The sequence below is a fragment of the Budorcas taxicolor genome, chromosome 11, assembly GCF_023091745.1.
Source record: "Budorcas taxicolor isolate Tak-1 chromosome 11, Takin1.1, whole genome shotgun sequence".
NCBI lineage: Eukaryota > Metazoa > Chordata > Mammalia > Artiodactyla > Bovidae > Budorcas > Budorcas taxicolor.
In genome coordinates this window covers 115867612-115939700 of record NC_068920.1, presented here as the reverse complement: position 1 = coordinate 115939700, position 72089 = coordinate 115867612, and positions in this window count along the sequence as shown.

The window sequence follows — 72089 nt, the reverse complement described above, 5'->3', positions numbered from 1 at the left end:
CAGCAGCTGCAGTGCCACATGACTTAATCCTCGTAGAGGTAGATGGCAAGCAACTATGGCAAGTACCAATTTGTGGTTGACAGATCTTAACATATTATTTTCATTCTTCTATCCCTTAAGATCTAATTGACTACTTTTTCTCTTTCCTTTCAAAATGGAAACAAAGGGGGGATGGGGGGAATCCTACAAGAATAAAATGAGCAAACACAAATTTCCAGCATCAGACGAGAGAGAACAAACCAGGTCCAGATACTCAGTTCCTATGAAACAAAGGGTGGGAGGGATTATAAGAGCTTAAAGGCTATAGCAGAATTGGGGGAAGTGTTATTGGAGGGAAGTGGGGAGGGGTGGAGGGGATTGATATGATGGGAGGGGGGCAGAATCATAGACGATCTGTGTCTGTGAGTGTCTGTGTTTGTTAATTTTCTTTACCCAGAGAAAAATCAAACTTTTCCCTCTTTTCACTGAAAGAGCCTGGGGTGTCATCTCATATCATCCCAGTTCAGACTATGGTGAATCTGGCTTTTACCATTTGGGTTTCCTGAGGACCCAGATCCAACAGGCTTATCCCAGGTTATTGGTCTTCTCTCTGACTGACAAACCCAATCCTCCAAATGGGGTAGGGATCAGCTTGTGGATTTCAAGATGCTTTATCACTTCAGTTCAGTTCAGTTGCTCAGTTATGTCCGACTCTTTGCAACCCCATGAATCGCAGCATACCAGGCCTCCCTGCCCATCACCATCTCCTGGAGTTCACTCAGACTCATGTCCATCGAGTCCGTGATGCCATCCAGCCATCTCATCCTGGGTCATCCCCTTCTCCTCCTGCCCTCAATCTCTCCCAGCATCAGAGTCTGTTCCAATGAGTCAACTCTTCCCATGAGGTGGCCAAAGCACTGGAGCTTCAGCTTTAGCATCATTCCTTCCAAAGAAATCCCAGGGCTGATCTTCAGAATGGACTGGTTGAATCTCCTTGCAGTCCAAGGGACCTTCAAGAGTGTTCTCCAACACTACAGTTCAAACGCATCAATTTTTCGGTGCTCAGCCTTCTTCACAGTCCAACTCTCACATCCATACATGACCACAGGAAAAACCATAGCCTTGACTAGGCAGACCTTAGTCGGCAAAGTAATGTCTCTGCTTTTGAATGTACTATCTAGGTTGGTCATAACTTTTCTTACAAGGAGTAAGCGTCTTTTAGTTTCATGGCTGCAGTCACCATCTGCAGTGATTTTGGAGCCCCCCAAAATAAAGTCTGACACTGTTTCTACTGTTTCCCCATCTATTTCCCATGAAGTGATGGGACCAGATGCCATGATCTTCATTTTTTGAATGTTGAGCTTTAAGCCAACTTTTTCACTCTCTTCTTTCACTTTCATCAAGAGGCTTTTTAGTTCCTCTTCACTTTCTGCCATTAGGGTGGTGTCATCTGCATATCTGAGGTTATTGATATTTCTCCTGGCAATCTTGATTCCAGCTTGTGTTTCTTTATAGGAATCAAACATATTGCCACAGTGATACAGTGTCAGTGGCTTCTCTGCAGTCCACTGCTGATCTCCAACTCAGGCCCAAACTCACAGGTGACTAAGACTCAAGCCTCAGCACAGGCAGCGCTGCCTACCCTAGGTATGCAAGCTTTGTCCCTGCACTTGTCACTGAGGCTGCCTCTGCTTCACATTTTAGAGAAATCCAAAGTGTCTGAATAAAAATATCCAACCACCGCTGCTTTAGGAAAACTCAAGGACTGTGCTTTGCAGTACAATCAGAGATGTTAGTTTTTGTTTCATAATTTTTCATAGGATATTGTTCCACTTCTGTAACCCAATAAACCCTGAAACATTTTGTGAAATCTCTCTTTGCCTTTTTTTTTTCTTTTGGATTGTTTGAATAACGCTGCTTAGGATGACATGTATGTGTGCATGCTCAGTTGCTTCAGTCATGCAACTCTTTGTGACTGACTCTTTGTGACTCTATGGACTGTAGCCCACCAGGCTCCTCTGTCTGTGGGATTCTCCAGACAAGAATACTAGAATGGGTTGCCATGCCCTCCTCCAAAAGATGACATAGACATTTGGAATTGCCACCAAGAAGAAGGAACTATGAGTTGGTATGCATGAGAATTCAAGCTTCTGTCTTCAAAGCACATCACAAATGTGCTTCTGAGAAGTTTTTGATAGTACAAATGACTCCCTCTTTGTGTGACTACTGCTTTCTTACTGGCAGTTCTGGAGCTATTTGCTATTCCTGTTACTGAGGAGATTCAATTGCTCAGCCTCCTTTGTATCCTAGTAGCACTGAATCTTTTGTTAATTACTACTTCTCTTAATCCTACCTCAGATATGCAGAAACGAGACCCTTTTCAGAATCCTCCAGCAGGATCCCAAATCTAATCAAAGAAACGTTCTCTTCCCTCTTGGACAGCAGCAAATAGTTACTTGGGGGCACCCTACATCACTGCTTGGAGTCATTTTATTTGATTCTGCCCAACAGAAAGCTGATCTCTTGTGGTCTTTGGCTAATTGAACTTTGATGGGAACAAAGCCTTATGACATGTATGCCTACTACAATCTGTATCCCTCACTTTCCACCACGAATCATCCTGACTGTTCTCAATAATGTCCTAATAGTATGAAGGGCTTCCATTTTTCCCATCCTAGTGTGTGCTTCTTGTTTCAAAAGCAGGAGACAAACACTGTTACATCCATAGAATCAGAAGAATGAAAGTTGAACACTGTAGTAACAGCAGATCTTTGCAGTACTTTCCTAACCCAGGGATCTCAATGTGTTTATGCTGGTCATCATTTTTTTTTTTTTTCGTCAATCAGGTCTAAGTGTGATAAGAGGGGTGGGTAATGTTATCTGAGGAAAGAGCAAGTTTTATCATTTCTGAATCCTTAGCAGAAAGAGAAATCACAGTATATGAAGGTGATTCAATAAATACCACTAAAGCAAAGTCTTGGGGCCTAAATTATAAAAGGTAAATAATAAGCTGGAGGTAGGAATGCAGGACTCCAGAGAAAGGAATGGCAAGCTACTCCAGTATTCTTCCTTGGAGAATCCCAAGGACAGAGAAGCCCAGTGGTTACAGTCCATGGGGTTACAAAGAGTCAGACATGACTGAAGACTAGCACACACACACACACACACACACACACACACACGGATGCAGGGGTGGGCTGGAGCAGGGGAGCAGACTTCGTTTTACGTATATACAGTTTGGAATGTGGTCCTCTAAGGCCTTTTAAGTGACACATTAGAATTTTTAGTATTTGTATAGTACCAACTATTTTTAACAGCTCTAGTTGAGTAGCTCCAAGAAATAGACTGAAGCCAAACTCTTGCTCCTCAGTGCCTTTTCAGATATTGTTGAATTTCTGCCTCTATTAACACTGTGAATTTCACTCTCTTAAAATTATATATTGTGGAAAATTTGTTTTCTTTCAATAGAAGACTATGTATTATATAATCCATAGCATATTCTTTGGATTGTCAGATTCTAGCCCTGTTCATTGTCAGGTCTTTGAGCTCTTTTGCAACTCTTTGTAACTTTTAAGTACAGGTATCCCGCACTTTTCTTAAACTTTGTTTTGCACCACTTTGCTTTGATGAAATACTTACATTCATACCTGTTTTCTGTAACTGAAAGAAACTTGAAGTGGATTTTTGCTTTTTCAAAAGAGGTGAAAAGCAAAAACAACATTGGTTTTGCTGTGAGCCATTATAGAAGCACTGACCACCAGAGGAGAGAGTGGCACCACCAAGCTCCTTCCTGGGAGCCACACTAAGCATCACAGCATTGAAACCAAGCAGGACCCTGTGGAGCCTTCCCAGGAGCAGGCTCTCATGTCCATTGCCTCATGTTTTCGTAAAAGCTAAAGTCTCCTATACCCTCCCCCGAGTTCCAGAGATCAAATTTAATCAGCGAAAGGAGAAAATGAAGAAACAAAGGAAAACATTCAAGCAAGACAAAATAATAATAAAGTCAAGGACCTTCAATTCTCTTCAAGGGCTATAGATAACATCCTTAGCCATATCCTTGAGTTGTTTTGCAGATACTAAAACTCCTACCAGGTGTAAGATGTCAACTGATGACCCCAGACCAGTCAGAACCAGAAGGCTAATGATATAACTCCCAAAATACCACCCTGTTGCCTTGTCACCAACCTATCAGAGTAGGTACAAGCTGATCAAGCATCCTGTGAACATTTCCCTCACCTTGCCTTTAAAGGCCTTTCCCCAGGAACCATCAGGGAGTGTGGGTCTTTTGAGCATGAGCTGCCCGTTCTCCTTGCTTGGCCCCAAGTTGGTCACCTTGCAATAAGCACTGTACTTTTCTACACCACAGCCTGGTGTCAGTAGATTGGCTTTACTGCACTCTGGTGAGCTGACCCAAGTTTAGATCAGTAATAGCATCAAGCCACAAAAATTTAGACTGTGTCTGTGAGCATCTGTGCTTTACCTTGATTTATTTTGTGCATCCATCAGCAAGATGAGTCTTAAGGTAATTGCTTCTTTGCTTAATGTTATCTTGGCTCAAAAAGTTTTCATAGGAATACTCTATTTTTGAATAGAGAGGGAATCCTGTTATGTATATTATAAACATTTTATATATATATATATATATATATATATGTATATAAAACACATATGTTTATATGTGTGCTTAGCTGCTTAGTAATGCCAAATCTTTGGTGACCCTATAGACTGTAGCCTACCAGGCTCCTCTGTCCATAGGGTTTTCCAGGCAAGAATACTGGAGTGGGTTGCCATGCCTTCCTCCAAGAAATCTTCCCAACTCCAGAATTGAACCCATGTCTCCTGTGTCTCCTGCATTACAGGTGGATTCTTTACCCACTGAGACATCAGGGAAGCCCATAACATATATTATTATATATAAATAATAAACATATATGTATACATAGAAATATATCACTGTCTAGCAGTGATTTGACTCCTCATTCCACTCCCACCAGCCTGGAAAAGATAAAACAGTTTCATTTGTGATTTACTTTATCCCATTTGCAATTCATCTCAATATTTATTTTATCCCTATATATAAATCTGTGTTGTTTTGACTTTTCCTTTGAATTGGAGATAACTTCTGCCTGGTTCCCTCATATCATCTGAGTAAAATAAAAAATTTCACATGCCTTTAATCTCTATGAGAGTTTAATTTCACTTTTTTTCTGAAAATGATCTTTTCCATGATTTTAATGATTGCCTGTGAGTGCCCTGCAGTTAATAAACATTTTGCTCTGGTCCATGATAAAGAAATGAATAACATTAGGAACTTTTTTTGAAGTTTCTCTGAAATTTTTAAACATATTTACTCTATGTGCTAACTTATTTCACTGCTCTGCAAAGAAAATTCATTATACTGGAGGGAAGTGGAAATCCCACCAAATCAGCAAAGGCTGTATGTTCTGTGTGTTTTGTTCTGTATGTTTGTGTGTTCAGCTACTTAGTTGTTTTTGTTGTGGCAAGATTCTTGTTTTGGAATGCATACTTCTTAGTTTCTTCTCAGCATCTCTTATGTCTCTGATTTATATATTTAGAATAAGAGAGTGAGATGGTTGAGTTCACCTTGGTGCTATCAGCATCCCTCTTCTCCAGATTCTTTCTCACATCATTGCAAGGTTTGTTTTCTTTCTCTGGATCTGATCCTTCATCCACTTATGAATACCAAGCCCATAGGAAAAAACTTTTGTTTTCATTCCTTTATACCTTGAAACATACAAAGTGCTAGAAATCACATTGTCTCTTCTTCCTCTGCTTCCTCACTCAGAGATATGCACTGCAAGAAAATTAAGTTCACTAAATTAGAACAAACACAAACTGTTTATTTATAGTTTGCTATAGCAAGGAAGTCAACCGCTTTCTTTACTCTTAGAAGAGTGAGAATAGGAAAGTCATATGGTGAAAAACAGGGACAGCTTAGGAATGCCCTGATTGGAAGTTGCATGCAGTGCAACCTGGAGGTAGACGAATAAGAAGTGGTGTCTCATATCTGATTGATTTGTAAAGCACATTTAGCCTTCCCTGGTTGGTCCTCAACTAGAATCTAGGGCAAAAAAATAGGGAACTTGGCAGTCATTGATTAAGTCTCAACTGTTCTGGGCTGATTGCTGTGGAGGCTGTGGTTTGGCTTCCCAGGTTCACTGCTGCAGAAATTGCAGTGAGAGTTCTATTATCGTGTATGAGCTAGCTGTTGGTCATTTGAATATTCAATCTCTTACTGCCTAATTTCCTTTTACAATGTAAAATGATAACTGTAAATCTAAAGAAATCCAAAAGAAAAAGCTTGTCAGCAAGAATTTTGGGTCTTTCTTGTCCGTCAGCAAGAATTTTGAGTCATTCCTGTTTTTTGGTGCTAAATGTTAATTTTTTTTTTTTTTTTTTTTGAGAGTCTGTTTGCAGAAGGTTTTCACTTTCGTCTCAGGTTCAAAGGATTTGTTAACCAAAAAACCATTCGTTATATACAAATAAATAATACCAATATTTATTAGAGATTATCTAGCTTACTTTCAATATACTAACATTAAAAGAAAAGAGAAAAAGCAGAGGATACATCATCAGATTGCGTTTTGTCCAATATCCAGACTTAAACAGCACTGGGAAGTCCCCTGACACAGCACATCTGGAGTCCCAGTTGGGAAAAGGTCCCAAGTAGCACCTTTGTCCTGTGAGTGAGACATCAAAAATTACAGTTCGAGTTCCCACTTAAAGTCCCAGGATGCAAACTGATATTGTGAATCTGTGAGCAAGTTGCAGTTCTGGTTTTGTTGCAGGAAGGGGGACCCATTCCAGGGCACAAAACTGGGCTCTTGTTTAATACTCTGAAGTGGATTGTCCAAGAAGACACATGTGCTGACAAAACAAGAGATTTTATTTCAAAAGGCCACCCCGGGGGAGAGCAGTAGGGTAAGGGAACCCAGGAGAATAGCTCTGCCACATGGCTCACAGTCTCGGGTTTTATGGTGATGGAATTAGTTTCCAGGTTGTCTCCAGCCAATCATTCTGACTCAGAGTCCTTCCTGGTGGTGCACACCTTGTTCAGCCAAGATGGATGCCAGTGAGAAGGATTCTGGGAGGTGGTCAGACATGTGCTGTCTCCTTTTGACCTTTCCCGAACTCTTCTGGTTGGTGGTGGCTTATTAGTTCCCTGTTCCTTACCAGGACCTCCTGTCATAAAACAACTCATGCAAATGTTTACTACGGTGCCTGGCCAGGGTGGGCAGTTTCAGTCAGTGTGTTTCCCCCAACAGTTTCATGTTAATGCTGTTTGTTTTGCCTTGCAAAACTTGGAATGTTGTTAAGCCCTGGACTTGGCTGGCCAGATCCCTTCCAGGAGATCAACAGTCTCAAGATTCCTTCCCTATCTTATCTATGATGCAAGTCTTGCACTCACAGCAGGCAGTCAGGGCACTCACAGTTAGGGAAGTGTCCAGATAGTTTGGAAGCAAGGTCAGAGACCTGCTCTGAACCCTACACAAGACTACCTTCTTAATTCCCCTAACAGAGTCCAGGGTAAATCGGATAGTGTTGTGCTTTACTTTCATCTCATGTGGATCCTTGTGTAAACTTTGTCTGGGAAGGTTTTTATCTTTTTATAGACACAAAGACTGAAGTTCAGATATGTTAACCAATCTGATGAAGACTACACAGTTAGAAAATGGGAGTGCAAATATTTTAACTCAAATCTCAGACCTCAAAAAAAAAAAAAAAGGCATGAAAGGATGTATACCAAGCTGAGTGTGTGAAACTTGGGAAAAGATAAAGATATTAAATTTGCATTTATATTTTTGAATATTTGATTAAAACAAATATGAATTGCTTTTATAATAAGAAGGTTGATCATCAATAAACAATGACAGCAGGTAAGAAACGAAAACCTTATTTCTATGTACACACCATGTACTCCCTTCTGAGAATCTAAATCATATGCTATGTCATAAATTTAAGTCACAAAAAAATTCATCTCAGATAATAAACCCAGATTAGTGCTTTGAAGAGTGTTTTATCCCTGAAGAGATTTATACAATAGGATATTGTTAGCTGGTTAATAAGTCAAAAGGTGAAAAGGAATAGCATGTTATTAAGAAATATTTCCATCAACTATAGCCAATTAATAAATGTGTGCTAAGTTGCTTCAGTTGCAACTGATTCTTTGAGACCCTATAGACTATAGCTTGCAAGGTTCCTCTGTCCATGGGATTCTCCAAGCAAGAATGCTGTAGTGGGTTGCCATACATTCCTCCAGACATTTAATAAACAGTTAGTCTAGAATAGAACTTCATTGCTTTTAAATAACTGGTACTATTCCTCATTTATCCATTCATTCATCCATCCACTCATCAAGTGTTAAATGAGCTCCTAATATGTTTTAGAAATGGTGTTAGTACCTGAGATTTAAAAAATAATAATAATCAAAATGTAGCATTTAAAGATTTAGATTTTTCTAGCTCTTAAAATATAATTTTCAAGAAAAAGGTAAAATCATGAGTCCTACAGACATCTAAAGATTACAATGTAAAAGATTTTATTTGGCTCATTAATGAGGAAACTAACAAAATGTTACAACCAGTTCAATAGTGAATCTAAAATGGAACTGATGAACCTATTTTCAGGGCAGGAATAGAGGCACAGACATAGGGAATGGATTTGTGGACACAGCCGGAGAAGGAGTCGGAAGGAGTCGGGTGGGGGGAATTGAGATAGTAGCACTGACATAGCTGCACTACCATGTGTAAATCAGACAGCTAGCAAGAAGCTGCTGCATAGCACAGGGAGCTCAGCTTGGTTCTCTGTGGTGACCCAGATGTGTAGAATAGGAGATTAGGAGGTGGGCTCAAGAGGGAAGGGATATATGTATAAATATGGCTGATTCATAAGGTGATAGAGCAGAAACTAACAGCATTGTAAAGAAATTATATTCCATTAAACAAATAATAAAGTGAGACACTGGCATTGAAAAAATAAATAAATAAATATTTTGTTATATTGTCCTTTAAAGTATGTTTTGTTTTACCTGCTTGAAATCATATTCAACTTTGTAGCTTCCTTTTGCTTATTTAAAATTTTATCATAAGTGTGTTCTCATGTCATTAAATGTCTTTATAAACATTTTAAAAAATAATAATAATAGTAAAGTGCATGGCAGACTCCAGAAAAAAAAGTGAATCTAAAGAACAGATAAATTTCTGCTTCAGGAATATTGAAATGAGAATGCAAATGGGAAATATAACTTGTTTGCCTAAGAGAAAATCTGCCAATACACAGAGTTCATTTGCAAGTCCACAGGCATGAATTATTTTTGCATTGTAACAAGTATCTAAAATTTATAGAGTTGTAAAATAACTCCTAAAGAATCAATATGAGACAATCAGGAAGAAAATGCTGTATAGGGTGCATGCTTTTCCACCAAAAACACTATTTTTCTCTACATAGCAAAGAGAAACATATAGTATATACAATAGACGTTGCTATCTGTACCCTCAGAGTTCTTCCCCTCTGCCACCTCTACTAGCCCTGCTAGTAGAACTCTGAGTCTTTGAAGTAAACATAGAGTTCCCTAATCCTGCTCCGATGAGAGAATAAGTCATACCATCAACTTTCATCTTTTTCAGTGATTTCTCAGGGCTCATCTCAGTTAACACCCTCCTCCAACAACACAAGAGAAGACTCTACACATGGACATCACCAGATGGTCAACACTGACATCAGATTGATTATATTCTTTGCAGCCAAGATGGAGAAGCTCTATACAGACAGCAAAAACAAAACTGGGAGATGACTGTGCTCAGATCATGAACTCCTTATTGCCAAATTTAGACTTAAATTGAAGAAAGTAGGGAAAACCACTAGACCATTCAGGTATTATCTAAATCAAATCACTTATGATTATACGGTGGAAGTGACAAAATAGATTCAAGGGACTAGATCTGATAGACAGAGTGCCTGATGAACTATGGGTGGAGGTTTGTGATATTGTATGGGAGGCAGGGATGAAGATCATCCCCGTGAAAAAGAAATGCAAAAAAGCAAAATGGCTGTCTGTGGAGGCCTTACAAATAGCCATGAAAAGAAGAGAAGTGAAAAACGAAGGAGAAAAGGAAAGATATAAGCATCTGAATGCAGAGTTCCAATGAATAGCAAGAAGAGATAAGAAAGCCTTCCTCAGCGATAAATGCAAAGAAATAGAGGAAAACAACAGAATGGGAAAGACGTGAGATCTCTTCAAGAAAATTAGAGATATCAAGGGAACATTTCATGCAAAGATGTGCTCGATAAAGGACAGAAATGGTATGGACCTAACAGAAGCAGAAGATATTAAGAAGAGGTGGCAAGAATACACAGAAGAACTGTACAAAAAAGATCTTCATGACCAAGATAATCACGATGGTGTGATCACTCACCTAGAGCCAGACATCCTGGAATGTGAAGTCAAGTGGGCCTTAGAAAGCATCACTATGAACAAAGCTAGTGGAGGTGATGGAATTCCAGTAGAGCTATTTCAAATCCTGAAAGATGATGCTGTGAAAGTGCTACACTCAATATGCCAGCAAATTTGGAGAACTCAGCAGTGGCCACAGGACTGGAGAAGGTCAGTTTTCATTCCAATCCCAAAGAAAGGCAATGCCAAAGAATGCACAAACTACTGCACAATTGCACTTATCTCACACACTAGCAAAGTAATGCTCAAAGTTCTCCAAGCCAGGCTTAAACAGTACATGAACCATGAATGTCCAGATGTTCAAGCTGGTTTTAGAAAAGGCAGAGGAACCAGAGATCAAATTGCCAACAATCGCTGGATCATGGAAAAAGCAAGAGAGTTCCAGAAAAACATCTGCTTTATTTACTATACCAAAGCCTTTGACTATGTGAATCACAATAAACTCTGGAAAATTCTTCAAGAGATAAGCATACCAGACCACCTGACCTGCCTCCTGAGAAATCTGTAGGCAGGTCAAGAAGCAACAGTTAGAACTGCACATGGAACAACAGACTGGTTCCAATTTGGGGTAGGAGTATGTCAAGGCTGTATATTGTCACCCTGCTTATTTAACTTCTATGCAGAGTACATCATTAGAAATGCTGGACTGAATGAAGTGCAAGTTGGAATCAAGATTGCCAGGAGAAATATCAATAACCTCAGATATGTAGATGACACCACCCTTATGGCAGAAAGCGAAAAAGAACTAATGAGCCTGTTGATGAAAGTGAAAGAAGAGAGTGAAAAAGTTGGCTTAAAACTCAACATCCAGAAAACTAAGATCATGGCATCTCCCATCACTTCACGGGAGATAGATGGGGAAACAATGAAAACAGTGACAGACTATTTTGGGGGGATCCAAAATCACTGCAGATGGTGACTGCAGCCATGAAATTAAAAGAAGCTTACTCCTTGGAAGAAAAGTTATGACCAACCTAGACAGCATACTAAAAAGCAGAGACATTACTTTGTCAACAAAGGTCCGTCTAGTCAAGGCTATGGTTTTTCCAGTGGTCATGTATGGACGTGAGAGTTGAACTATAAAGAAAGCTGAGTGCTGAAGAATTGATGCTTTTAAACTGTGGTGTTTGAAAAGACTCTTGAGAGTCCCTTGGACAGCAAGGAGAGCCAACCAGTCCATCCTAAAGGAAATTAGTCCTGAATATTCAATTGGAAGGACTGATGCTGAAGCTGAAACTCCAATACTTTGGCCACCTGATGTGAAGAACTGACTTATTTGAAGAGACCCTGATTCTGGAATAGATTGAAGGCTGGAGGAGAAGGGGACAACAGAGGACGAGATGGATGGATGGCATCACCAACTCAATGGACATAAGTTTGAGCACCTCCAGGAGTTCATGATGGACAGGGAGGCCTGGCATGCTGCATTCCATTGGGGTCACAAAAAGTCATGCATGACTGAGCAACTGAACTGAACTGAACTGAACTTATTCCAGTTTTTCCCAAGATGTAAGGGAAAGTTTTCTATGTGAGATTTCTAGGAAAGCTTTTGCTTTCCTGATGAAAGTTTTCATCGCAATTGATGTTATCTTTCTCTTTTTATTTTCCCTTTTTGTAGCTGGAATGCAGAAGTAATTACTGGAATTCAGCAGCCTTTTTGTTGCTATAGAATGAGTAGCATAAAATATATATTAAAACAATACTAGCTGTATTAGTCTGCTCAGTCTACTATAACAAAATAGCATAGAGCAGAGGCTTAAACAATAGACATTTATTTCTCACAGCTGTGAAAGCTGAGAATTCAAGTTCAAAGTGCTAGCTAATTTGGTTCCTAGTAAGAGTTCATTTCCTGACTTGCAGACAGTCACCTTCCCACTGTAGTCTTAATTGAGAGCAGTCTGTCCTCTTATAAAGTCACTAATCTCATTAGAAAGACCTCCCCTTCTTGACTTCATCTAAACCTAATTACCTTCCAAATGCTCCATCACCAAATCAATTCACTTTGGGGATTAGGGCTTCAATATATGAATTTTGTGTATGTGCTAAGTATCCTCAGTTGTGTACAACTCCCTGTGCCTCCATGGACTGTAGCCCTTCAGGGTCCTCTGTCCATGGGATTCTCCAGACAAGAATACTAGAGTGGGTTGTCATTTCCTTCTCCAGGGGATCTTCCAGACCCAGGGATCAAACCTGCATCTCTTACATCTCCTGCATTGGCAGATGGGTTCTTTACCACCTGGGAAGTGCTACCTGGGAAACCCATATGAATTTTGGGAGCATACAATTAAACCTGTAGGAATAGCTAATGCTTATGCAGCCGTTGGGCTTCCCTGGTGGCTCAACAGTAAAGAATCTGCCTTCAATGTAGGAGACACAGTTTCAATCGCTGGGTCAGGAAGATCCCCTGCAGGAGGGAATGGCAACCTATCCAGGATTCTTGATGAGAAAATCCCATAGACAGAGGAGCCTGCCAGGCTACAGTCCATGGGGTCACAAAGAGTTGGACATGACTGAAGTGACTGAGCATAAGCACACAAGTAACAATTACTATGGGCCAGATATCGTTCTAGGTGACTTTCACATATTGGCCCTTTTAACATTGCAATAGGCCTGAGGATAACTATTATTTTCTTTGTTTTATAAGTGAAAAAAAAAAAAAAGTCAAACTGATGAAAGGGTTTGTTCAAGGTCACAAAACTAAGAAATAGTGGGGTCAAAATTTGAACCAAGACTGTCTGGTGGAAGTATCTGTGTTCCTAACCGTTATATTATCTTATCATATTACAAATGGCTATGGCCCTATTTCTTCTGAACCACAGAATCAGTAATTACCAACTTTCAGAGTTTTGATTAGGTAAGATAAATAAACCTCTATCAACTTAAGCTGCAAATAACTGAATTCATAACTGGTACAATTTTTCACTATTTAGCACAATTTTGCTCTATTTCTTTGATTTTGTTTAGGCTTAGGTAGGTACAGTTTATCACTTTGAAAATCTCCTTTTCCAAAATTTCTAAAAAGCTATATCATAAAAATCAATCATAAAAAACCCTGGAGTATAAAATGATTATCTTCCTCCATAGGGGGTTTCATTTGTTTCCATCAGATGTCTAGGGCCACTGACAATCTGATCACCCTAGTTCAGTTCAGTTCAGTCGCTCAGTCGTGTCCAACTCTTTGTGATCCCATGAATCGCAGCATGCCAGGCCTCCCTGTCCATCACCAACACCTGGAGTTCACTCAGACTCACATCCATAGAGTCAGTGATGCCATCCAGCTATCTCACCCTCTGTAGTCCCCTTCTCCTCCTGCCTCCAATCTCTCCCAGCATCAGAGTCTTTCCCAATGAGTCAACTCTTTGCATGAGGTGGCCAAAGTACTGGAGTTTCAGCTTTAGCATCATTCCTTCCAAAGAAATCCCAGAGCTGATCTCCTTCAGAATGGACTGGTTGGATCTCCTTGTAGTCCAAGGGACTCTCAAGAGTCTTCTCCAACACCACAGTTCAAAAGCATCAATCCAACTTCAAATGTTGTTGCACCTTTCTATGCCTCTCAGTAACTGGAGGCTGACTGCAGTGTAAGGTTGGCTAACTTCCAGTTCACTGAGTCCTGGGGTATAAGCCTTTGGGTCCAAACTCAAGCACAAAACTTAACTATGAGTTTTGACATCCCAGCCCTGACAGACTGTCACATATGTCGCCGTCACCTCTTTTCTGGAAAAATCTGACATTCCCAGGACTGAAGAGATCTCAATATCACACTCATCTCTCTGCTTCTTCTGCACTTGACTGATTCTTTACAACTCATTTAGCTCTTTTAGACCTTCGAGCAGATTTTCTCAAGTTTTCACTTTGTGCACTGTCCTTAGAGAAAAGGTTGTGCAGAGTACCGTTACAGGTAACAAGTCTTCTCTTCCCCTTTCCCTTACATTTCAGCTGTCTCAATATGAACACCTTTCATACTTCTGATGCCACCGTTTTCTTTAATGTTATGGTAGAATAGCTCAAAGTCACAACTCCTATCTTAAGTAAAGCGCCCCTCAGTATTTCTATAAGTTTTAGAGAGCTTCTGATTTTCTTGGTTTTTCCTTTGCTACAACCTGCATCCCTGTCGTCACACAATACATCTCCAGACTCCATCCCCAGAATGCCTTGAATGCAATATCATTTGTTAGCAAATGAATGACTAATAAAATAAAGATCCACTGAAGCATCACAAACACAGATCAACATAGCTTAGCATAGACCCGAGTATCTTTAATGCTCTTTTCTTCCCCTCTTCCATGTAAAACTTCTCACTCGCCTTCCCCTTAGTCATCTTTCCCAATGCTACTCTATGCCATCCAGCTCCCACTCCCCTGCTTCACCCTGTACCTTGTCATTGGCCTTCCTGTTTGGTTTCCTTGACTGTTCTCTCCTCTTCTGAAGCTATCAGACCTCCAAATCTCCAAAATCGTACTTACTTCTAAAGGAAACCAGTTTGAATATCTTTCTAATCACTATTTTAAACTAAGTTCAGGTCCAACCTTATGATAAATGATAATCTTCAGAAAGTAGCAAAATCATTACTTTCATGAAGATATCAAAATGAGCACATTTTAAATATTTTTAGTTAATTCATATAAAATAAATAGTTCAGGGTAAATGTCAAAAAGCACAAACATACAGAGTAAAGGAATCAAACTACAAATTGATGCAAAATAACTTTTCCACAGTGGGGAGAGACATCAATGGAAAATCTCCTGGCAAAGCCATCAGTCACTTGAAATTTAAAAAGAGGTGCAGAAAACAGTTCAAAGATAGTGAACCAGACTGCCCAGAAGGAGGTGCTATGGACCATGCATAGTTTTTCAATGAAGTGCAAAATTTTTTCTATTCTTAGATTATCCAAAATTCGTTAAGGGTCCCGCACTGCTGAACCAAAGGTCAATAAAGCTTAGAGTTCTCCCTTGGAGGGTCAAAGCACTCTGTGCTGTTAAGTTACACTAATGAGTGCTCTTAGATTGTATTAACACTTTCTCCTTTCCTATGATCAAACTGGGAGGCAGTATCTGATCATCAGACAAAGCAGTATAGTAGTTTAGACTACTTTGTCCAGTTAAAGCCTAGAGGGATCATTTCCTCTTTTCTGTCTCAGCTAAACTGTATAGAATATGCTTGCTGTCTTTTTCATTGCCTCCTGAATGAGGTCTCAGCTGACACCCAGCCTTGGCTATGGTGTCTTTCACCTTCAGTGATTCATCTCAACCCATTAAATGTTGGCACAGATGATATGAATAGCCAAGTGTCAAGACTTTTAATTTCTTGCCTATTAAGGAAATGTTTCAGTATTTAAAGCAATAATAATGGGATTGCAGAATGTCAGGACTAGAAAGGGACCTAGAAAGCATCTAATTCAATTTTATATTTTACACATGAGGACAAAGTGGCCCCAGAAGGGAAGTGACTTACCAACTAAGGTCACACTAAGAAGCCATGGCACAACAGGACCTAGAATCCAGGAATGCCACTCTGACTCTCATTTTATTTATTTTGGGGGGTGGGGGACAGCTCTATCAGAACAGCCACATTTGTTCCCTTGGTATGTTCATATAGTCCTCTTTTTCTCCCACCACAGGGTCTTTTCTGTTACTCCTAATTTTCCTGGTGCTTAATGCTTATGTATTTGTATGCTAATCCCAGATAATAATGAACTGATCATGGATGAAGCTCTTTCTGACAATTATTTTGCCTTAAATATAAGATGCTTGAAAAGCTCATCACAACTAAAAAATAAATTTCTCATGGTTGAATGACAATTTGGTGAATAATTTAAAGCATTCTACAGATCTTGGCTATTTCTAGCCATCAAGAGGTGGGGTTTGATTTGTCTTCCTTGAATATGAGCTTCAATGCCTCAATTCTTCTAAAGATTATACAACTGAGCAGTATACTATCAGGGCCCTTCCAGTTATAAGAGACCACCATATCTCCTATTTCTTGTTTTTAGAAAAAGATTTTAGCTTTCTAGGCCTTCCTGATTTCCAAAGAATAGAATCAACAATTGGGGAAGTGAGGGGATGCTGAAACAAAGGAAAAGCAGTAAACAAGAAAAGTAATGATAGTTTAAACACTTGTTCAACTGTAAAACATAGTCCTAGTTCCTCCTCAAAGGATAGACATAACCATCCAGTCCAGGTTCAATGCATGATACTGGATGCTTGGGGCTGGTTCACTGAGATGACCCAGAGGGATGGTATGGGGAGGGAGGACGGAGGGGGTTTCAGGATGGGGAACACGTGTATACCTGTGGCGGATTCATGTTGATGTGTGGCAAAACTAACACAATATTGTAAAGTAATTAGCCTCCAATTAAAATAAATAAATTTATTTTTAAAAAAAAAAAGATAGACATAACAATGTGATGCATGTCTTTGAACTGTTGTGCAGAAACTGAGACCCACACCCAGGATCAGGATAGTGACTGTATACTGACCACAAGCACGTAGACTCCAGGCTGAGTAGAACCAGAAAGTTGATGATTAAGATTCTTCAAACATCACCCTGTTATCTCATCATTCAATCAGAAGTTCACTTGCTACAACCCTCATTCCAAATGTTGCCTTTAAAAAACTTTTCCCTAAAAGGTATTCTAGATTTCAGGTCTTTGGGGGCATTAACTGTCCATTCTCCATGCTTGACACCCTGCAATAAATGCTGCACTTTCCTTTGCTACAGCGTGGTATCAGTAGATTGGCTTTGCTGTGCAGTGGGTGAGTGAACCTAAGTTTGGTTCCGCAACAATTTGAATGCACTGGAAGTGACATGGCTGACTGCCCAGGCTGGATACTAGAAAGCCATACAACTTCTGCCTAAATCTCTCTCAGGACACAAACATATGCAGGGCAGCCCTTCCATGGAAGATGTCAACTACTCTAAGATACCATTCTGGAAAGACCACATGGAGAGACCACACAGAGAGTGATTCCTGAAGAAGCTCAGCTCTTCAGCCTCCATATATCTGAATCTTTTCACACAAAAGGAAAGGTCTCAAAATGACTCAGATTCTAAGCAAGACCTGTCTAACTAAGCCTGGTCAATACCCAGAACCATGAAAGATGATAATAAACAGGCAACTGTCATAATTTCAGTTTGGAATGACTAGTTAGTAGTATTAGATAGCTTGAGCAGGCTCTTTGAGAGGTGATGAAATAGTTGAGTCCTGAAAACCTGTCTAGCTACTAGTGAGATGATTAAAGTACAGAAGAATCTCTAGTCAACAAGCACACTGTGACCATTCTTTCATCTGCCTGCATGTATAAGAGCTCATTATAGTAATTCACTTTCAACAGTTAAGACTGAACTGATGATGAAATTTAGTTGCTCACTAAACATGGTCCCTCTTTCCTACAGTGATCTTCATTGTCAGTGGAGATGTCTCCATTGCTTCGTGGAGTTTTAAACTGGAGCAGTACAATAAAAGAGAGCACAGTTGCCTATGAAATCTTTGTATGGTGCACCTCAGAAAGCTGAAGATGGTCTGATTTTGGACATAAAAACACATCAATAATTTTGCAGATGAAAACTGATTCATGTAGATGAAACAATTTCTGAGGTCTCCAAATATTCCTACTGTACAGGTTTTGGATGCCCAGATCTTCCTTGTTTTCCTCCCAATAGACATGAAACATTCAGAATACTCCCTTTTCAGCATCTCCCAAAGTTAAAAATCAGCAGGAAGCTTCAAATCTCCTTTAAAAACCATCTTTAAATTGTAAAAACAACAATCAGAATGGAAAATCTCTACATCTCTTTGCTTCTTTGCTCATACATTTGCCAAATATTTATTTACTTTATGGATATTTCTAGAATTGAGTACTTGAGTACTGGACTTCCCTCCCAAAAGAGGCACAGATCTGTGCTAGGACCTGAAAAGCACCTTGTGGTAAATGAAATTGGGAAATTAAGTGATGGTTTCTTAATGTTTTAATAAGGAAAAAAAACTGACAAGTATCTTTAAACACAATGAGAGGCAGGGCTCTGACTTGGAGTTATAGCATTAGTATATTTCATTGCAATTACTTCTCAATATCCAGTGAAGATACACAGAGCCAATCCTCAGCAAAATCATGAGATCTATCTTTGTCAGTCCCAGCAAATTCCTTATGCACCTTTTTAACCTTTTAGCTATCTTCTCTCAGACTTCAGCACTCCAAAGCTTTCCCACTCTTCTTTCCTAACTTCTCTGCCATTTTGTCTGCCAGATATCCATTTCTTCCCCTTTGTGTGGCAAATTTGTTATATAAATGGCAATATTATGTCACCAGCTTCTGTGGGACTCTAATTTAACTAAACTAGCTGCATCAGTTGAATGTTCCAGACACAGTGATAAATTCAGTGTGTATTGGAAGAAGCATTTCCGCCCTCCCCCCCACCCCAAACTGTGAGCAAGGAAAATATGGTACCAGTTACTTTCAGTATTCATTTTATTCACCAGTTATCCTGACTAGTGCATGAGGCCAGCACACTGAAGAGAGCAGAGTCAAGAAAACATAGAAACAAATATAGAACCCTAGTAAAAGTACTCCTGAAGGTGACCCTAATCCCTGGGATCTTAAATCATGCTATCGCATATAGCATAAATTAGTCTTAATTGTATTTTCTTTGCCTGATGCTGCTGCTGCTAAGTCACTTCAGTCATGTTTGACTCTATGAGATCCCATAGACGGCAGCCCACCAGGCTCCTCAATCCCTGGGATTCTCCAGGCCAGAATACTGGAGAGGGTTGCCCTTTCCTTCTCCCTTTCTTTGCTTAGCAACTGAAAATATCCCTAGAGCCAGTGATATTACATCTATTCATTTTCAAGGTCCAGTGGACATTCCATGCTGGTAATATGTCAGAGTACATTGTTTGAACCAACCCTCTGAATAAAAACAACCAAAAATGCCTAATAATCTATTTTTTTAATCTTCCTAAAATTATCAAGCAGATTATAAAATGGTAAGAAATTGTATGACAAAACCTAAGTGAAATTTGAAATCTGAACATTTAAGCCATTTTGGTCCTGAGGACATTTGCGAGACAGGAAAAACTGAAAATGCCTTCTTTATACTTCTTTGGGACTTTAGGCATGACTATAGAATTCATAAATGCTATATGAAGATCAAGAACCTTCTTCAGGGGTATAGAATTCAAAACAGCTGAATAAGAACTTCAAGGTCAAGAACCTTCTTCAGGTAGAGGTTTGACAGGAGACCCCATTTCTTTAAAGATGGAACTACATAAACCTACCCTTTAGAGTAAGGGAGAATCAGAAGTAAATCTCCATTCACTCTCCGCCTTGGGGAAATTGCAAAAAAACAAAAACAAAACTAAAAAAAAAATGTTCTTTGGCATTGAACAGAATGGGAATATGACATTTGCTAAGAAGTCGGAACCAGATCTGGCTATCATTTGAGTCTGCAGCCCGAATTTTCATCAGCTGGATTATCCCCTCCCAGAGAAACAACAGCAACTTTCCCCAGAGTGCTAGGATAAAATGAGACAGTAAGGACAACAGCTAAGCATGAACATTTGTAAGTGGTTTCTGGTCTGGGCATGAAGAACAAGGTGTGGCAGCCAAAGTTTCTTACACAGAACTGGCTCCACGTGGGGAGACCTGGTGTGGTAAATCAGTCTGTGATGGAACACTTGTTTTCCCTTGTCAGTTTTATACTCTATTGCCCATTTCTAATGATTCAGTAAGAGTGGGGAATGGCTAGCCAAAAACAATCAGTCTACCCTCACAACACAAGACTAGTCTTCATTCTCCATCCTCACTCCTACAGATTTGCAGATGTCATGAATGACTCCCTTTTCCACAAGTCTCTGTAAAGGCTTCCCTGATAGCTCAGTTGGTAAAGAATCATCCTGCAATGCAGGAGATCCTAGTTCAATTCCTGCATCAGGAAGATTACCTGGAGAAGGGATAGGCTGCTCACCCCAGTATTCTTGGGCTTCCCTTGTGACTCAGCTGGTAAAGAATCCGTCTGCAATGCAGGAGAGCTGAGTTCGATCCCTGGGTTAGGAAGATCCCCTGGAGAAGGGAAAGACTACCCACTCCAGTATTCTGGCCTGGAGGATTCCAGGGACTGTATAGTTCATGGCGTTGCAAAAAGTCAGACACAACTGAGTGACTTTCACTTCACTTCTGTAAATTTTCAGGTCCCTTTCCTCTTATTTAAAATGTTCATCACTATTGAACTCGGCTCCTATTCCAATAGCCTGAATAAAACTCTCCCTTTATTTATCTAATGAATCTTGTCTTTCACAAGTGGTAAGTAGACTGGCTGAGCAATTGATGTGGATAAATGATATTTGGATTTTTTAAACATACTGAAATGTTCTCGAATAATGGGCTCACAGCTCAGAATAAAGTACATCTTGCCTGGATGGTAAAGATGTTTGCTAGAGATAGGTTGATTTAATCAATAAGACAATCTTTCAAATGAACCTGTATTCTTATTGGTATAGACAGTATCAGGTTTGAAATGAAAGACAGTGAAAAGAATATAAAAGATAAGTTGGAAAGTGCACGCACTGGAATCAGGCCATTTGAATTCTAGGCTTTGTGGCTAACTAGCTGTGTGGTTTGGGGTACACTTGGTCTAATTGCGGTTCCCAGTGGATACTGCTTTTACTCATCCAGTTGAATTTTGGCTGTCAATCAAGTCACACATCTTCTTTTAGGCTTATTCTGTGTTAGTGGGTGTATCTGGTTCCACGCCAGGGCCCTCTCCATTTCTCCTTCTCAGTATAGCTGTGAGTAAGCTGTCGTGATTTGCCACTGAAACCTGGGCTTTGACAATAAATTATTTTTAAAGACAATTTGGGACAGCAAAGTGGAAATACAGCTTTATCAGGAATGAGTGATCATATATTAATCTTATTCTCTTTGACAGGCACTTGATGGATAGACACAGATATGTCAAAACAAGGGCTCCATCATCAACAAGGCATGTGGCAATGATATTATGGATAAGACGGAGACGTAAGGGATGGATGTGAACTAATATTCTGAGACTGGGTCATTGTAGTGATGTGGATAGACCTAGAGTCTGTCATGCAGAGTGATGTCAGAAAGAGAAAAACAAATATATTAACACATATATGTGGAATCGAGAAAAATGGTACAGATAAACCTATTTACAGAGCAGGAATAGAGACACAGACACGGAGAATGGACGTGTAGATACAGTGGAGGAAGCAGTGGGTGGGACGAATTGCGAGGATAACATAGACATGTATACACAACCATGCGTAAACTAGATACCTAGCGAGAAACTGCTGCATAACACAGGGAGCTCAGCTTGTTGCTCTGTGATGGCCTAGAGGTATGGGGTGCGGGGAGTGGGAAGAAGGTTTAAGAAGGAAGGGATATATGTATACATATAGCTGATTCACTCTGTTGTATAGCAGAAAGTAACACACCATTGTAAAGCAACTATATTCCGATAAAAATTTTTTTAAATATTCTGAAAAGACAATGATTGAAGAAAAAATGTGTTTCAATTGAAAATTGTGCATTATCTACATATGGCATATCCACATAATCTACAAACGATACAATTCGCAGTAATCAAACTCCAATGTTTTATTGTCTTTAGGCTATTTTCTGACTCCTTGTAAGTTGCTAGACAAGCAAATAGAGTTTTGGTTGACTTCCCTATCCCTGATAGAGAAAAACAGTTTTTGCCTCCATTTACAATTCTATTGCTTTACTCCATATATACTCACCCTTTTATCTTTTTTTTGAACTGATTATATTAATAACATCTGCCTGGTTCTCTCATTAAATGAGTAAAATAATAATCTTTTAATACCTTACATAAATCTTTTAAATATATTCATTTATATATCAGTTTTAGAGTCATGATTTTTCCTTTTTTCTGAAAATTATCTGAAACCAATGATACTAAATTAAACAATATTGGGACCAAGAATACTTTCCTATGTCTGTAGTCAACTAGTGAGGCCAGAAAATATCTGCTTCTGAAAGATAACTAAAATTGCTTATTTATTGAGGCTTTACAAGGCTCCCTTGAAGACTCTCTACTGACTATCCCATCAATCCAAATTGTACAACTATATCTATTCTCTGCCTTAATAGACTTGACCACAGATTATCTAGCCCAGACCTTAAAAATCCTGTAAATATACTTCCTTAAATCCCCTGTCTTGAGAAACCACTGGTTTTGTTAAAGATATGCTCTCTCTTGCTGCAATAAGTCTAAAATTTCTCTTTGCCTAATCAGTAGATTTTGTTTGTAGAGTGTGTGTGTGGTAGGTTGAAGGAAATTAATAACAGGAACTATGACCATCAGCTGTTTCTACCAGGTGACATGTTCTAGTGCCCAGGTTGGGATTATAGAGTCAAGTTGACTTTTTTAAATAGAAATCTATGTTGGGTCTGCAGGCCACACTAAGGATCCAGATCAGAATTTGTCAGTGTGGAGTGAAGTGTTACACATACTTTAGATGCCCAAAGTATTTGAAAGTATTTGCAAATGATAAAAGATCATTTTTTCCCCTAAAAGGCCAGTAATTTGAGAAGTTTAAATAAAAGTTCTGATATACTTACAGACTTGTATGAATAAAAAATAAGTACAGAGGTATGTAACTGTATTCATTATATTTAAATGTGCAGAGGAAATAGAGTTCATTTATGTCTTGTGACTAAAATGATCTGATCTTTCTTCTGAGTCCCCTACCACACGGTGAAGGTAAAAGGTGGGGAGAAATATTTAGCTTAATGTGTTAATTTTATTTCAGGCTCATAAACTGAATCCTGTCTTTAAAAAAAAACTCTCCGTTTTGGATTGGTGTTGTATGTGATGTGAGGAGAGGAATTTTATTTTCATGGGAATAGCAAAGGCATCTTTATATCCCCTCTTGTCTCTCTTGCAAATTAGCTGTCCTTGGCAATGCTAGGAGGCCTGCACTAAGTGTATCCCTCCAGTTCCCATCACCCAGAGCAAGTGACAACCCCTAAAACTCTTCTAAAACTTTTCTAGGGTTTCTCCCAGAAACCGTCCCTCACCCTCCAGCTTTTTCTGGGAGCAACCACTTGCCCTCAAATTCTCTTCCCTCCAATACTGCTGCTGCTGCTGCTAAGTCACTGCAGTCATGTCCGACTCTGTGCGACCCATTAGACGGCAGCCCACCAGGTTCCCCCATCCCTGGGATTCTCCAGGCAAGAACACTGGAGTGGGTTGCCATTTCCTTCTCCAATGCATGAAAGTGAAAAGTGAAAGTGAAGTCGCTCAGTCGTGTCCTACCCTCAGCAACCCCATGGACCGCAGCCTTCCAGGCTCCTCCATCCATGGGATTTTCCAGGCAAGAGTACTGGAGTGGGGTGCCATTGCCTTCTCCACCCTCCAATACTAATCCCAGTATTTCTATGTCCTTTCTCTCCCCTCTGAAGGTCCTGGCTGCAGAGAAAGGGAAATGAACATTTACCTCCTAGTTCCTGTATGTTCTCCTCACAATCAGAAGAGCTCTGAAGGCTTTGCTTCTGTTTCCTATCAACCCAGGACTTCCCTAATGTAAAATCTAAGAACAAAGTCAAAATGGAGGGCATGCAAAGATTTTTCAAGGGAACATGTACACAAAGTATTTGAGAGAATAAATTTCTAGGTCCTTCATTTCTTTTGGTACCCTTTTCAAATTCGATCTGCCTGAGGATGCATTCATGATTGTTTTTCACTTCATCTTTTGCAGTTTCCTGTTGCATTTTAGTTAAGAAAACCACTCATTTCATCACCAGTAACCTTATCATTACCTGCTAGTGTGAAACTCCCCAGCATGCTGAACTGAGAGTAGATTACAATTAACTGAGCTGTAAGACAGACTCTTATTTGGGAAGATGTTTTTAGGGTAGTCAAAAGACAAGAGGAGGAAAAAAAAAAAAAGACTTTAGAGGAAATCAGAGCCTCTGACACCTACAGCTACACAAACATTAAACATAGCCTAACTCTGATTCAGATAATATAAAATTTTCCACATGCTCAAAATATCTGATGAAGGAAAAGAAAGAGGATTATGTATTGATTAAATGGACATCTGCATAAAAAACAGCTGAAAATTTCTTCCATGATTCAGGCACTTTACATAAATTATTGCAAGCCCCCATGTATCCTGAACTTTAGAAATCAGAAAACTGAAGCCAAAGAACATAACGCATTAGGACAGAAGTTGGTAGGGCTCTGAGCCCAACCAAGCCAGCCAGCAACCAAGCCAGCAAGCTGCCTCCAGTGTCTAAGGTTCCCTTCACCCAGCATGAGAGTTAAAAGTGGAGGCACAGTAGCAAATAAATCAGGGAAAGTCTGAGCTTCCTATTAGAAGCCAGATACTGGAGTCTCCATGAATTTCAACCAATATCTGAAAGACCAGTGAGAAATGAATGTTTGTAGCTAAGGAATAGCAACAGGGACATGGAGACTCTCATTCAGAACATTTCTGACCACGGAACATGTTTTACCAATTAGCTTCCTTCAATGAATGAATCAACGTAACACTAGGTTCTAAACAGCTTCAGCACTACAGGGAGACTACAGAGACCATTCAGCCGCCCTCATAGACCTAAGCAACATGGTACAAATCATGGATCTTGACAGCTGCCTTGGGGACAAGAAGTATGTAAATGGTTTATGCATAGGAGTGTTTATATGCATATACAAAACTTCTATAAGTAAAACTTCAAATGTTTTTTAGAAAGTGAACTATCAGAATCTTGTAAAACTCCTTTGAACATCCATTCAAGTTCAAAAAATTGCTTATTATTTCTGTAAAGTGACCTGCTATTTTTATTGAAATACAGTTGATTTACAATATTATATTAATTTCACATGTATAACATACTGATTCAATATTTTTAAAGATTATACTCCATGTAAAGCTATTGAAAAATGTTGTCTATATGTCTTGTGCTGTACATTATATTCTTGTAGCTTATTTCATTTATACACAGTGGTTTCTACCTCTTAACAATCTCCTACCACCATCCTACCCTTTGCCCCTTCCCTCTCCCTACTGGTAACCTCTAGTTTGTTCTTTATATTTGTGAGTCTATCTGTTTTATTATACTCATGCATTTGTTTTATCTTTTTTCAATTCCACATACAAATGATACCATTAAGTATTTTTCTTTCTCTGTCTAACTTATTTTACTAAGCATAATTCCTTCCAGGTCCATCTATGTTGATGCAAATAGGAAAACTGCATTCTTTTTCATAACTGAGTACTATTTCATTACATATATACCATTTCTCTCTGTTCATTCATCTGTTGATGAAAACTTAGGTTGCTTCCATATCTTGGCTTTTATAAATAATGCTGCTATGAACATTGGGTTCCACATAGCTTTTCGAATTTGTGTACTAGTTTTCTTTGAATATATACTCAGGAGGGACTTGGAGGATAGTACGGTAGTTCTAGTTTTAATTTTTTGAGTAACCTCCATACTGTTTCCTTAGTAGTTTCTCCAATTAATATTTCCACAGTGTACTGCTGCTGCTAAGTCGCTTCAGTTGTGTCCGACTCTGTGTGACCCCATAGACAGCAGCCCACCAGGCTCCGGCGTCCCTGGGATTCTCCAGGCAAGAACACTGGAGAGGGTTGCCACCTCCCTCTCCAGTGCATGAAAGTGAAAAGTGAAAGCAAAGTTGCTCAGTCATGTCTGACTCCTTAGAGACCCCATGGACTGCAGCCCACCAGGCTCCTCCATCCATGGGGTTTTCTAGGCAAGAGTACTGAAGTAGGGTGCCATTGCCTTCTCTGCCACAGTGTACTAGAGTTTCCTTTTCTTCACGTTCTTACCCGCACTTGTTGTTTGGGAACTGCCATTCTGACAGATGTGAGGTGATATCTCATTATGGTTTTCAGTTGTATTTCTCTGATGATTAATGATGTTGAATATCTTCATGTTCATGTTGGCCATCTGTATGTCTTCTTTGGAAAAATTTCCATTCAGCTCTTCTTACATTCTTCTTTTTCTGATGTGTAATTAAATAAGCTATTTATATATTTTGGACATTAACTCCTTATCAGTCATAACATTTGCAAATATTTTCTCCCATTCTGTAGGTTGTCCTTTTGTTCTGTGGATGGTTTCCTTTGCTTTGCAAAAGTTTTTCAGTTTGATTAGGTCCCATTTGTTTATTTATTTATTTTTTCCCCCAAGAATCAACTTTTCTTTAATTTTTATTTTTATTTTATTTTTCTTTACAAAACTGTATTGGTTTTGGCATACATTGATATGAATCCTCCACGGGTGTACATGAGCTCCCAAACATGAACCCCCCTCCCACCTCCCACCCCACATCATCCTTCCGGATCATCCCCGTGCACCAGCCGCAAGCATCCTGTATCCTGCATAGAACATAGGCTGGCGATTCGTTCCTTACATGATAGTATACATGTTTCAGTGCCATTCTCCCAAATCATCCCACCCTTTCCCTCTCCCTCAGAGTCCAAAAGTCCGCTCTACACATCTGTGTCTCTTTTGCTGTCTTGCATGCAGGGTCATCATTACCATCGTTCTAAATTCCATACATATGTGTTAGTATACTGTATTGGTGTTTTTCTTTCTGGCTTACTTCATTCTGTATAATCGGCTCCAGTTTCATCCATCCCATTTGTTTATTTTTGCTGTTGTTTCCTTTGTCTGATGAGACAGATCAAAAAAGATACTGTCGTGTCCGACTCTTTGCAACCCCATGGACTATATTACAGTCCATGGAATTCTCCAGGCTGGAATACTGGAGTGGGCAGCTGTTCCCTTCTCCAGGGGATCTTCCCAACCCAGGGATCAAACCCAGGTCTCCTGCAATGCAGGCTGATTTTTTACCAGCTGAGCCACTAAAGACCCAATTTCCTTTGCCTGAGGAGACAGATCAAAAAAGATATTATTACAATTTACATAAAGGAGTATTCTACTACCTCTTCTTCTAGTTTTATGGTTTCAGATCTTAAATTTAGGTCTTTACTCCATTTTGAGCTTTTGTATACGATGTGAGAAAATGTTCTAATTTCATTCTTTTTCACGTGACCAGTTTTCTCAGCAAAACTTACTGAAAAGACTGTCTTTTCTTGCCTTCTTTGTCACAGATTAGTTGACCATAAGGTATGTGGATTTATTTCTGAGCCTCTATTCTGTTCCATTGATCTCTGTATCTGTTTTTATGTCAGTATCACTTTTTTTTTTCAGTACTATAGTTTTTTAGTGTAGTTTGAAGTCAGGGAGCATATCTTCAGCTTTGTTCTTTGTTCTCAAGACTGCTTTGGCAATTTGGAGTCTTTCATGGTTTCTCATAAATTTTAGGGAGCTTCCTAGGTGGCAGTAGTGGTAAAGAATTCACCTGTCAATGCAGGAGATGTAAAAGATGCACATTCAATCCCTGGGATGGGAAGATCCCCTGGAGGAGGACATGGCAACTCACTCCAGTGTTGCCTGGAGACTGCCATGGACAGAGGAGACTGGTGGGCTACAGCCCATAGGGCCGCAAAGAGTAGGGCACGAGAGCATGCATGCATAACTTTAGGATTATTTGTTCTAGGTCTATGAAAAATGTCATGGGTATTTTGATAAAAATTGCATTAAATCAGTAGATTGCTTTGGATAGTATGGCCATCTTAACTATTAATTTGTCCAATCCAAAACACAGGATATCTTTGCATTTCTTTGTGTTATCTTCAGTTTCCTTCATTGAGGTTTTATAGCTTACAGAGAATAGGTCTTTCACCTTTTTGGCTAAGTTTACACTTATGTATTTTATACCTTATACTTAGGTATTTTATTATTTTTTATGTGATTTTAAATAGGATTGGTTTCTTGCTTTGTTTCTGACAGTTCATTATTAGTGTGCAGCTGTGCTTGGTTGCTCAGTCATGCCCAACTCTTTGCAATCCCATGAGCTGTAGCCTGCCAGTCTCCTCTGTCTATGGGATTTCAAAGGCAAGAATACTGGAGTGAGTAGCCATTCCCTTCTCCAGGGGATTTTCCCGACCCAGGAATCAAACCCCGGTCTCCTGCATTGCAGGCAGATTCTTTATCCTCTGAGCCACCAGGGAAGTCTCTCATTATTACTGTATAGAAAAACAATATATTTCTGTATATGAATTTTTATCTTGCAACTTTATTGAATTTATTTCAGTTCAGTTCAATTCAGCCACTCAGTCATGTCTGACTTTTTGCGACCCCATGAACTTCAGCATGCCTGGCTTCCCTGTCCATCACCAGCTCCCAGAGTGTACTCAAATTCATGTCCATGGAGTCGGTGATTGAATTTTTTATTAGTTCTAATAAATTTTTGGTGGAGACTTCAGGCTTTTCCTTCTAGAATACCACGCCATCTGCAAATTGTCACATGTTTTCTTCTTTTCTTCCAGTTTAGATGTCTTTTACTTCTTTCCTTGTTGCTGGGCTAGGACTTCCAATATTGTGTTAAGTAGAAGGGACGATAGTGGGTTTCCTTTACTTGTTCCTAATTTTAGAGGGAAAGCTTTCAGTTTTTTACCATTAAGTATGATGTTAGTTGTGAGTTTGGTCTATATGGCCTTTATTATGCTCAAACATGTTCCCTTTATGCCAAGTTTGATGGGAAAAAATGTTCTACACTTCTCTTTTGGTTTCTTCTTCGAGTGACATTTTTTTCCTGATTGTGGAAAGCGATTGAAAATAAGGACCATTAAAAGAAAAAAAATTCCATAATTTCACTACCCACAGTTAACTGCTGATAATGTTATGATCTTTTATTTCTTTCTATGTAAGTATGTATATGCTTACATAGTAGAAAATTACCAAATTGGACTCATATATGTGTGTGTAAACACACAAACACTTTTTCTTTCTCTTCTACTGTCCTTAAAATTCTACCATAAGTATTCTTTACATACTAAGAAAATACTGTTTTATTGGCTATGTAATATTCCAACATATATTTATGTCACAATTCAGATAACCGAAATTTTATGCTGGATACTTTAAAGTTTTTCACTTGTTAAGTGAAATGTTAAGTGAAATTATAATGTTCCATTATAAATAATGTAAATAATCATCACTCTCTAAAGCTTCCCCATTTTTTAATCGAAGAAAAATAGTAATTTATAAACAAGTAGAAAATTTTGTAATAATAGAAATGTTTTATTCTGCAATGTCCAGTAGAGTATCCGCTAGCCACATGTGGCTATTAAGTCCTTGGTATGTGGTTAATGCAGCTGATTAACTGGTTAACTGGATTTTTCATTTTACCTAACTTTAATAAATTTAAATAGCCACGTGTGAGCTTATTGCTTAAAGCAGAACTTGAAAAAGACATCACATCACTTTAAGTATTTGCTTACATGCAGGAATATCCCCATCTTGTGGCCTTTTAGAATACTGCCTATAAAATACCATACCAAGATGTATTTGCAGCTATAAACACAATTTGTAGTTGTCACTTCATGATGTCCATGAATCACAAAAGTCCACCTAGTAGCTTATATAAAGTGTCTGCAAATTAAAAGACTGGCCTTGCTAAAACACAGTCAGTGCTCAGGGCAAATTGAATTACATGACAGTGAATGCCTGGACAAAGTCTAAAAATAAGCATGTTTGGAACAGTTTTAGTTGATCCTTTAATAAACAGCTGAAATCTCTTGGAATTATTGACACCAAAATTATGTCTTTCCTTTGTTCTGTTATCCAAGAGTCCTCTGAATCCTTCCCTCAGATCTACCACACATTTCTCAAAACTGGCTCCATCTGTGTGTGTGTGTATATACCCATATCTTTGGAACATATAAACTATTTGTGATTTAATGGGGAACAAAATTAAATACCCTCCTTACCCAACTAAGTTTGTAACTAATTAAGACATAGACAGGGGTGGAAAACATGTGAAGATCATGTATTTTATGGCTGGCAGAACTGTTTTGAAAAAACATGGCTTTGTGGCAGAGCCATGATGGAAATTCTAACATCAAACTCCTGAATTAGTTTTGTCTACCAACTCACAGGGCTTCCCTTGTGGCTCAGCTGGTAAAGAATCTGCCTGCAATGTGGGAGACCTGGGTTCTATCTCTGGAATGGGAAGATCCCCTGAAGAAAGGGAAAGGCTACCCACTCCAGTATTCTGGCTAGAGAATTCCATGGACCGTATAGTCCATGGGGTCGGAAAGAGTCAGACATGACTGAGCGACTTTTACATACGTACATACCAACTCACAAGCATCTTTGTAAACCCACAGACCTCCTCCTAACTGCAGGTCAAAAATTCAGGACATAAAGGAAGGCTAGAGATGTATATATTATAAGCAACTGGCCCCAGAGAGAAGAGGTGGATGGAGGCAGGAGGCTGGAGAGAAAGGGGCAGAAGAGACTTTGCTATAAGTGGCAGGTAACCCATATTTTCTAAGTTATAATTTCTTCTTCTTTGATAGAAATAATTAAAGGTTGTGCAGGTTGTTCAAGAAAACTCCCACTTCAAAGAAACTGGAAAGCTGTGAAAAAGTATTCACACTAATGGAAATGAACAAATTATATTCCAGCATGATGTTAGTGAAAATTTTAGCTGTTTGACAAAATAATTTCAGCTTCACCTGAGAGCAGTTGGGGAGAACAGTACTTATTCATCTTTGCACAACTCTGCACATGACTGTTCAGCTTTTTCAACCTGAAGCAGTAAAACAAAAATGACAACTGATCTCAGGCTCATTCCTCTTAAAATGCTGCTTCAGTTTGTCTGGAAGACTTTGAAAAGGCACTGGTGTCTTCTAGTTCAAAAACAAAAGAACTAGCTCAAAAACCATTATGCTATCAAGTTGTTTAAAAGGCATTCAGTTACAAAATAAAGGGTAAAAATCAATAGGCATAACGACATTATAGCAATAATAATAAGCTACAACATACAATAAAATATTTTGTTCCCAGCAGCAACACAAATACACAATTCTAATTGTAAGAATTCACCCTAAGGATATGCTTGCAGTTGGATATAACAGTTTGTTATAGGTATATTCATCACAGAATTGTTTATAATCATCCTTATAAAATCATGGTGGCATGGTAGATGTTTCTAAGTGTGCTAACCTGGCAAAATTTTAAAGCTCTGTGACATCTCTATATTCTCCCCAACACCAAAGACTCACTAGTCTGTGAAATAATAAACCTGAAAACAATTCTAATTAGATTTACTAATATGTCACTGTGGGAATTGGTATTGGAGGTAATAGTTTGTATCTATGTACCTATATCTAAATGTCAGGAAATTCAGTTTGATTTGAGTCACTGCAGGTTGGCACCCCATTTGTCATATCTAAATATCCTTGTATTTGTGATCACTAAGGATAACCACTCTTAGAAGGGTAGGAGGTACAGGCTGTTGTCCAAAAATGGATTAAATCAGGCCTCTCTGTGTCAAGAGACTGAATGGGAAAATTGCTCAGGTCCTGGCACAGATCCCTGAGATGAGAAGGAGATGGTGCCCTTTTCTAGGAGACAGTTCTGAGAACCACTGTGCATCCCCTGAAAATGCCCAGTTCAGAGACCCGTTATACGGTAATGAAAGCATGGTGCTTCTTTGATTAAACCTAACACCAGAATCAGGACTGCAAATAAAAGTGCTGTCAGAAAAGCATAAAGGGTTTGTGTCAGGCTGCCTATAAAACAGAGAGACGATAATGTTTGTCATGAAATGTATGCACCAATTAAACACTTCTGCTGCTGCTGCTAAGTCGCTTCAGTTGTGTCCGACTCTCTGCGACCCCATAGACGGTAGCCCACCAGGTTCCCCAGCCCTGGGATTCTCTAGGCAAGAACACTGGAGTGGGTTGCCATTTCCTTCTCCAATGCATGAAAGAGAAAAGTGAAAGTGAAGTCACTCAGTCGTGTCCAACTTTGAGTGGCCCCATGGACTGCAGCCTACCAGGCTCTTCTGCCCATGGGATTTTCCAGGCAAGAGTACTGGAGTGGGGTGCCATTGCCTTCTCCCTAAACCACTTCTAGGGGCAGATTTAGTCCATGGGCAGCCAGTTTGTGACTCTTAACTGACCTGATTAGTTAATCCTCTTTCAAATAATCACAGCTGAAGTAGCCCTAGTGCTAAAGAACCCTCTTGCCAATGCAGGAGACATAAGAGAAACAGGGTTTTTTTTTGTTTTTTCTTTTTTTTTTTTTTTAGAGATACAGGTTTAATCCCGGGATCAGAAAGATCCCCTGCAAGAGGACATGGCAACCCACTCCAGTATTCTTGCCTGGAGAATGCTATGGAGAGACGAGCCTGGTGGACTACAGCCCATAGGGTCGCAGAGTCCAACAAGACTAAAGCGACTTAGCACAGACACAGGCTTAATGTAGGAATCTGATGCAGACAGGTCTCTGCACCCGGCACTCAGGTTCTGCCGTGTGGAGCAGGATCCGTGTCAACAGTGACACCATATGGCAGTGAAGAGCAGCGGCAGTGTGACCTCATCCAACTCTCAATAGATGCTAGATTTTCTATTAACACAACAGGCTGGGGACTTAAAAAGCTAACCTTCTAGATAGAGCAATGTAGATGTGAAATACTAGATAGAATAATGTATTGGCGTTCAGTTTTGGAGCCTGTACACCAAATTCAGAGGTTTCTTTCACCTTCCCTCTCTTCCTTGCCATTCTCTTTCTCTTCTCTCTCCCTGCCTTTCTCATGATCTCTCCCTGTCTTTCTCTCGCGCCCGCTCTTTTTCCCCTTAACAGTTTGTGAAGTTTTTAAGGGTATATTGTGAAATCTCCTTTCTTAAATGGAGATATAGCAGACTGGACACTACGTCTTCCCATGTACATGAGCTAGTTAATAAGTGTTGGAATTTCATCTCTGTCATGAGTCTTAATTGCTTCCCATAAGCCCATGCTATTCAGTACATCCATTGGTAAGAAAGCACTCTAAGGATAGAGCTCTGTCTGCTAATTTTCTCTGTATTCACCAATCATTTCTCTCCTTTCTATTCCCGTACCCAGTTTCTCACATCCAGAGATATGAATGCAATATTGTTGACTGGTAGATGAGCTAAGCTGACAGTTGGTGGCACTGCTTATCAACCAAAATTCAAAATTCCTACTGTGTAAGCATAAGAAACTTTACCTCTTTATTTACCATGAGAGGTAATCTAAGCACTCAAGACATGAGAATTGCTAGGGGAACAGATTTCTGAACCCAACTCCTGAGAGACAAACAGATTAAGTTGTGAACTCTACAGGCTTAATTGTGTTCTGAATGATTCCAATTCAATCCATAAATCACATTATCTGAAGTGAAGACATGGTATGACAGAGCTTGAACTCAAGAATAGTGTGGGATAAGTTTCTTTCTGATATATCTGCCTTATCTGAGGGGTTTGCCAAGGTCTTCAGTGATATTTTGTTTCTATCAATTTTCTATGTATGAGGTTCCCTGGCGCTCAGATGGTAAAGGATATGCCTGCAATGTGGGAGCCCTGGGTGCAATCCCTGGGTCATGAAGATCCATTGGAGAAGGGAGTAGAAAAATCTCTGTAATTCTTTCTTGCCTAGAGAACCCATGAACAGAGAAGCCTATGTATACATGTATATTATATTCATATATCTGGTATATCTATATCATAAACAGCTATTGACTGTCAGTCTTAATCTTTTTAATGATTCATTTCCCATTAAGATCAAAATTCATCTGCTAATTCCACCAAACAAACGAGGAGCCAAGATTTTTGTCTGTGTGTTTATTGACTTTGTTTCTAATGCTTAATCATAAGCATTTTATTTTATTTTATTATTTTTTAATTAAGCTGAAACTGAAAGAATTTTACCATGAACACCCAAATGCCTATCACCTACAATTAGCATTTTACTATCCTGGTTTCATCAATGCATTCCTCTATTACTGAACATGTGCTAAGTCACTTCAGTCTTGTCCGACTCTGCGATCCTGTGGACGATAGCCTGCCAGGCTCCTCTGTCTGTGGAACTCTCCAGGCAAGTATATTGGAGTGAGTTGTCATGCCATTTTCCAGGGGATCTTCCCAACCCAGTGATCAAACCCGCATCTCTTACCTATCCTACATTGGCAGGCAGGTTTTTTACCACTAGGAGAAGGAAATGCAACCCCCTCCAGTGTTCTTGCCTGGAGAATCCCAAGGACGGAGGAGCCTGGTGGGCTGAAGCGACTTAGCAGCTGCAGCAGCATTGCCCCCTGGGAAGCCCTTCCTCTATTATTAGTGAAGTGAAGTGAAAGTGGTTCAGTCGTTTCCAATTCTTTGCAACCCCATGGACTATACAGTCCATGAAATTCTCCAGGCCAGAATACTGGAGTGGGTAACCTGTTCTTTCTCCAAGGGATCTTCCCAACCCAATGATCAAATCCAGGTCGTCCACATTGCAGGTGGATTCTTTACCAGCTGAGCCACAGGGAAGCCTCTATTATTAGGTTGGTGCAAAATTACAGTTTTGCACTGTTGAACTTGGCCATTTGATATTGGAATATCAAATTTTTAAACAACTGTGGGTGTGTTATGCAGCATTTTAATGTGAATTTCTCACTTTATGCATTTTTGCTAATGACTTATTACTTGCTATTTATTTTACATTTATTCTAGACTAGGGAAATTATGTTAGACAGAAAGGAAATTCAAGTGATTTTCCTATTTGAGTTCACAATGGGTCATAAATCAACAGATACAACTCACAACATCAACAATGCATTTGCCCAGAAACTGCTAATGGATCAGCAGTGCAGTGGTGGTTCAAGAAGTTTTGCAAAGGAGGTGAGAGCCTTGAAGATGAGGAGAGTAGTGGCCAGCCATCAGCAGGTGACAACAAACAGTTGAGAGCAATCACTGAAGCTAATCCTCTTACAACTACATGAGAAGTTGCCAAAGAGCTCAGTATCAACAATTCTACAGTCGCTCGGCTTTTGAAGCAAATTGAAAAGTGAAAAAGCTCAATAAGTGGGTACCTCATGAACTGACTGAAAATCAAAAAAATTGTTCTGAAGTGTCTTTTTCTCTTATTCTATAAAATAATGAACCATTTCTCTATCAGATTGTGACATGTAACAAAAAGTGGATTTCATACAACAACCAGCGATGACCAGCTCAGTGGCTGGACTGAGAATAAGGTCCAAAGCACTTTCCAGAGTCAAACTTGCACAAAAATAAGTCATGGTCACTGTATGGTGCCCTGCTGCTCATCTGATCCACAACAGCTTTCTGAATTCCAGGAAACTATTACATTTGAGAAGTATGCTGAAAAAATCAATGAAATGCACTGAAAGCTGCAACACCTGCAGCCAGCATTGGTCAACAGAAAGGGCTCAATTCTTCTTCAGGACAATGCCAACTGCACATCGCACAACCAATGCTCCAGAAGTTGAATCAACTGGGCAATGAAATTTTGTCTCATCAGCCATATTCACCTAACCTCTCAACAACCGACTGCCTCTTCTTCAAGCATCTTGACAATTTTTTTCAGGGAAAATGCTTCCACAACCAGCAGGCGGCAGAAAATCCTTTCCAAGACTTCTTTGAAGCATGGATTTTTACACGACAGGAATAAACAAATATTTCTCATTAGCAAAACTGTGTTAATTGTAATGGTTCTTATTTTGATTAATAAAGATGTGTTGAGCCTGGTTATAATGATTTAAAATTCACAATTCAAAACCGCAATTACATTTACACCAACCTAATAAATATCAATTCATCTTATTGTTTAATCTATCTTATTTCAATATAGATTGGAGACATCAGTCACTATGAATCTCTTCAACTAGAGTTCAAAGTTTGTTTATGGTTTTTACATAAAGTACATATAAAATGAAGTTGTAGGCAATGAAATTCATACATCTTGGGGTATTATTCAGTGAGTTCAGACAACCACAGTCACCTGTGCAACCTAAATTTTTGTCATGGTGTAGGACATTACCATTTTCCCAGGAAGATTTCTCATATGCTTCAGTAAATCACCCCCACCTCACAGAAGCAACCATTGTTATATTTATTCACTATAAACTAAGATGGCTAGTTTTTAATATTTCATATAAATGGAGTCATATGTTAAGCTTTTTATGTATAACACTCCTTTTATTTATCATACTTTTGAGATTCATCCTTTTTGTTGTGTACGTGTGTGCTAAGTCACTTCAGTTGTGTCTGACTCTGCGACCCTATAGACTGGAGCCTGCCAGGCTCCTCTGTCCATTGGATTCTCCAGGCAAGAATACTGGAGAGGGTTGCCATGCCCTCCTCCAGGGGATCTTCCCAACCCAGGGATGAAACCCACATCTCTTATATTTCCTGCATTGGCAGGTGGGTTCTTTACCACTGAGCCACCTGGGAAGTCTATTGTGTATATCAATAACTTTTTTTTCTCTTTTATTGCTGGATAACATTACAATCTACAAATATACTATGGCTTGTTTATCCACTACATTTGTTGGACTACTGAGCTGTTCCCAGTTTGGGGCTAATATGAATAATCTTGCTGTGAACATTCAGGTACAAGTCTTACTGTGGAAATATATTTTTATGTTTCTTGGGTGAAAACTTACTTGTAGAATAGTGAGATCGCAGAGGAGGTATGTATTTAGTTCAACAAAAGGTTGCCAAAATTCTTATTAAGCAGTTCCTCCACTTTAACTATTTTTCATTCCCTTCAATAACATTTGAGGGTTTCAGGTGCTCTGTGTCCTCAGTAACATTTAACATTATCAGTCTTTTTAATTTTGGCAACTCTGATATATATGCAACAGTTATCTTATAATTTAAGTGACCTAAGAGTTGGCTCTGTTTTGAAAGAGTCATGGGGCTTATTTTTAAAATTCAGAGCCATTCATAAATAACTTGGAAAAAATGTATTTGAATGTCTATTCTCATATGTAGAATTGTTAGATATATGTAAAAGGTAAAAGAGAAAAATGTGCACCTGTCCTAACAGAGCTTACATTCTTAACATCTATGGTAACATGTAAGACCTGTGTGACTGACTCAGAATGCTGCAAGATTTGAATAAGAGTGGTCATTGCAACAGTCAACTGCCAGGGAAGTCTTTAAACTGGAGATTGAAAAATGAGTGCTATTTGAGTTACAGAATAAAGTGAGGAATGAAGTTGGCATTCTGCTAGGAAAATAGCCAGCATGAGACCCTAAGTTCAGAACAAGCAAGGAGTGTGGATGTGGAAAAGTGAGGACCTGCACCTCCATCTGCAAATTTTAGGCTTCCATGAAAATCACAATACCACGAGGTCCCATGCCAAGGTTTGGTTGTCTAGCCATTCTTCTTGCTACATGTTTACAACTAAATTATTTCTCATTTATAATTTCACACCACAAAATTGAAACCAATATTTCAGTGTACTAGTGAGATGTAGAGGACTTGCCCTATGTGGCAGGTCAAATGAATGACAAAGTCTAATGTATGTTTTCTGTTTTTTTGAAGTTGGAACCATTTTGGACAACTCTTTACACAAAAGGGAAGCAGCAGTCTGTGAAGAAAGCAGTGTCTCATTTTTTAAAATAGGTTTGAGACTTTCCTTCATTAGTTTTCTTGCTCTTTTTCCTCAGAAAAGTATATCATATAATACATGAGAAAATAAGCTTGCAGTCAATCAGATACACCTGAGTTTATGGTCTGTCTCTTGAGTAAGTTAATTAGACTCCGTAAACCTCGCCTTTCTCATCTCTAAAATTGGGATAATGATAGAACTTGCCTCATCATTTTGCTGAGAGGATTACATAAGATAATGCATGTTAAGTGCTTTGCACAGTCTCTGGCTCAGTAAATGTCAGTTATTTTTATTACTCTCTTGATCACCTTTGTCAGTTTCACCTGATACCTTACTAAGTATTCCTAGATAATAAGTATTAAATAAAAAGTACGCACAGTGCGCATAACAGGCATAGTGTTCAGTTGCCTAAATTCACTGATAGGTTTAATATCTTCCAACAGAGCTAAATTAATTTATGGTTCTCTTGATTTTCCTTCATTGAAACAATAGTCCATATATAATCTGGAATCTTTTTAAATGAATGCATGAATGAATCTAACTTGACTTTTTATAATGCTGAAATATATTCAAAATTTATGCCTGAAAAGAATACTAAATGTGGAATAGATGGGAGATTCTCAGATCACATGGTTACAGTGGCAAGACTCATGGGTATTTTTCTGAGACACGGGCAAGTTAATCCCTAGCAACAGGCGGTGGTGCAACATGGGTTTGAATCCCAAGGTACTACCATGGCCTTTGTTTTTATTAGTTGCAAAAACAGCCAGCTGCTCAGATGAAGTGATCAGTGGGACTCTGGGACAAACTCTCTACTGAAAAATATCACCCCTCCACCACCTGGCTAGCACTCTGACTGAAACTGTTGAATAATTCCCTGTGAAAATGAAAATATACCTGAGAGAATTAACACATTCAGCAGTCTGTTGAGCCCTCAGACTTTAAACTGTTTAATCAGATGAATTTCTCATTGACCTTAATTGTAAACCTTTGTGGCAATTTGGGCAATTCCCTAACAGGCAAAGAAGACAAACAAGACAAAATACGGCAAGCAAGAGTTTTCATTTGGGCAAGCAAGCATCAAGATACAATGTGTATGAGGGAGGCTGGGAGCAGGACTGTGAGACAGAGGACAAAGATTTGAATTTTATTCCATAATTTGATGTGTGTGCAGACTTGGTCAGTCTTCAAATTCTTGAAACATGTGTTCCTTACCTACATAATAAAGAAATGCACTTCTGTTTTAAATAATACTCATGATATTAGTGAGAAACAAGATTATATTCACTAAAGTCCTGTGGATACATAAAGCATCCAATATAACACATAATGCTATTTTTTTTGGTAGTTATTGGTAATGTAAAATCTTGGAAAGAACATATCTGTTGAAGAATTGAAATAGGTAAGCATAATAAAAAATCCTGATGAAGCAGTAATTTGACTGATCATTAGTCTTAATATGATGTTGCTCCATCAGAATCATTATCTTATTTGATCTTTACAGAAACGCTGTGACTTAGGGCTGGTATTTCTATCCCCATTTTGTAGATGAAGGTGTCGAGATCAATGCATGTGAGTCATCCTGAACAGCATCATTTTCATCTGTACCTCACTGCTGACAGAATAACATGGGCACTATTAAGAAGCTGAAGCTTACAGAAAGATACAAGAAAAAAAAATAAGTACTTTTAAATATTTGATGCAAAAGGAAGAAGGAAGATTTCTTCATTAATTGAGACGGTTAGAGTAGTGTTGATATAATACAGTTAGAAAGAGAACTCTTCTAATTCATTGTACCCTGAAAAAGAAGAGTTGTGCGGCATTAAAGAAGATGTAATATTTGACATACAAGCTCAGTACATAGACTGAAAAGGAGACCCTGGCTTCTCTGAAAGACTTTAGATTCATAGTCTAGACAAATAGTTCATTCTGAAACAGAATATTGAATAGAAATGGCAAAAGAAGCAAGATATTAGTATAAGACCAATCAGGTTCAATCTATAAATAATCTATAAGTGCAATCTATACCAGGCTAACTCAATTTTCTAAGGGCTTTGTTTTTGCTGCTGCTAACCTACTGTCAACTGATTGATTAATTAATCAAAGGAATTATTCTATATCTACCAACATGATAAAAATTTCTTAATTTATCCTTGTGGTCAAGATGAACACATGAGATATGGACAGTAAGTAAATAGAGTAGCTTGATAATAGGTCACAAGATGATATACAAGTGGAATTAAAGAACTGAGGTCCAAAGGTAATGAGGTTTCTGGTGGACGGCCAGAGTTCTGTCCAAAACAGTCTTAAATCTGAGGAAGCTTAAAATGACCCAGTTGCATTTAGCCCTACATGAGGATGACATGGTAAGTTTAAACATTTTATATCTCCCACAATTTATTTCTCCCTGATCATCCTCATTAGCAACCCTGGTTCTGATCTCCCTCCTTCTGCTTTGACTTTCCATCTTGTTGATCTGCCAACTTTCCTCTTCTTTAACTTTCTGAGCTTCAGCCAGCTTATCCTTTTTGTTAAGGCATTTCTGTAGAGACCACTTAGAAATAAGAGATAGTCCTCACTCTCAGAAAGATTTTAGAATTTCTATACTCTGTGAACTGTTCTCATGAAAAACTCAGATTAATCATTATTTTCTATAAGTTTCAATAATCTGTTTAATTGATGAGTCATGTCCAACTCTGCGACCCGGTGGACTGTAGCCCTCCAGTTTCCTCTTCAGGCAAGAATACTGGAGTGGGCTGCTATGCCCTCCTCCAGGGGTTCTTCCCAACCCAGGGATCAAACCCAGGTCTCACACATTGCAGGAGGATTCTTTACTATCTGAGCCACCAGGGAAGCCAGGTTTTAATAATAGTTACCATAATTAAGCAGTCATGTATGGATGTGAGAATTGGACTATAAAGAAAGCTGAGTGCCAAAGAATTGATGCTTTTGAACCATAGTGTTGGAAAAGACTCTTGAAGGTCCCTTGGACTGCAAGGAAATCCAACCAGTCCATCCTAAAGATCAGTCTTGAATACTCTTTGGAAGGACAGATGCTGAAGCTGAAACTCCAATACTTTGGCCACCTGATGAGCAGGACTGACTCATTTGAAAAGACCCTGATGCTGGGAAAGATTGAAGGTGGGAGGAGAAGGGGATGAGGATGAGATGGTTGGATGGCATCACCGACTCAATGGACATGAGTTTGAGTAAGCTCCAGGAGTTGGTGATGTACAGGGAAGCCTTGCATGCTGCAGTCCATGGGGTCACAAAGAGTCAGACACGACTGAGCAACTGAACGAACTGAACCATAATTATGTACTCATTAACACCAGCACTATGCTCAGACTTTTTTAAAAAAATATTGCTACTGTAAATGCTTATTGGCATTCATTAGTCCTATATGTCAAATGAGGAAACCAAAGTAGTGATGACAATGAAATAAGAGGTAACATGGGAATGATGTCACATTCAAGAGATTATGATTAAATTTTATAACAAAAAATTACAGCAGTTAAATTTAGGTAGGCAGAATACTGTCGATATGGAATGAATTCTAGAGAGGATGAATTAAGTTGGTAAAAAGATCTGAAAATCAATTTATGGGAGCAAAAATGAAAGAATGGAGGCTAGATAAACTGGAAGATTTGGGAGAAAAAGGTGTCTGTTTCCAAACAAATAAGATGTTATCACAGGATGGAAAGTATTCCATTTATTGACAGTATTCCAGAATGTAGGCTAAGAACAAGAAATTATAGGGAGGTAGATTTCAATTCAATACAAAAAAAATTGAAGTCTCTGAAGATGGAATATTCTACTTCATCAATTACACTGTCTGTTACAGGTATTCACCACTCAACAAAAATTTGTAGAACAAATTCTTACATAGGGCAGAAAATTGATTAGTTCAGTGACTAGCAAGTGCAGGGTTAGGGCCCACTGATACTGACTAAAAATAGCATTAAATCACTTCATGTTATTTCCTTTTTTCACTTTCTTTCAATCTTTTTTATTACTGTCAAGGAGAATCTCGAATTTGTACTAGTGTCTCAAATATTTGCTGTTGTCTTTCAGTTCTTCAGTCATTGTCTGACTCTGTGAACCCATGGACTGCAGCACACCAGTTTTCCTGTTCTTCGCCATCTCCTGCAGCTTGCTCAAACTCGTCCATTGAGTCAGTGATGCCATCCAAACATCTCATCTTCTGTTGTCCCCTTTTCCTCCTGCCTTCAGTCTTTCCCAGCATCAGGGTCTTTTCCAATGATTCTGTTCTTCGAATCAGGTAGCCAAAGTATTGGAGCTTCAGCTTCAGCATCAGCCCTTCTAATAAATATTCAGGACTGATTTCCTTTAAGATTGACTGGTTGGATCTCCTTGCAGTCCAAGGGACTCTCAAGAGTCTTCTCCTGCCGGGAGCCAGTGTGAGGAATCCTTCCCGTGACAAGGTCATGAGGAAGGAAGCTGACATACGCAAGGCGTGCTCAGACTTCAGGGGCCCCTCTGGAAATTCCTAAGCATGTACTCCAACAAAAATCTGCCGGTTTTTGTGCTCTGCTTTTCCACTCTTCTGACATTTTCTGGAAAAAGTCAATTCAGGGCTTTAGTCTTCTGCATTTGAAAGAGTGTTTCAATCCAAAAACCCCTCTGATGGCCTGCCTGCAGGACTCGTACAGCTGCGCGTGTGATTGTTTGAGGCCTCCTGACCGCAGGAGGCACGGGAAGCTTGAAACATCCTAGGGATGTAGGGGCTTCCGAGGAGTCAAAATCTTCAGAATAGGACTGATTAAAAGTTTCATTTGTTGAGTCAATGCTTGCTGCTAAATTTTCATATCCTTTATTTTTAGATATAGTTGGTATATAGAAAAACAAGTAGTAGACCTGGTATTAGCAACATTAGATCTTTGAGTTAAGTACCTTCTTTGTTATAACCCACTGCGCCTTTGTTCTATAGAGATGTAACTTTAGCGCTTTAAGGAAATGCAGATTAAAGAAAAACACTTCAGGGGAAACAAAACTAACATTCATTAAGGAAGAGAGCCAAAAAGTGTTAACAAGCCTCTTGGCCAGAAGATAATGTAAATCACCTGAGACCTTTTGTATACAAAATGATATGCGGAAAGAATCTGGGTTTCGAACGCTACATAATTTTGTGTTACCCATTGATCTCCATGTTTTATAAAAAGTATAAAAGGCCTTCTGAACAATAAAGGATGGGACCAGTTTCTTGGACCAGCTTCTCGAACTAGTCTCTCGGCCTGGTTTCTTGGGAATCTGGCTCCCCCCACCCCGTGTCTCTCTCTCTCTTCTTCTCTCTCTTTCCCTCCCTCTGCTCTTTACTTTAATTTCAGGCTGAATTTCCATCTGGGGCACTGGAGGCTCGCCAGGTCTACTTACTTGCCCTGGCTGTTAAGACCCGCGCGAAAGGGAGCTTAAGGCGAGGCACCCTTAGATATTCAAGCAGGCGCCGGTGGCCCAACGTAGATGGTGCAAATGCCTTGTCTGGAATTTTATTGGTCTTCCACGTAAACCAAGCTATTCAGCCCTCTTCCTCCACTTGATCTTCTTACTACACTATAGTTTCTTAATCTAATCTTATATCAATCAATAAACAAGTCTTTCCACGCCAACGCCGTCCACCCTTCGATTTCCCTGGATCCACCGGGGCTGGACCCCCGCATTCTCCAACACCACAGTTCAAAAGCATCAATTCTTCAGTGTTCAACCTTTTTTTTACTGTCCAGTTCTCATATCATAGGTGACTACCAGAAAATCCATACCTTTGACTATATGGACTTTTGTAGGCAAAGTAACTTCTCTGCTTTTTAAAATGCTGTCTAGGTTTGTCATTGTTTTTCTTCCAAGGAGCAAGTGTCTTTTAATTTCATGGCTGCAGTCACTGTCCACAGTGATTTTGGAGCCCAAGAAAATAAAATCTCAAACATTAAAAAAAAAAAAAACCTCAAATATACCTATTTTATATTCATCCCAGATTATTACTTCTTAAGATGTTCATTTCTCTGTTTCATCTACTAACTCTTCTTCATGAAGTTTATTTCCTCATGCATTCTTTAGGGATTTTTATATGAGGTCATCTTTAGGGAGAGAGAGTCTCACTGAGGTGTGATTATGACTCCACAAGAATGATTTGAGAAATTTTTCTGCCAAATAAGCCAGGGATTTCTCTGGTTCATGCTTCGTTGCAGAGGGGGAGTGTTGATTGCTTCTTCAGTTTGTGTGCTTCACGAAAGGTGCAGTAATATAAATACAGACACCACGCATAGAAAGGATGGTGAAGGATAGAGATTTTAATTTCTTACTGATATCATCTTTTTCTTCACATGAAAGTTTCCTTGCCAGTGAACCATGCAAAGTTTAGGGATTTTCCTAGCTTGTGAGACTAGGAAACTATTTGAAACTCCATATCTCAAGCTTATAATTGACTTCTAGGCTTCCATTTTCCTTGGATGCTAGCCAAGTTCTTAGCAGTTACGTCTTACAAATCCCCAATGTTAGTTTCTCTTACAGTTCAACTTTGATTTTTCCCTTTGATTCTTATACATGAAGATTTCCTTTCCATTCTTGAATTGCCATATAATACATTTTTAAACATGTATTTCATCCAGCATTCCCATTTTTTGTTAGAACATAATTGTTTTACAATGTTGTGTTAGTTTCTGTTGTACAACAATGTGATTCAGCCATGTGTGTGTATATATATATATACACACATATACATATATATATCCCTTCCCTCTTGAGCCTCCCTCCCACTCCCCTGTTCCACCCCTCTAGATCATCACAGAGCATCAAGCTGAGCTACCATGCTATACTGTGGCTTTCTGCCATCTATCTGTTTTACCCATGGTAGTGCATATATGTCAGTGTTACTCTGTTTTTAAAGGGAGCAATGGAGTCTACTTATTAGTGTGTCAGTACAGCTCTGTCTCAGCTACACCTCCATTTTCTAAAAGAGAGAGTAAAACTTAGGGTCAGGCATTTTGGCATGGAATAGCATCTAACTAATTTCATAGCTTTGTTTTCATTTTAATTTTACGGTGTCTTTTGTGGAATGTGTGTGGGGGGGTTGTTTGCTTGTTTGTTTTGGTGAAAGTTTTGTTGAAAAATAATTCTCATACCATATTCTTTGCCCATTTAAAATATACAGTGAAACTGTTTTTAACAAAAAATGCAACTACCACTAAGTCAATTTTAGAATATTCTCATCACTCCAAAAGAAGCCCTGTACACTTGGCTACTACTCTTCTTTTGTTCACTTCCTTCCCTTCAGCCCTTCAGTTCAGTTCAGTTGAGTTCAGTCACTCAGTTGTGTCTGACTCTTTGTGACCCCATGAATCGCAGCACGCCAGGCCTCCCTGTCCATCACCACTCCCGGAGTTCACTCAGATTCACGTCCATCGAGTCAGTGATGCCATCCAGCCATCCTATCCTCTAGCCACAAAGCTGCTTTCTGCCTCTACAGGTTTGCTTATTCTGCTCTTTCATGCAAATTGAATTATATAATCTGTATTTTCTTTGACTGGCTTCTTTGACTTAGCATAACGTTTTCGAGGTTTACCCATGTTTTAGCATGTATGGATACTTTATTCATTTTCCTGGTCAAATAATATTTCATTATATGAATACACTACATTTTGTTTATCCATTCATCAGCTGATGGACATTTGCAGTTGGTTCTACCTTTCTGGCTATTATGAATAATGCTGCTATGAAAATTTTGGTACATTTGGGAAAGTTTTTTAAAGACATATATGTTCACTTCTCTTAGATGTATATATAGGAGAGGCATTGTCAGGTCATATGGTAACTTTATCTTCAATCATTTAAGGAACTGTCAGATTGTTTTCCAAGGTAAGTGTACTATTTTAAATGTTCACCAGTAATGTACTGGGTTCCAATTTCTCCACATCCTTGCCAACATTTGTTATTGACTCTCTTGTTGATGATAGCTATTCTGATGGTTGCAATATTGCATCTCATTTTGGCTTTGGTTTGCATTTAACTGATGGCCAATGAATTGAATATCTTTTTATGTACTTATTGGTCACTTCTACATTTTCATTAAAGAAATCTTTATTCAAATTCTTTACTTTTAAATTGGGCTAGTTATTTCTATTATTGAGTTTATCTGTTACATATATGTTATATATAAAGTCTTTCATCAGGTATGGGATTTACAAATATTCTCTCCTATTCTGTTGGTCAGTTGTCTTTCCTCGTTCTTGTAAATGTTCTTTGATGCATAAAAGTTTTTAATTCTGATAAAGTCTAATTTGTCTATTTTTGTCTTTAGTTGCTTGTGCTTTTGGTTATATCAATGAAATCATTGCCAAATCCAAGCTCACAATAATTTGCTCCTTTGTTTTCTTCTAAGACTTTTCGACATCTCCTAGATTTAGGACTATAATCTGTTTTGTGGAAATTTTTGTATATGATATGAGGTAAGTGTGTGTTGGTATTTTAAAATAACAGTAGTAATAGAGAAATTATTTTTAAAATAAAACTATGTACATAAAAGTGTGTTATATTTAATGAAAAATGTAAAGTATTTAATAGTGCATGCATATGTGAATAGGGCAAAAATAATGAAGTGATATATGGCTAATTGATGACTCTTAGATACCTTCCTAGATTGATTAATACTAAATTATTTTCCCCAGTGGCTCAGCAGTAAAGACTTTGCCTGCAATTCAGAAGACAGGAAATGCAGGTCTGGTCTGGAAGATCTCTTGTAGGAAGGCATGGCTACCCACTCCCATTTTCTTGTGTGGAAAATCCCATGGACAGAGAAACCTGGCAGGCTTCAGTTCATATGGTTGCAAAGAGTCGGACACAACTGAAGTGACTGAGCACATATATAATCTGAGTGGAAACAAAATACCTATCAAAATTTTTGGTTTTCAACGAATTTTTATTTTGAACATTCTCAAATTTACAGAAAAATTTTAATAACACAATGAATATGCAAATTATTTCAGCTGAATTCCCCAATTATTTATCTTTTGTCTATTCTCTTTATCCTCCTGTATAGTAAAGATTTGACTTCACCTATTGGCTTCCCTGGTGGCTCAGATGGTAAAGAATCTGCCTGCAATGTGGGAGACCTACGTTTGATCCCTGGGTTGGGAAAATCCCCTGGAAAAGGCAATGGCAACCCACTCCAGTATTCTTGCCTGGAGAATCCCATGGACAGAAGAGCCTGGTAGACTACAGTCCATAATGTTGCAAAGAGTCAGATGTGATTGAAGCAACTTAGCACACATGCACAAAGAGAAGTCTGATCATTGCTATGACTCTTGGGAGATAACCTTAAACACTTTCCTGACAGAAATATTTTTGGAATTCATCATGGTGGTGGTGCTTTAGTTGCTAAGTCATGTCTGATTCTTGCAATCCCATGGACTGTAGCCTGCCCAGGCCCCTCTGCCCACAGGATTCTCCAGGCGAGAATACTGGACTGTGTTGCCATTTCCTTCTCCAGAGAATCTTCCCTACCCAGGAATCAAACCTAGGTGTCCTGCATTGCAGGCAAATTCTTTACCAACTGAGCTATGAGGGAAGCCATGGTAGGCCCCTAAGGTCATATCAGTAATTTTTACTAGTAAGGTGACCCAGTGGAAGCAGATCACACTAGAAAGGCCAACCTTATAATTAGAGGACTGGGGTTTTGGGCCATATAATATTAGCCTTACATCTGGAGGGGGAGCAGGTTGCTAGAGATTAAGTTCAATGACATAGGCAATGAATCAATAATCTTGATTATGTAATGAAGTGACAGTAAAACCTCTCGACGCTGAAGCTTGAGTGAGCTTTCCTGGTTGGCAATACTCTGTACATACTGTCATCTGTTAATGCCAGGAGGTGGTACATCCTAGGGATGATAATAGCTTTAATTCTGGAATCTTCCCAGACCATGCCTTACTGGTGGGGTCCAACCCCGGTGGATCCCGGGTAATTCAAAGTGGGGACGGAGTCAGCAATTGATTTAGAGAGAGATAAGGAAAGAATGTTGTAGATAAGAAAATAGAGGAGAGAAAGAGGCTGATATTCCTTGGTTTACATAGAAAGCCAATAAAACTCCTAGACAAGGAGTTTGTCTTGTTCACGGAGGCCACAGGTGTCTTCCCGTTCAGGTCTTAGAAACCCAGGCAGATAAGTGAATGCAGGGAGCCGCCATGCTCCAAGGGATCAGCCTGAAAGAGAGAGGGAGAGGGAGAGAAAGAGAGAGAGAGAGAGAATGATTGACAGAAAGAAAGACACGGGGTGACCAAGCTGTTTCGGTGAGCGAGGTCCCTTATTTATTTTTAAAAAGGACTTTTATACCTTTTCCACAAATGATGTTGTGTACCTTATCTCCTGGCCTTGGAGGCCTGTGGACATTTTATGACCTTCTTTTGATAAAGGCTGCTCAACCAGAAAACTTATTTTCCCTTGAAGTGTTTTTTCTTTATATTTCTAATCTCTGTCAGTCTCAGAAAGTATTAAACAGAGTTACATTCTCAGGGAGCAAAGGTGCAGCGAGTTACACCAAAGAAAGAACCAATTAGCTCAAAAGTCTGATGTGGTTAGTTTCAAGGCCACTATTTTGTTTCCTTACATTCCAACTATGTTAACTAAGGCACTCCCAGGTGCACAGTGGATAAGAGATATGGGAACTTACAACAAGCATTGGCCCAATAATGAAATCCTACACCAGCACTACTCTAATAACTTTTAACTCTTTGAAAGGCTCTATGTTTTAGGCTACCTGTGCCTCTCACTGTTGGGAGGCTGTGAACAATCATATACAGTTTATACTGTTCATACTGTTCATGGAGTTCTCAAGGGAAGAATACTGAAGTGGTTTGCCATTCCCTTCTCCAGTGGACCACATTCTGTCATACCTCTCCACCATGACCTGCCCGTCTTGGGTTGCCCTGGGGGCATGGCTTAGTTTCATTGAGTTAGACAACGCTGTGGTCCTAGTATGATTAGGTTGACTAGATTTCTGTGAGTATGGTTTCAGTGTGTCTGCCCTCTGACACCCTCTTGCAACACATACCATTTTACTTGGGTTTCTCTTACCTTGAGCGTGGGGTATCTCTTCAAGGCTGCTCCAGCAAAGCACAGCCGCTGCTCCTTACCTTGGATAAAGGTTATCTCCTCCCACTGCCCTTCCTGAACTTCAGTGTGGGATGGCTCCTTTAGGCCCTCCTGAGCCCGAGCAGCCACCACTCCTTGGACTTGGGGTTGCTCCACTTGGTTGCTGCCCTGGCCTCGGGCATGGGGTTGCTCCTTCTGACCACTGCCCAAGGCCTCAGGCACTGCCCCTCACATCAGACGTGGGATGGCTCCTCCTGGCTGCCGTCCCTGGCCTCGGGTGAGGGGTATCTCAATCTAGCCATTGCGACTGACCTCGGAGGCGGAGTAGCTCCTCTCGGCCGCCGCCCCTGATCTCAGACGCGGGGTAGCTCCTCTTGGCTTTTCCTGCGCCATCGCAGCCTGGCACTCTAGGCCACTGTCCCTGACCTCGGACATGGGGTAGCTCTCGGCCGCGATTAGTGTGCCAGCCACTGCCACTGTCGCCTGCACTTATGAAAAGGCAAAATGATAGGATACTGAAAGAGGAACTCCCCAAGTCAGTAGGTGACCAATATGCTACTGGAGGTCAGTGGAGAAACATATCCAGAAAGAATAAAGGGATGGAGTCAAAGCAAAAACAATACCCAGCTGTTGATGTGACTGGTGATAGAAGCAAGGTCTGATGCTATAAAGAGCAATATTGCATAGGAACCTGGAATGTCAGGTCTATGAATCAAGGCAAATTGGAATTGGTCAAACAGGAGATGGCAAGAGTGAACGTCAACATTCTAGGAATCAGCAAACTAAAATGGACTGGAACGGGTGAATTTAACTCAGATGACCATTATATCTACTACTGCAGGCAGGAATCCCTCAGAAGAAATGGAGTAGCCATCATGGTCGACAGAAGAGTCCAAAATGCAATGCTTGGATGCAATCTCAAAAATGACAGAATGATCTCTGTTCGTTTCCAAGGCAAACCATTCAATATCACAGTAATCCAAGTCTATGCCCCAACCAGTAATGCTGAAGAAGCTGAAGTTGAACGGTTCTATGAAGAACTTCAAGACCTTTTAGAACTAACACCCAAAAAAGATGTCCTTTTCATTATAGGGGACTGGAATGCAAAAGTAGGAAGTCAAGAAACACCTGGAGTAACAGGCAAATTTGGCCTTGGAGTATGTAATGAAGCAGGGCAAAGACTAATAGAGTTTTGCCAGGAAAATGCACTGATCATAGCAAACACCCTCTTCCAACAACAAGAGAAGACTCTACACATGGACATCACCAGATGGTCAACACCAAAATCAGATTGATTATATTCTTTGCAGCAAAAGATGAAGAAGCTCTATACAGTCAATGAAAACAAGACCAGGAGCTGACTGTGCCTCAGATCATGGACTCCTTATTACCAAATTCAGACTCAAATTGAAGAAAGCAGGGAATACCGCTAGATCATTCAGATATGACCTAAATGAAATCTCTTATGATTATACAGTGGAAGTGGGAAATAGATTTAAGGGCCTAGGTCTGATAGATAGAGTGCCTGATGAACTATGGAAAGAGGTTTGTGACATTGTACAGGAGACAGGGATCAAGACCATCCCCATGGAAAAGAAATGCAAAAAAGCAAAATGGCTGTCTGGGGAAGCCTTACAAATAGCTGTGAAAAGAAGAGAAGTGAGAAGCCAAGAGAAAAGGAAAGATACAACCATTTGAATGCAGAGATCCAAAGAACAGCAAGAAGAGATAAGAAAGCCTTCTTCAGTGATAAATGCAAAGACATAGAGGAAAACAAAAGAATGGGAAAGACTAGAGATCTCTTCAAGAAAATTAGAGATATCAAGGGAACATTTGGTGCAAAGATGGGCTCAATAAGGGACAGAAATGGTATGGACCTAACAGAAGCAGAAAATATTAAAAAGAGAAGGCAAGAATACACAGAAGAATTGTAAAAAAAGGATCTTCACGACCCAGATAATCACGATGGTGTGATCTCTCATCTAGAACCAGACATCTTGGAATGTGAAGTCAAGTGGGCCTTAGAAAGCATCACTAGGAACAAAGCTGGTGGAGGTGATGGAATTCCAGTAGAGCTATTTCAAATCCTGAAAGATGATGCTGTGAAAGTGCTGCACTCAATACACCAGCAAATTCGGAATAATCAGTAATGGCCACAGGACTGGAAAAGGTCAGTTTTCCTTCCAATCTCAAAGAAAGGCAATGCCAAAGAATGCTCAAACTACCGCACAATTGCACTCATCTCACATGCTAGTAAAGTAATGCTCAAAATTCTCCAAGTTGGCTTCAGCAATACTTGGACTGTGAACTTCCTGATGTTCAAGCTGGTTTTAGGAAAGGCAGAGGAACCAGAGATCAAATTGTCAACATCTGCTGGATCATGGAAAAAGCAAGAGAGTTCCAAAAAAAACATCTATTTCTGCTTTATTGACTATGCCAAAGCCTTTGACTGTGTGGATCACAATAAACTGTGGAAAATTCTGAAAGAGATGGGAATACCAGAGCACCTGACCTGCCTCTTGAGAAATCTGTATGCAGGTCAGGAAGCAACAGTTAGAACTGGACATGGAACAACACACTGGCTCCAAATAGGAAAAGGAGTATGTCAAGGCTGTATATTGTCACCCTGCTTATTTAACTTCTATGCAGAGTACATCCTGAGAAACGCTGGACTGGAAGAAACACAAGATGAAATCAAGATTGCCAGGAGAAATATGAATAACCTCAGATATGCAGATGACACCACCCTTATGGCAGAAAGTGAAGAGGAACTAAAAAGCCTCTTGATGAAAGTGAAAGAGGAGGTTGAAAAAGTTGGCTTAAAGCTCAACATTCAGAAAACAAAGATCATGGCATCTGGTCCCATCACTTCATGGGAAATAGATGGGGAAACAGTGGAAACAGTGTCAGACTTTATTTTTGGGGGCTCCAAAATCACTGCAGATGGTGACTGCAGCCATGAAATTAAAAGACGCTTACTCCTTGGAAGAAAAGTTATGACCAACCTAGAGAGCATATTCAAAAGCAGAGACATTACTTTGCCGACTAAGTTCAGTCTAGTCAAGGCTATGGTTTTTCCAGTAGTCATGTATGGATGTGGGAGTTGGACTATAAAGAAAGCTGAGCACTGAAGAATTGATGTTTTTGAAGTGTGGTGTTGGAGAAGACTCTTGAGAGTCCCTTGGACTGCAAGGAGATCCAACCAGTCCATTCTGAAGGAGATCAACCCTGGGATTTCTTTGGAAGGAATGATGCTAAAGCTGAAACTCCAGTATTTTGACCACCTCATGGGAAGAGTTGACTCATTGGAAAAGACTGTGATGCTGGGAGGGATTGGGGGCAGGAGGAGAAGGGGATGACAGAGGATGAGACGGCTGGATGGCATCACTGACTCAATGGACGTGAGTCTGAGTGAACTCCGGGAGTTGGTGATGGACAGGGAGGCCTGGCGTGCTCAATTCATGGGGTCGCAAAGAGTCGCACACGACTGAGTGACTGAACTGAACTGAACAATCATATGCGTAGCTGAAAAAGTCTGGATAAACCTGCCAAGCAAGCTAGAATGTTAACAGAGGAGGTTTGATTTGAGACACTCCTTTCATATGCAGGAGACTGTAAACTGGAGCACTAAGTTATCTTTTTCCAGAGAAAAGTGGTCGGGAATAGCCCCTGTTAATGTCAAAAGAGTGAGTTAAAAGTATAATGCAGTAAGACAGGCAGACTCTGGATTTTTGGGGTAGATGCTAGAGAAAGTCCAAGGGGACCGCTGAGACCTGATCCCACTGTTGCATTTTGTCAGGCCCCTTCCCTCATGACCTTTGCCACTGGCGGGATTCCCCATGCTGGCTCCCAGCACCTTACATTTCCCTTTCTTCTCTTGCTTCTACCTTGTATCCTCATTATGTAAAACTTTAATCATAAGTATAGGGTTTCCCTGAGTTCTCTGAGTCATTTTAGTGAACTATCGAACTTGAAGATGATTTACAGACAGCTTCTAACTTCCAGTTATGAAATGAAGGCAGTCTTTTGTGAGACTATTCGTTCTGAATTTGCAGTCTGAGTCCTCTCTGAAAATAAAATGTGAACTTCCTGACACTTCCTCTCTCAATACTTCAGCACTCATCTCTTGCAAACAAGACTCTCCTCCATAACTGCAATAATATTTTTTAAATTACCTAACATACAATCTATATTCAATTATCCCAGTTGTGCCACAAAGGTGTTAATATTCATTATAAAAATGATACTAAGAAATAACATTATGCCTTCTTTTTTTAAAATTCTCTGTTTTTTTGAAGAGAAAACTTTTGGAGAACAGTTATATGGAAAACAGACACCAAAAGTTTTCAGTCTGAAGCATAATCATGAGGAAAAAAACATTTTGATATTCTGTCCCATCGGAGCAACTGACCATAGGTAGGTTGTGGGTGAAGGAGCTGCTTTTGAAGGGAGAAGAAACAACAATGAAGGAAAACCATTGAATCATGGTTTAAGCTTTTTTTTTAATTAAAATTTATTTTTTGAAGGTTTCAGTTCAGTTCCGTTCAGTCAGTTCAGTTCAGTAGCTCAGTCGTGTCTGACTCTTTGTGACCCCATGAATCGCAGCATACCAGGCCTCCCTGTCCATCACCAACTCCCGGAGTTCACTCAGACTCACATCCATTGAGTCAGTGATACCATCTAGCCGTCTCATCCTCGGTCGTCCCCTTCTCCTCCTGCCCCCAATCCCTCCCAGCATCACAGTCTTTTCCAATGAGTCAACTCTTTGCATGAGGTGGCCAAAGTACTGGAGTTTCAGCTTCAGCATCATTCCCTCCAAAGAAATTCCAGGGCTGATCTCCTTCAGAATGGACTGATTGGATCTCCTTGCAGTCCAAGGGACTCTCAAGACTCTTCTTCAACACCACAGTTCAAAAGCATCAATTCTTTGGCGCTCAGCTTTCTTCACAGTCCAACTCTCACATCCATACATGACTACTGGAAAAACCATAGCCTTGACTAGACGGACCTTTGTTGACAAAGTAATGTCTCTGCTTTTGAATATGCTCTCTAGGTTGGTCATAACTTTTCTTCCAAGGAGTAAGCGTCTTTTAATTTCATGGCTGCAATCATCATCTCCAGTGATTTTGGAGCCCAAACAAGTAAAGTCTGACACTGTTTCCACTGTTTCCCCATCATGGAAAAAGCAAGAGAGTTCCAGAAAAACATCTATTTCTGCTTTATTGACTATGCCAAAGCCTTTGACTGTGTGGATCACAATAAACTGTGGAAAATTCTGAAAGAGATGGGTACCAGACCACCTGACCTGCCTCTTGAGAAACCTAAATGCAGGTCGGAAGCAACAGTTAGAACTGGACATGAAATAACAGACTGGTTCCAAATAGGAAAAGGTGTACATCAAGGCTGTATATTGTCACCCTGCTTATTTAACTTCTATGCAGAGTACATCATGAGAAACTCTGGACTGGAAGAAGCACAAGCTGGAATCAAGATTGCTGGGAGAAATATCAATAACCTCAGATATGCAGATGACACCACCCTTATGGCAGAAAGTGAAGAGGAAGTATAAAGCCTCTTGATGAAAGTGAAAGTGGAGAGTGAAAAAGTTGGCTTAAAGCTCAACATTCAGAAAACGAAGATCATGGCATCTGGTCCCATCACTTCATATACATATAGACACAAATAATTGACTTCACTTTCATTATTCTTTTTGGCTCTTACTTCATTGAGCTAGTTGGATTTAGGCACAGGCCCCAGTTTGTATAAATTCGTTTTCAGTATGTTTGTATGGCTTCCCAGATAGGCTCTGAGAAGGAAAGGAAGTAGTTCTAGCATAGTAAATACATAAAAAAGACAATCATGTGCATTCATGCAGCTCATTCAAAGCAAAAAATCCAGTTAATTCTAGCAACAAATGGCAGACCTTTAAAACACATGCTCCATAATAGGAGGAACTTCATTGATTTTGTTCACTGCTGTCTCTTGCAAATGTAGAGGTGCCCATTACATTGTAGAAGTTAAATGATTTTTTGTTGAATACATGGATAAATAACTAGCAATAGTAGAATTATAGACAATCTGTAAAGAAACTGATATACAAACTACATCGAGTTTCTCTCCCTAAATAGATGTATAGACAGAAGTAAATATTGTTATTTATTTATAATGAGTCTATGAGCTCTGTATCTTCCCAAGGATGGGTCAGGGGGCCTAGTTCCTTCCAAAAAGGGCTACTCTGGGGGCTGGTTCAAGGATGAGCTTTAGCTTTGAAATGGTTCACTTGGTGTCAGAGTCAAGCTGTTTGAATCTAATGCTAGATTCACCAGTGGAAACGAAATTTGTGTGTCTTATGTTTTCTGTTCCTTTGGTTTATATCCTTGAAACTGCTGTAGAAATGACCAATGACTGTAACAAATTGCTAAATGACTTTTTGGTGTGGGGTAGACACAACTAGATTGGTTGGCCCCAACCCCCAAAGACATTTCTAATGTGCTGGGCTTTATTTTCTGTCCCTTCTCTCTGCAATTTAGGGTAGCAGGAACCACACCCCAAAGCTCAGGGATTCACTCAAGGCAAACTTCAAAGTATTTCATAGCCCAAGGAAGCCACCAATCCTAATCTGTTTCTTGATGCCTGCTGTCCAGTCCTTAATTCAGCTACCTCTTACAACTCATCATTATGCTAAACACTTTGATTATTTTATGGAGGTAATGGCAATTTTCTCTAAATTTTGATTTCTCTGAAAAAAGATTCTGATATTATATAAAGAACCCCAGACTGAGAAATATTAATCCATAACCTGAATACCAGCTTTGTGCTTCTTAGATATCTCTCCTTTTCACTGTTTGATTGGCTATATGGTCATGATGATTTCTAATGTTTCTCTGGCTCTTATATCTTGAACCCTAGGAAGATCCAGACCAAACACTCTGCTCCTTTTATTGGTATAAAAAATGAATCCATTATTTCATTGATATTGTTTAATATGCCTTCTGTCATGAGTCCCTTTTATTCTCTATAATTTACAGCTGAGGCTCTGTGTGAGACATTGTATATGATTTTTTTCTCCCCTACCATCTGCCAAACTGTCACAAATCCTCAGAAATCAGCTTCAGTGACTTTCTTTCCCCTATTAATACTTTTAGTACCAGCAATGGGTTACCATTCTAAGGGAAGAAAGTGAAGAAGAACTAAAGAGCCTCTTGTTAAGGGTGAAAGAGGATAGTGAAAAAGCTGGCCCAAAACTCAACAATACATATACACTACTATATGTAAAATAGATAGCCAGTGAGAATTTGCTGTATGACTCAGCAAACTAAAAACCAGGGCTCTGTGACAACCTAGAGGGGTGGAATGGGAGGGAGGTGGCAGGAAGATTCAAGAGGAAGGGGACATATGTTTACCTATGACAGACTCATGTTGCTGTATGGTAGAAACCAACACAATATTATAAAGCAATTATCCTCCAATTAAAAGTAAATAAATTAAAAAAAAAAAAAACTAAGATCATGGCATCTGGTCCCATCTGCTTCATGGCAAATAGAAGGGGAAAAAGTGGAAGTAGTGACATATTTTATTTTCTTGGGCTCCAAAATCGCTGTGGACAGTGACTACAGCTGTGAAATTAAGAGACACTTGCTTCTTGGAAGAAACGCTATGACAGACCTAGACAGTGTTTTAAAAAGCAGGGATGTCACTTTGTTGACAAAGGTCCATATAATTAAAGCTATGGCTTTTCCAGTAGTCATATAACGATATGAGAATTGGACCATAAAGAAGGCTGAGTGCCAAATAATTGATGCTTTTGAACTGTGGTGTTGGAGCAGACTCTTGAGAGTCCTTTGGGAAGTAAGGAGATCAAACCTGTCAATTCTAAAGGAAATCAATCCTGAATATTCATTGGAGGGACTGATGCTGAGGCTGAAGTTCCAATACTTTAGCCACCTGATGTGAAGAGCTGATGCATTAGAAAAGACCCTGACAGTGGGAAAGATTGAAGACAGGAGGAGAAGGGGACAACAGAGGACAAGATGGTTGGATGGCATCACCGACTCAATGGACATGAGTTTGAACAAGCTCCAGAAGATGGTGAAGGATAGGGAAGCCTGGAATAAGGAGTCAGACATGACTTAGCCATTGAGCAACAACAACAGGGAATGATGTGCTGGTTATAGCCTATTTATGCTTTCCTATTGAGCAGGCAGATTTTAAGGGGTCTAAAGAAACCCTCAAAAAGTAAATGCCTTCCTAAGGTCTGTCTCCATGTTGAACTTCAGCACATTTTCTCTAATGAGGACCTAGACTGCCTTTTCTGATTCTCTTATATCACTCTTTGATACAGGCATGTGGGAAACCACCTGGTCCACTGAAGACTCACAAATACCCTACCCCTGGCCTATCATTACTGAGATTTACTTGCAGAAGGCTTTGTCAGCAGGGGTGCCAACATCAGAAATACCATGGATATTTTAAGCTTAATTTATGCAGAGACTTGGACTCAGAATTAAGGGGCTTGCAGTCTAGCCAAAATTGCCTCTACCCTTGAGCAAGGCATGCATCTTCTCTGGACGTATGTTGGGTGGGCCTTGTCTGAAAGCCCTATGAAGGGGTCACTGGGACATGTGCTCAATATCTGGTTTACAAAGTCCATTCTACCTCCAGGCCTGCAGGTTCATATTTTGACAATCTATAGATAGAATTCACCTTACAGCCATGTTTAATTAATATTTAGTATGCTCAGTGTTTGGCTTTGCTTTGAATTCAGATATCTGACATGTGCTTTCCATTACCACAAGCAATTCTGGGACACCAGTTGGGTGTCCTACAATTTAACTTAATTCTGACAATATCTACCCAAAGGTAGTGTCAGATTCCACAAGTTAAGGGTTCAACCTACAAGCTTTCCTCCCATCTTGACTTCATCAGAAGCCAGTCACAAGTCCAAGTTGTGATCAATGACTATAAATCTGAGATTCCCATTACCCTCTCCTCAGGTTCAATTAACTTGCAAGAGTTGCTCCCAGAACTCAACAAAACATTTACATACTAGGTTACTGGTTTTTAGAAAAGGATATAGCTCAGGAAGAGCCAAAGAGAAGCGATGCAGAAGGCAAAGTATATGAAAAGGGGAAGTACAAAACTTCCATGCTCTCTCTAAGCATACACTCTCCTAGCACCTCCACAAGTTCATCAACTCAGAAACCCTTTGAACCCCATCCTTTTGGGCCTTCATTACCTAGCTAAGACTAGTTATCACTGGCCCTTGTGATTGAAAATCTCCAGCCCCTCTCCTTTCTTGAAAGTGAAGCTGAAAGTTCCAACCCTCAAATCACAGGGACTATCCAAAAGTCACTTCATTAACATAAATCCATGTGTGGTTAGAAGGAGCTTGTTATGAATAACCAAAGACTTCTTAAACCTTTTGTTCTTATCACTTAGAAAATATGAAGGGTTTTAGAAGCTCTGTGCCAGAAAAGATCAAATATATATTTCTTATTGTAAACCCAATATCACAGGATGCCTCAGCCAAGCTTGACTCACTCTGCCCCCACAGTCCATACCATTCCATTTTATCATGCACCTGGCCCAGTTCGCATATACTTGACCCTGGAAGCATTTGAATTTTTGGCTTCAGGTCCAATCTGTGTAGATATTGCCCCTTGGGGTTTATGAAAACAAATGCAATCATGTAAGATTCATTTTCCAATTGAAAATGGGTTTATTGGGGTAAAAACTGTTTACTCTGAGATCAAAGAATTATGTCTGTGTTGCAGTGGTTAAAATCAGGCAGTTCCTACAACCTCTGTTCACTGCCATCTGTTTTATTGAAACAAACCAACAGCTCTATTCAGCTCTTTTGTGCAAAGTCACCCAAGCCCCAGATGTCAATTTCTGGGATGTGGTCAGTATGAAAAGTGTTGAGATTTACATAATTGCATTGTATAATACCTGCAGCTCTGGGCAGGCTGCAGCTAGTTCTTATTCATGCTCAGTTATGGTTCTATGGTTCAAAGAGCCTGCTGTGTCTACTGCAGGGCCCCACTGTTTGCCTGGAAGCAAGTGGATACCGCATGGGTCAGAAAGAGCATGATGGGATGAGAGGGGTGCTCAGAGGGCAAGGGCCATTATGGTAGATTGTCTCCAAGATGGCCCCTCAGATGCCCAGTTCCTGGTGTGGACACCCAAGTATGATCCCCATCCCTTTAAGAACAAGCTGGATTCAGTAGCGTACTAGTATACAAGAGAAGTGATAGAATGGCACTTTAGTGACTAAGTTTAGGCCCTCCCTTGCTCTCTCTTAAATCCTTTGTTCTGGAGGAAACCTGCTGACATATTGAGATCAACCACATGTTGAAGCCCACATGCAAAGATCTGACAAAAATTTGAGGTCTGCCACAGTCCTGCCCACAGCCACAAGAGTCAGCTTGGAAGTAGATACCCTCCCACCTAGGCCTTGAGTTGACTGCAGGTCTAGCCACAGTGCAGCAAAGAAAAATGGAGGCAGGTGGAGCATGTCAGCTCTAAGACAATGTGTATTATAATGCTTGTCCTTAGTGTCATTGTCATAGGAGCACATTCTTACTTGGTTATTCTGGACGTGCATAGGACTGTGACTTGGGACAATTTATTTAACTCATCTGTCCCAATTTCCCAATCTGTAAATGAAGGTTCATAAAGTCCTCATGTGTCTGATGTATTCTCTAATTTAATGTATCCAGAAATAGATGTCTAAGGGATGATGTGCCCCTGGGTTAGTCCTGGTCAAAGGTGGGGAGTCAATCTGTCCACAGTGTGGGAATATTTACTGAAATTAATGAGAATTGAGTACTGAATACATTGAGGAACACATGGGATTTTTATGTATTTATGCAAAGTAGCATGGGCAAACAAAAAAAGAGATGTCCAGGGAAAGGCTGATGTTTGTTTTCTCTCACTGGTGCATGTTAATGACCTACATAAGATTTGCAAATTGGTCTGTATCTACCTTCCAAGGTTAATATTGTAATTTGGTGAGCCTTCAAATAGCTTGACTTGGATTACTGTGCTGGCAAGCTGCCAGGAAGACCAAATCAGCTTGCCACTGTCTAGTAATTTCATACATGATGGTGGACACTGGTTACCCACGGGACATTCTAATCAGGGGAAAGAGAGAGAGAGAAGGGAAGGAGCCAATATTTTTTATTTATGACCCAGATTTTAACTTCAAGTTCATTTTTCCAAACTCTCTTAGGGCAAAGATGATGTTTGCCTTTATTGATAACTTCTGTAAACAGAGATAACACCTCTGATCATTTTACTGTGAAAGTGAAGTAGCTCAGTCCTGTCCGACTCTTTGCTACCCCATGGACTGTAGCCTACCAGGCTCACCCTCCATGGGATTTTCCAGACAAGAGTACTGGAGTGGGTTGCCATTTCCTTCTGCAGGGGATCTTCTTGACCCAGGGATTGACCCTGGGGTCATATTACTACTTGTTTTGTTTGTTTGTTTGTTTTTTGAAGGAAAAGAAGATCATGTGTGTTTATCATAGAGTTTAGGACTAGGCTTGAAAAAGAGTTTGTTATCTTTCATCAATTCTAAATTAGCTATCCTCTGTAAGAAAGAGCATATTTTTAGTTTGTGGCTTTTGTGGGGCACTGGGAAAAAGTGGAAGAGGAGAGTGAAAAAGTTGGCTTAAAGCTCAACATTCAGAAAACAAAGATCATGGCATCTGGTCCAATCACTTCTTGGCAAATAGATGGGGAAACAGTGCAAGACTTTATTTTTGGAGGCTCCAAAATCACTGCAGATGGTGACTGCAGCCATGAAATTAAAAGATGATATGGGGAGGGTGTTGGGAGGGGGGTTCAAGGTTGGGAACTCATGTACACCTGTGGTGGATTCATGTCAATGTATGGCAAAACCAATACAGTATTGTAAAGTAAAAAAATAAAATTAAAAAAAATAAAAAAGTAAAAAATAAAAGTACTATCAAACTTAAAAAAAAAAAAAAAGACGCTCACTTCTTGGAAGGAAAGTTATGAACAACCTAGACAGCATATTCAAAAGCAGAGACATTACTTTGCCGACTAAGGGCCGTCTAGTCCAGGCTATGGTTTTTCCAGTGGTCATGTATGGATGTGAGAGTTGGACTGTGAAGAAAGCTGAGCACTGAAGAATTGATGCTTTTGAACTGTGGTGTTGGAGAAGACTCTTGAGAGTCCCTTGGACTGCAAGGAGATCCAACCAGTCCATTCTGAAGGAGATCAGTCCTAGATGTTCTTTGGAAGGAATGATGCTGAAGCTGAAACTCCTGTACTTTGGCCACCTCATGTGAAGAGCTGAGTCATTGGAAAAGACTTTGATGCTGGGAGGGATTGGGGGCAGGAGGAGAAGGGGACAACAGAGGATGAGATGGCTGGATGGCATCACCGACTCGATGGACATGAGTTTGGGTGAACTTTGGGAGTTGGTGATGGAAAGGGAGGCCTGGCGTGCTGCGATTCATGGGGTCTCAAAGAGTCGGACACGACTGAGCGACTGAACTGAACTGAACTGGGACAAAGATATGTAAGTTTCAGAGAAGAGCTCTTGGTTTAGCTTGAAGAGGAAGTTCCTATATTATAATTGATTGACATGCTACTCCAGACTTCATTAAAACATATCAAGCAGTTGCTAGATGACTGCTTGTTGTAAGTGCTTAAAAGAAACAACTCAAGGTTCATTTGGGGACCACAAAGGCACATTTCAAACCAGAGAATGAGTAGCCTTATCACTCTTTGCAGGGCAGAAAGTGAACTGTACTTAGCTAGTTCTATTGCTTGTATATCAGTGCCTAGAAATACCTGGAATAAGAAGGCTAGTGGACATATCCATTTGGAGTTGTAAAGACAAAATTATTAACACAGATTAAATAAAATTCCCTACCTTTATTGAAGTGAATAGTGCCTATAAATAGAAAATTCTTTGAAGTTTTGCAATTAGTAGAAAGGGTTACCAGCCTAGAAGGGGAATATGCCAGGTAGGGGTAAAGAAGACCAGTGACTCCAAAACAGCTGTCCATGGTTTGGCTAATATAGAATCACTTTAGTGTAATCCTATGTCCCTACCAGGGCTTAAGAGAAGAACATTGGAATTTTGATATGATAAATAAATGATAAATAAACTTTCCAAGTGATTTCATATATACCAGTTTAGGAACCTCTTTATTAGATGATCTCAAATTTTTCCTAAAGCTTTTAAAACTAAGATAATGTTAAGAGAAAAAAAAATGTGTTTTATTTTAGCTGAATTTCATTCTAAAATCTCAGTTTAAATTGCAGTTCTCTATTATCAGTGCATTACATTCAGCTAAGCTTCATCATTCATAATAAAGATGACTTTCATTCAAGGCTTCTCTAGTTGTTTACAGATATTTGCCTTACCTCAGAACTGACCACACACTTCGGTTCCAACTCTAAACTTACTAAGTGGAAGGTAAATTATAGAAGACACACTAGTGGAACTTCTAAGATGATACAAATAAAAATTGGCTTTCCCCTTATTTTTCAGATACTGAGCAAAAATGAAATAAATAAGGGAAATATAGCCTCGTACATTTATGACTGAGGCATGTATACTGGGCCATGGTACTAGGATAGGGTGGAGAAGGGCATGGCAACCCACTCCAGTATCCTTGCCTGGTGAATCCCATGGGCATAGAAGCCTGGTGGCTACAGTCCAGAGAGTCTCAAAGAATCTGATACGACTGAAGCAACTTAGCACGCACGCACAAGAGTAGAGTGGGATCACAACTGGGGGAGTAGGCAGTGTGGTCAGAAAAAAGAGAGTTAAGTATTGAAAGAGCAGGAGTATAGCAGGACAAGAGAGATGGGAAGACAAATCCTGGAAAGGGGGAGTTCCAGGAAAAGACTGGAACAGCTTGGCAAAATCTGGAATCTGTAAAGAAGTTTAACTCGTGACGTCTTATACATGAGCATATTTAAATCCTCTGTTGCTTAAAACCAGACTTATATAAATATCATGGGACTTGACAGTTGATAATGTCCACATAATTGAATGAGGATTGTTACTTAGTTTCGTTCCACACTCTACCAAGAGTCTGGAACATAACACTGTTCAAAATCAAGAGCAAATTAATTTTCCTGACAAGCCTGTTGTGTTAGCTGAAGAGGAAGACTCTGGAGACAAAGTGCTGAGTTCAAAATATTGTTGCTTTAAATCCTCTCTACATGATTACCATAAATTGTAAAATGGAGATAATACTTACAGTTATCTAATAGAGCTATTATGTGCATTAATTAAGTAAACTCATAGCAAGTGCCTAGATAAGCAATTGCCACATTTTGTACTATTACAGAGCTGGTGCTGTGAAGGGGGGACAAATCAGGTGAGTGATGGAGGCGAGGTGCTGTGACAACTCTGTGTCTGGTAGTTCCAGGTTCTGGGGGAAGAAGATGCATCTCATGAATTATGTGAGGCTCTTTCCAATCACTTCACCCTCCTCTCTAACTAATAAATATAAACACTTCTCTGACTTCAATGGCAACTCATTGACAAGCTTTAAGTAAATGTATAGTTCAGTCCTTTCTCCAAGTCAAAGGATGTCCTTTATGTTTGTAACCCCAGTGCCTGACTTATAGCAGACAGCCACTAATGACTATGACTATGAAATGAATGAATGAAAGTACAATGAATGTCTATGATAAAACCAGATTATTATACCAGCATCAAAGAAGAAAAACTATGAATTTTTATTTAACTCCCTATGGGTGCTATATTTCAATGTACATATTAAGAGACACTTGACCTGAAAGCAGTATTGAAGCAAGTTGTTAAAGATTTCATTCAGTATTTGCTCAGGAAAACATCTCTGTCAGAGTTCCCCTGGGGAGTAACTAAGCTGGTACTCTATATGTTATCCTAGAAGGAGCATGGGGCCCCCAGTCAACAGCCTGGGTTCTAGAAAAGCTGTGTCATTGCCTAGCTCTTCAGCTCTGAGCAAGAAGTCAGTCTCTCTAAGCTCCAGTTTCCCCACTGGTAAAATAAGGATCATAATAGTAATAATTCTCAGTAGTTTTTTAAAGTTTAAGGATAAAATTATTTATAATACTTAACACATAGTGCTTGGCACAGAATGTGTGCTCAAAAAAGTTAATTGATATATTATTTTTCATAATCATCACCTTGTAAAATCATATCATTCATATGAAAAGCACACAAACTACAAAAAGAAAAAGAGAAGCCCTTATGGGAAAGGGGAAATTTTAAACACTGGATAACTGATAACATAAGGAGTTTCTGTTCATGTTTTAAGATTTGGTGCTGATACAATATTTAAATCTTTATGGAAAAGCCCCGATTTGATAGAGATGTAAACTGACATATTTATGATGCAATAACTGTGATCTACTTCAAAATAATTGGGACTGATGGCAACAGGGTCCAAAGATAACACAAGATTGGCCATAAAGTGGCAATTGATTATTTTAGCAACTCAGACATGGATATTCACTTCACTACCCTCTTTACTTTTATATGTTTGAAAATTTCCATAATAAAAGTTAAAAAAATAATTAATGTTACACACATATATATGAAAACAATGATAATATTCTGAAGTTTCTGGTTCCTAATCATCCGTATTCTCCCAGCCCTCACCTTTTCTCTGTGGGTTCCTCACAGGCACTTTACTCAACCCCAGAAGAAACAGTGCTGCAGCAGAAAATGATTCAAGGATAGCCTAGATTTTGTTACATTGTTTGCTTCCTGATTTGTTTTGAGAAGTTAAGGACACACAACTGACGTTTGAATACAATTTCATCATGATTATTGAAAATGCCTTGGTAGCGGTAGAAATGACAAGCAGAACAAGGAAGAGGTGAGGAATCTTCATTAGAAAGGTTAAAAGGTGAAATTTAAATAGGAAACTGAAAAATAGGTAGGTTTTCAAAAGAAGCTGTATGGGGGAGAAAAGGAAAGATGAACCACACTACTCCAATAATACATTAAAGAGAGCCTGTATCAAAAGGCAAAAAGAGATTTTAGAAGATTAAAAGGACAGATGACTAAGGAGAGGAATATGAATGGTTTAAATTATTCTGAACCATCATACGGAGGCTCTTAAGTGATGCCTGTGCCAGTGTCCCAGGGCTACTGTAAAAAAGTACACCCTGGTGGCTTAAAACAACAGAAATTTACTTTCTCACACATCTGGAGGCTCTAAGTCCAAAATCAAGGTGTTGGGCAGAGACCTACTCCTACTGAAACATGTAGTGAAATACTCTTTGACTCCTTACAGATTCTGGTAGTTTCCTAACAATCTTGCATTTCTTGGCTTTCAGCCACAGACAGCAATCTCTGCCTTCATCATCACATGGCTTTCCTTGTGAATCCCTGTTTCGCATGCTTATCTTTTTATAAGGACACCAGGCATTTGGACTAGAGGCCCACACTACTTCAGTATAACTTCATCATAACTAATTGAAACTATAATGCCTCCATATCCAAACAAGTTCACATTTTTAAATACTGGAGTAGGGACCTCAATCTCTCTTTCTTTCTCTCTCTTTGGCTGTGCTGGGTCTTTGTTGTGGAGTATGGGCTTTCTCTAGTTGTAACACACAGGATTCTCTTTCTGTGGAGCTTGAGCTCTAGAGTGCACTGTCTCTCTAGCTGTGGCTTGAGGACTTAGTTGCTCTGAGGCATGTGGGATCTTAGGTATCAAAACCTAGTACCCTGCATTGGAAAGTGAATTCTTAACTGCTAGATCACCAGGGAAGCCCTTTGGGTTCTAATCTTGGTTTGTCCATTTCTTGTCCATGTGATGTTGGACCATTTCCCTCAAGTTCTCTGAATCTATGGAACAAGATACCTGTTTCATACAATTGACAGTGTTCTTGCAGGGAGAAATAAAATGATAACGTAAAAGCACTTGGAGATCTCAGAGTCCTGGACTTGAACTCTGTAAAGTGCTATTACTGACCCTTCTATTCATGTCATTCACTAGCGCTGTGCAGACACACTAGAAATCTCAATAATTAGGATCATTTTCTATGAGTGAAAGCTTTGCCTCTAGAACATTCTTAAGTTCAGTTAACTTCAGTCGCTCAGTCGTGTCTGACTCTTTGCGACCCCATGAATTGCAGCACACCAGGCCTCCCTTCCCATCACCAAATCCCTGAGTTCATTCACACTCGTGTCCATCGAGTCAGTGATGCCATCCAGCCATCTCATCCTCTGTCGTCCCCTTCTACTCCTGCCCCCAATCCCTCCCAGCATCAGAGTCTTTTCTAATGTGTCAACTCTTCGCATGAGGTGGACAAAGTAATGGAGTTTCAGCTTCAACATCATTCCTTCCAAAGATATCCCAGGGCTGATCTCCTTCAGAATGGACTGGTTGGATCTCCTTGCAGTCCAAGGGACTCTCAAGAGTCTTCTCCAACGCCACAGTTCAAAAGTATCAATTCTTCAATGCTCAGCCTTCTTCACAGTCCAACTTTCACATCCATACAAGACTCCTGGAAAAACCACAGCCTTGACTAGATGGACCTTAGTCGGCAAAGTAATGTCTCTGCTTTTGAATATGCTCTCTAGGTTGGTTATAACTTTTCTTCCAAGGAGTAAGCATCTTTTAATTTCATGGCTGCAATCACCATCTGCAGTGATGTTGGAGCCCCAAAAAATAAAGTCTGACACTGTTTCCACTGTTTCCACATCTATTTCCAATGAAGTGATGGGACCAGATGCCATGAATTTCGTTTTCTAAATGTTGAGCTTGAGCCAACTTTTTCACTCTCCTCTTTTACATTCATCAAGAGGCTTTTTAGTTCCTCTTCAGTTTCTGCCATAAGGGTGGTGCCATCTGCATATCTGAGGTTATTGATATATCTCCTGGCAATCTTGATTTCATCTTGTGTCTCTTCCAGTCCAGCGTTTCTCATGAAGTATTCTGCATAGAAGTTAAATTAGAGGGTGACAATATACAGCCTTGACGTACTCCGTTTCCTATTTGGAACCAGTCTGTTGTTCCCTGTCCAGTTCAACCTGTTGCTTCCTGGCCTGCATACAGATTTCTGAATAGGCAGGTCACGTGCTCTGGTATTCCCATCTCTTTCAGAATTTTCCACAGTTTATTGTCATCCACACATTCAAAGGCTTTGGCATAGTCAATAAAGCAGAAATAGATGTTTTTCTGGAACTCTCTTGCTTTTTCCATGATCCAGTGGATGTTGGCAATTTGATCTCTGGTTCCTCTGCCTTTCCTAAAACCAGCTCGAACATCAGGAAGTTCATTGTTCATGTATTGCTGAAGCTGGGCTTGGAGAATTTTGAGCAATACTTTACTAGCTTGTGAGATGAGTGCAATTGTGCGGTAGTTTGAGCATTCTTTGGCATTGCCTTTCTTTGAGATTGGAAGGAAAACTGACCTTTTCCAGTCCTCTGGCCACTGCTGAGTTTTCCAAATTTGCTGACATATTGAGTGCAACACTTTCACAGCATCATCTTTCAGGAATTGAAATAGCTCTACTGGAATTCCATCACCTCCACTGGCTTTGTTCGTAGGGATGCTTTCTAAGGCCCACTTGACTTTACATTCCAGGATGTCTGGCTCGAGATGAATGATCACACCATTGTGATTATCCGGGTCATGAAGACCTTTTTTGTACAGCTCTTCTGTGTATTCTTGCCACCTCTTCTTAATATCTTCTGCTTCTATTAGGTCCATACCATTTCTGTCCTTTATTGAGCCCATCTTTGCATGAAATATTCCCTTGGTATCTCTAATTTTCTTGAAGAGATCCCTAGTCTTTCCCATTCTTTTGTTTTCCTCTATGTCTTTGCACTGATCACTGAAGAAGGCTTTCTTATCTCTTCTTGCTATTCTTTGGAACTCTGCATTCAGATGCTTATATCTTTCCTTTTCTCCTTGGCTTTTCGCTTTTCTTCTTTTCACAGCTATTTGTAAGGCTTCCCCAGACAGCCATTTTGCTTTTTTGCATTTCTTTTCCATGGGGATGGTCTTGATCCCTGTCTCCTGTACAGTGTCACGAACCTCATTCCATAGTTCTTCAGGCACTCTATCTATCAGACCTAGGCCCTTAAATCTATTTCTCACTTCCACTGTATAATCATAAGGAATTTGATTTAGGTCATACCTGAATGGTCTACTGGTTTTCCCTGCTTTCTTCAATTTAAGTCTGAATTTGGTAATAAGGAGTTCATGATCTGAGCCACAGTCAGCTCCTGGTCTTGTTTTTGTTGACTGTATAGAGCTTCTCCATCTTTTGCTGCAGAGAATATAATCAATCTGATTTTGGTGTTGACCATCTGGTGATGTCCATGTGTAGAGTCTTCTCTTGAGTTGTTGGAAGAGGGTGTTTGCTATGATCAGTGCATTTTCTTGGAAAAACTCTGTCAGTCTTTGCCCTGCTTCATTCCGCATTCCAAGGCCAAATTTGCCTGTTACTCCAGGTGTTTCTTGACTTCCCACTTTTGCATTCCAGTCCCCTATAATGAAAAGGACATCTTTTTTGGGTGTTAGTTCTAAAAGGTCTTGTAGGTCTTCATAGAACTGTTCAAGTGCAGCTTCTTCAGCGTTACTGGTTGGGGCATAGACTTGGATTACTGTGATATTGAATGGTTTGCCTTGGAAATGAACAGAGATCATTCTGTCATTTTTGAGTTGCATCCAAGTACTGCATTTTGGACTCTTGTCGACCATGATGGCTACTCCATTTCTTCTGAGGGATTCCTGCCCGCAGTAGTAGATATAATGGTCATCTGAATTAAATTCACCCGTTCCAGTCCATTTTAGTTTGCTGAGTCCTAGAATGTTGACGTTCACTCTTGCCATCTCCTGTTTGACCAGTTCCAATTTGCCTTGATTCATGGACCTAACAGTCCAGGTTCCTATGCAATATTGCTCTTTACAGCATCGGACCTTGCTTCTCTCACCAGTCATATTCACAGCTGGGTATTGTTTTTTCTTTGGCTCCATCCCTTCATTCTTTCTGGAGTTAGTTCTCCACTGACCTCCAGTAGCATATTGGGCACCTACTGACCTGGGAAGTACCTTTTTCAGTATCCTACCATTTTACCTTTTCATACTGTTCATGGGGTTCTCAAGGCAAGAATACTGAAGTGGTTTGCCATTCCCTTCTCCAGTGGGCCACATTCTGTCAGACCTCTCCACCATGACCTGCCTGTCTTGGGTTGCCCCGCAGGCATGGCTTAGTTTCATTGAGTTAGACAAGGCTGTGGTCCTATTGTGATTAGAATGGCTAGTTTTCTGTGAGTATGGTTTCAGTGTGTCTGCCCTCTGACACCCTCTTGCAACACCTACCTTCTTACTTGGGTTTCTCTTACCTTGGGCGTGGGGTATCTCTTCATGGCTGCTCTAGCAAAGCACAGCCGCTTCTCCTTACCTTAGATGAGGGGTATCTCCTCCCGCCGCCCTTCCTGACCTTTAACATGGGATGGCTCCTCTAGGCCCTCTTGCACCCGCACAGCCACCACTCCTTGGGCGTGGGGTTGCTCCTCCTGGTCACCGCCCTGGCATGGGTCGTGGGGTAGCTCCTCTCATCCGCCACTCCTGACCTCGGACGCAGCGTAGCTCTTGGCCGCGCTTAGTGTGCTGGCCTGCCGCTGCCACCTGCACTTAGTGCTTAATAATATATGAAACTGCAAATTTCAAAGAGAAAGAAAAGATCACTCAATGGATCAAGCAGTGGCAGTCCAGAAGATTTGAAGAAAGAAGTAGAAATAAGCACAATGCTGTTGAGTAAATGCCTATCTTTCTCCTCCAAGATCTCTAGTTTTGTTGCAGGAAGGGGGACCCCTTCCAGGGCCTGAAACTGGACTCTTGTCTAACACTCAGAAATGAATCATCCGAGGAGACACATGTGCTGACAGAGCAAGAGATTTTATTGGGAAATGGCACCCGGGTGGAGAGCAGGAGGGTAAGGGAACCCAGGAGAACTGCTCTGCCACGTGGCTCGCTATCTCGGGTTTTATGGTGATGGGATTAGTTTCCGGGTGGTCTTTTGGCCAATCATTCTAATTCAGTCTTTCCTGGTGGCACACGCATCGCTCAGCCAAGATGGATGCTAGCGAGAGGGATTCTGGGAAGTGGACGGACATGCGGTGTCTCCTTTTGACCTTTCCCGAACTCTTCTGGTTGGTGGTGGCTTATTAGTTCTGTATTCCTTACCAGGATCTCCTTTCATAGAAAAACTCATGCAAATGGTTGCTATGGTGCCCGGCCCAGGGTGGGCGGTTTCAATCAGTGTGCTTCCCCTAACAGTTTCAATAGAGGAAGAACGTGGACCTCTTTGTCCACAAGGAGAAAAGCCTGGAAGTCTCCCTGGGGCCAAGTCCAACTTCTTCATGCAAAATGACTAATTAATGTGAGTAGTTTGAGTTTCAGACAGTCAGTGAGCTTCAGTTTTCTTAAATAGAGACAAGATAACTTGGTCCTATATTCTGATCTTTTGATTCCTTTACCTTGCCAGTTAGAGGTGTAAACAGGAAGGCTTATGACACTAACAACTGAGGGTTCAGTTCAGTTCAGTCGCTCAGTCGTGTCTGACTCTTTGCAAACCCATGAATTGCAGCACGCCAGGCCTCCCTGTCCATCACCATCTCCCAGAGTTCACTCAGATTCACGTCCATCGAGTCCATGATGTCATCCAGCCATCTCATCCTCTGTTGTCCCCTTCACCTCCTGCCCCCAATCCCTCCCAGCATCAGAGTCTTTTCCAATGAGTCAACTCTTCCCATGAGGTGGCCAAAGTACTGGAGCTTCAGCTTTAGCATCATTCCTTCCAAAGAAATCCCATGGCTGATCTCCTTCAGAATGGACTGGTTGGATCTCCTTGCAGTCCAAGGGACTCTCAAGAGTCTTCTCTGACACCACAGTTCAAAAGCATCAATTCTTCAGTGCTCAGCCTTCTTCACAGTCCAACTCTCACATCCATACATGACCACAGGAAAAACCACAGCATTGACTAGACGGACCTTAGTTGGCAAAGTAATGTCTCTGCTTTTTAATATACTATCTAGGTTGGTCATAACTTTTCTTCCAAGGAGTAAGCATCTTTTAATTTCATGGCTGCAGTCACCATCTGCAGTGATTTTGGAGACCCCAAAAATAAAGTCTGACACTGTTTCCACTGTTTCCCCATCTATTTCCAATGAAGTCATGGGACCAGATGCCATGATCTTCGTTTTCTGAATGTTGAGCTTTAATCCAACTTTTTCACTCTCCACTTTCACTTTCATCAAGAGGCTTTTTAGCTCCTCTTCACTTTCTGCCATAAGGGTGGTGCCATCTGCATATCTGAGGTTATTGATATTTCTCCCGGCAATCTTGATTCCAGCTTGTGTTTCTTCCAGTCCAGGTTTTCTCATGATGTACTCTGCATAGAAGTTAAATAAGCAGGGTGACAATATACAGCCTTGACATACTCCTTTTCCTATTTGGAACCAGTCTGTTGTTCCCTGTCCAGTTCTAACTGTTGCTTCCTGAACTGCATACAGATTTCTCAAGAGGCAGGTTAAGTGGTCTGGTATTCCCATCTCTTGAGAGTTTTTTCTGGGCAACTCAGGGTTCTTCAGAAAACTCAGCTTTCTAAATAGTTAAGTCTTAAGTTTGAGAGGTGAGGAAGAATAATCAAGTCCCTACTTCTAGAAAGTCGCCTGTACCAGGGAGCCCTGTGTTTCAGTTATTGGTACTTGCCCAGCCTATAAATTAAACTAATGCTTTGCTACCTATTGGTCATATTTTGTCCTATCATTTAGATTTCTATGGAAAGGAGGGGTGGCTATCAGCTAGCTTCACTTCCCCAGGTCCTCCTAAAAATATTATTGAGTCCAACCTTACTCTGCTCGCCACACAATAGGCCAATGAATCCAAGAGATGAGGTGTTGAGGCAAAGAAGAGACTTTAATCATGGAGCTGGCTGGCCAAGAAGATGGCAGGCTAGTGCCTCAAAATAGCCATCATATTGGGGTATGGATGCCAGGTTCTTTTATAGAGCAGAGAAAAAG